Source organism: Scleropages formosus, chromosome 11 (genome assembly GCF_900964775.1).
Source record: "Scleropages formosus chromosome 11, fSclFor1.1, whole genome shotgun sequence".
Lineage (NCBI taxonomy): Eukaryota > Metazoa > Chordata > Actinopteri > Osteoglossiformes > Osteoglossidae > Scleropages > Scleropages formosus.
Genome location: NC_041816.1, coordinates 29,875,042 through 29,947,130, shown reverse-complemented (window position 1 = coordinate 29,947,130; position 72,089 = coordinate 29,875,042). Strand labels below are relative to the sequence as shown.

The window sequence follows — 72,089 nt, the reverse complement described above, 5'->3', positions numbered from 1 at the left end:
ACTCTGGACTGGGTCTTGGTTCCAAGATCATTAGCATGTTTCTTTTAATGTCCTTTTCCATTCCATTAATTAAAGCAAACATTCACCCAAGTGCTTCTTGAATCATACCACAACATTGAGAAGTGTTTTTCAAATAAATGAAATTTGTGCAAAGAGTGCTAGTGGTGGTGGTGGTGGTGGTGGTGGGGGGGGGCTTTATAAATGAGTTTTTCTTTGCTAAGTGTCTCCGTCTGTTTTTCTATGTCAAAGAACATGATGGACTGCACAGAAAAATAAAGCTTTCTAAAAACCAGATTGAATTTAAGAGTGAATGTACATTTTGGTTAAAATTTAAAACGCCACATAGGCAGCGGTTCTCATTAGAACAGCTCAGAACTCTTGAACTGAGATAGCGATGCTTGTCAAGCGGCGACTCGCAGCTAAAAGGGTCAAAAGGGTTTAAAAGGCTGCAGAAACATAACGGAACAAGTTCTGCTTCATGAGTCCATCTCAGAAGGTTACACCGCATCCCACACATGCGTTTATTCAACTGCGGGATTCCTACTCATTTCGGGGTTAAAAACTTCACGTTGACTGGGGATCCAGTCGCTAGAAACTGTGTTCCTTCAGAAATTACTTCTCCCTTAATGGCTTTGCAGGGTAATATCCATTCAGACTTAATGTGACCCACGCAATGAGGATGCATTGAAAATAGTGTTCAATAGGGACATGATACGATGCTGTACCTGCCATTCGAACATTTACTGTGGCACCAGTCGCTATCGGGAATCCAATGTCCGTTGGGGATCCAGTCGCTGTTGCGCATCTAGACGTCATGGATCTAGGCAGTGGCGGACCTTCTCACACGATGCGCCACTAGGACCACACCCTGATGCCCGGCAACTTTCCATCAGCAGGACCGCACAGAGGTCCACACATCACACTTATGGCTTGAGACTCAAGATGAAAGAAATCCTCTCTCCTTTAAGGGTTTTTAACCTCAAGTCATCAAACCACAGCCTCCTCTGTGGCTGATGTGGGGGTGGCATATTCATAAGACACACTACAGCGTTGTGTGTGACCCTCGGTCCCAGCGACCGTGTCTTCGCCACGCCGATAGTAGGAAGAAGCCAGACTCACTTGTGTCAACTCACCGCAAATGTGCTGCACTTTTCTGCTCTTGATATCTCAGTATCTGTGTGGAAATTTCAATATGAAATATAACCCTGGGCTAAACCAGAGGTCTGTTCAAAACCTGGCATCAGACGAGAGTTTATTTATACATTACATGTGTTGGGTCCAGTGCACAGTTGGGTACATTTCGTTCTATCAAAGCTCTCTTTTTGTGGCCTTGTTTTGCTTTTTTTGCTTTTGCTCCTTTCCACATCCATGCAAGCCCTGCAATGGTGCTTGGAGGAAATAGCACCGCAGACGCCCTTCTCCACATATATGCGTATCCATATACACATACGTATATGTATACGTATACATAGTCTTCACATTTAATGAAACACTGTGGCATTCACTGTAGCTCTTACATGGCACTTGTATGTCTCACCATTAGGGTAGCATGTTTTAATGCTCAAAAGTGTTCAGCCATGTCTGTTTGAAGACCGCGCGAGGGTCCACAAAGAATGCTGTGTTTCACTTTAAAAAAGAAGCCATAAACCATGTTCCTACAGAAATTACTGCTCAATTAATGGCTCTGTGGGGTAATATCCTTTTACACTTAATATGACCTGCGCAATAAGAGCACATTAGAATTAGCGTTTTATACCCACGTGATACTGCGCCTGCATCTGTCATTCAGACGTCCTCAGAGGAAATGACGTAGAAGCACGGGAAGTGATGAAAGGCCAAACGATGGTTTCTGCAGGGCCGAGGTCCCTGGGCTCTCCATGATATTCACAATCATGCTTTGTTATTTTGCGAGCCGACTCTGAAAGGGTGGTTAAAGCAAGCAAACGCTCCAGGAGCCCAGCTCTCGAGAGGAAGTCGAGAGGACGGCAGCGATCCGTCGGTTACCGCCGGGCCTCCATCGAGCCGGTCCCTCCGCCTGGATAGTAAAGATATTATTGATTGTTCTGTGCGAAGGAGGAGAAAAAAAAAAAGCCGTAAGCAGGAAATCATTCATTTTGGTGTTTTTCGTTCATGCCAGCCTCAGGAGCTGTGCCACACGGAACACAGGAAATGGGAGTGAAGTAGTCTTTCGCTGGTCGCTCCCCCCGTCCCATGATGAATGGAGTACTATGTGAGGAAAGCCAACTTGGTCGTTTTAAAGCCTCCGAAAATCTAACCAAAAGTCTTTTTATAAGGCAATAAATTAAATTGGTGGGTGGGTGGGTGGGGCGGGGGAGGTGTTTTTAGATGTGTGTTCACTTTTTTCTTGGAGGGTCATTATACAATGGGGGGGCTGCACTTGGCAGAGGTGCCTCCACTATCTGCCCAACCACATCTCCTGCAAGGCCCTCAGAAGATGTGCTGAACTTGTCATGAGACATTTCCCACTGTCCACATGTGTGTGTCTCTGCCATCCATCACATGGGTTTTTTCCTGCCCTTCATACTATTCTGTGGCTCCCCGTTGTCCACATTGCTAAATATTTCTCTGGTTTTCAGGTCCTCCGCGAAAGGAGTCTATCTGTCTTTTCAGGAAGTTTGCAGCTGGAAATGTTGCAGATTGATTCTAAGCAAGATTTTTCAGCACGCTTCAAACGGTGTGTCATTAATAACTATACTAACTTTATACCTATTATGTCAAACTTATTTCTGCTGAAATAATATCTGTTCACCTGAAATTTACAGATGGGGGGGTGCAGTAACGCAACGGGTTTGACCGGGTCCTGCTCTCTGGTGGGTCTGGGGTTTGAGTCCTGCTTGCGGTGCCCTGCGACAGACTGGCGTCCCATCCTGGGTGTGTCCCCTCCCCCTCCAGCCTCACGCCGGGTTAGGCTACGGTTCGCCACGACCCCATCATCAATGTATGTGTATGTGTGTGTGTGTGTGCATGTGTGAAACTTACAGGTAATTTAAAATACCTCATTTAAATAGGTAAATACCAAAGAATAACACATTAACTTGAATGGCTGATTCAGATTTACACTATATGAGCTGTGTTACCATGTATCCCCCTCCCTGTCTCCCGCATTGGCTTTCTATAGCTGCTCAGATAAAATTCAATACTCTGGTTATGGTCTACAAAACCATCAACAGATCTGCTCCTCAATATCTGATCACTCTATACCCCAACCAGCTGCTACCCTCCACCACCGCTGTTCGCTTGGTGGTCCCACTCACTAAAGGTCTAAAATCAAAAGCGCAAAGGTTTTCACTTCTGGCTCCGATGTGGTGGAACGAGCTTCCCCTCTCACTCAGAGCTGCTGAATCTCTCTGTCAGTTAAAAAGGGTCCCAAAACTCACCTCTTTCAGGCTCACTTCTATTCTCATCTTCTAATTGCTCCATAATTGTTTATCGATTTTCTGTTTAAAAAAAAAAAAACTGCACATATAACTACTCATGTAATGTACAGTTTATTGGTTTATACCATGGTATGTGACAAATGGACTGTACTCTACAATAATGTGTGTGAATCCAAATCGCTCCTTCTGTTGATGTAATGAACTCTGTATTTCCCTCTGAGATGTAAGTCACTTTGGAGAAAAGTGTCTGCTAAATGAATACATTTAAATGTAAATGTAAATTTAATGGGATCTCAGACCGAATATTTGTCACATTAGCCATAAAGACAGAGTTGGGTTTTTTGTATTTTTATTTTTCAGATTTAAATAGGCACATTAAAATATCAGTAACAGATGAATGTGTCACAAAAACCCAAACTTGCATATTACAGCATTCTGATGAAGTCACCGGTGGCAGATTTTGGCAGCCCGTTGAGCCTGACACAAATCGACATGTTGTTTTAAAGGGGCTTCACCACGGATCCCTGATGTGTAAAACACACAATGCCCAGTGCGTCTCTGCCAGTGGAGGGGGGGGGTGAGAGGTGGAGCGGGGGTGGCCGATGAGTTATTCAGCCCACCTTGGTGGTCTCGCTTGACCCTGCTGCTCCCTCGTCTCTCTGCTCATCTGCTGTGCTGCCGATTGCCCGTGGAGCTTCTATTACCCCATCCAGCTGATCCAACAGGCACACAGCAGCCCTCCTCATCTGGGAGGGGGACTGTCAAGAAGGGGGTTGGGGGGAGGTTAACAGACATTTCAGAGATGACACACGTCTCCTTCATATACCACCCATTCAATGTCAGCTTATAGCACATGAGCAGAGCAATAACTGTGACTGAAACTGTAATATGGAGTAAACTTTAATCATCACATGTGTTTATGGGTATGTAATAAACATGTACCCTTCCCAAAACCCTGCGATAAACCTTTTAACTTAAAAAACGAAAATGGATCAATAAAATTGTGCACATCAGTGTAGCCTGTTCCAGCCGCCTCTTTCAGCTCTACTCGCGTTTGGGTTTCACTGGAGTCATTGGAATCCCCAGAGTCAATGGAGTCACCAAGTTACTGGAGTCACTGGAGTCATAGGAGTCAACAGAGTCGATGAAGCCACTAGAGTCACCGGAGTCAATGGAGTCACTGGAGTCATAGGAGTCATAGGAGTCAACAGAGTCACGGGAGTCAACGGAGTCAACAGAGTCACTAGAGTCACCAGAGTCACCGGAGTCAATGGAGTCACCGGAGTTACCGGAGTCACAGGAAGCGTTTGTGAATTCAGGGGAAGGATGGATGAAGAAAAACTGCCCAACTGCTATTGAATAAACGACTTCCTTTGAGAACCATTTTGGTGGTTTCCTACAGACTCCAAATTCCTTTGCCTCACCACAGCCAATAAATTAAATTCATTCAAATAGATCACAATCCCAATTTAATGCAGAGCACTCCAAAATGGAAAATAATGCCAAAGTGCATTACTGAAAATATAAGCTGCAGCAATAAATGTTTTCCACAGAATGAAATGGGTTTTAAATGAGCTTTCATGAAACTGTAAGAGGAAACCTCAGCAACCTAATTGAGAGCAAACAAAGATTTTAGAGCTGATTTTCGGCGAGTTCCTCGGTTTCTCGAACCCTGAGGGTTCTTCGGCTGCCTTGGAGCAAAATCAAACCCTGTGGAAGCTTCCGAACTAACAATTTCATTTAACCATAGAAGTGTCTTTCCTCTTCTCAAGGGCTGGGCGCCTTGCATTTCGCTCCGCTTCTCCCAGTTGCATCTGAAAAGCGAAACGTGAAGTCACGCAGGTTTGGAGGAGCCTTCGTTCCACTGCACGTTCGCCCCGGTGAGCGGGTTCGAGGGCTACAGGGCCGAGCGGGCAGCGCCCCGTCACAAAGCCGCCTTTGTTGTAACCCTTTAATGAGTGTCTTGTACGTCTCGCACGATGCTCCTTAAAAATGCATCGGTGCCAGTGGATTTTGCACGTGTGTATGTTTGTGTGTGTGTGTGTGCGCGTGTGCGTGTGTGCATGCATGCAACTATTTATATCTCCTTTTTTACCATGATTTATAGTGTTTGTTCACTGTTTAAGTTTTTGTGGTTTCGGAGGGGAAGGGAGATTTAAAGCCGAGACATTTTTATGCATCACTCCGACATTCTATGGAAAGTTTAACAAGCCGCCGTTGGCCGAGCTGCACACAGTGCCTTTCATGCTGCACATCTCTCTACCCCTGTGGTCAAGTACCTTGCAGTTATTACGGCTTATTTGTTCAAGTGGTGAGGAAATATTAAATATCACAAGCTCTCTGCTGAGACTGGCCAGTAATTATCAACAGATGGCTGCCACTTGGTGAGAAGGCGCGTGCATGCGTGCGCGCGCGTGTCTGTCTCTCTGTCTGTCTGCCTGTCTTTCTGTATCTGTGTGCATTTGCTTTCATGTGCATCGCTACGTGTGTATGTGCGGGGGGGGGGTGAATCTGGAGAGCAGGAAGGGCGGACGGAAAGAAGGAAGGAAGGATGGAAGGAAGGAAGGAAGGAAGGAAGGAAGGAAGGCACAAAGAGCTGTAAGTAAATAGAGAGCCTGATGTACCACGCAGCGCGGTAAACAGTCCTGAAAGGGGTAGATTCAGGAGGGAGAGGGAGAAGAGACAGAATGCGAGGGGCACAGTTTGCACGGCGGGTGTCGCGGTCGGCCCCAGGCGGCCTGTTCCTCAGAGTCCTGCTTAGGATCAGTTTGAAGTTAACAGGGCAATTTTTTCCACTTTGGACGTTATCTTAACCTTTCTTATGTACCTTAAATGACTAATGTGAACCGTCTGTGCTCGAAATACTGCAGGAGCCTCGTAGAAAAAACCTCCCAGCGCATTTCGCAAGCTTTTTGTTTCTTTCAGGCACAAAGCTTCGGGCGACGCTGGGGGTGACGGTGTCGGGGGTGCTGCTGGCGGTGCTGGGGGTGCCTCGCGGTGGTGCCGGTGGTGGCGCTGATGGAGGTGATTGATGTCGTCTCTCTGTCTGTCAAGGCCCTTTGAGTGGCAGGAAGATGGACCGAGCCCTCCCGACCGCCCCCGCGCCCTCCGAAAACACTGCGCGCTCTGTAGTCCTCCTGTTGATCCCCACACACACCGGCACATTAGCCACTTAGGGGTAACCTGAGCCGCGAGGAGACGCAGTCGTTCTGGCCAATTACAGCGTGAGGTGACACTCATTTGCTGAACTCCCTTCATCTGCCCTCAGCCCTTTCGCCTGATTGGCCGACACGGGGTCCGGGGAGGCCTCCTGTCCCCTCAAATCAGCGTAATCAAATTAGCTTCAATCTCGCAGTCGCACGTGCGGCTGAAAGGAATGCTGGGAAATCCGAACGGCGGTGCGTCGACCGCACCGAACAGAGCCCTCCGCCGGTGAATCCCTGGCAACCGTTTACGTGAAGTAACAATGTGTTTGTTTTCTTTTTATCAAAAGTACGGGAGTGTTATGCGTAAAAACCAAGTAGAGTCTAATTTCGTAGAGTGCCGCTGAATTTAGCGTGCGCAATAATCGCGACAGCTCACGTACTTGAGGAGATTTTCAAAGATCTGACGTCCTGAAAAGGCTTCTCTGAGTCTCGCCACGCGGTCCAGCTGTACAGGCCCACTGCACTTCCGTGTATAAACCAAGAGTAAATGTGAACTTGGGCAGAAGTCAAAAAGACATTAAAATGCATCTGACTGCTGACAGAGTAAAACATCAGCAAAGGTTTGATATTCCAGCAAATGACATTAGAGAAAAATCTGCTGGTTTGCTGTATGGTTTCATGCTTCAATACTTGGGTTTCAAGAGCTCTTTCTGCAGAAGATTAAGTGCATCACATGTGAAACATCTGATCCATTTTCAGATGAGGGACTAAAAGTAGTGTTTTAATAGGAGCCATGTGGCACAAATGAGCCCTGAGAGATACTCGTGTCGTTCGGTCGGAGGAAACGCGGCAACGCAAACGGCCCGCGTTTCCGTGTTCGGCGAGCTTGCGCTTCCTCTGGCTGACGGAGGCGCCCCGGACACGCCGCGCCCTTCCGCTGCCGGCCTGACGTCCTGGGACACCTCCGTCCCCACGTCCCCCCGTCCCCCCGTTCGGCCTCCGTCTTTTACGGTGAAGAAGTAAAAGAAAACACGGCACTGGAGCTCAGAGGAGAGTTGCTTTCATAGCTGGAGAGAATAAAGTGTTCAGACTGACGGTGACCTCCAGATAACACCCCTCCCCCCCGCCCCCCCCCCCCCCCCACAGCACCAGTCCCACCGTGCGGCAGAGCTCTGATAAGTTACCGAGAGCCGTTAACACCCCCGCCGCGCAGGCTGGGTGGTGAGAGGATTGCTTTACGGCCCCATCGCGTTTGAGTGGCGCCCCCTCGCCCGCTGCGGGTCGCCTCGTTCCCCAGCAGCGTCGCCGCCCCCCAAATGAGACGCCTTCGTCGGGTTACCGCATTCTTTACTCTTTACTCTCCAGCACGATGGTGTCGAGATGGTCTGAGGAACGAGCGCATTGAACAATGTGCCACGGAACGCCATCGCGCTGCACCTCTCTGGTCTGCGGGAAACCGGAAACCGGTCCGTGCCCATGTCCGTGCCCGTGTCCGTGCCACGTGTTTCTCTTTGTAGACAAAACTTGGACAAAAAAAGAGCGTGTGAGCAAAGACCAACCTGTGACCTTCTCACTTTCTGCACCCATTCTTGCACAGGGGCACTAGAGTGTGTATTTACTTCTATGCTGCACACGTGCAGAAAGAAGACGTGTGTGGTTGGTTTTAGTGTGTGTGTATGTTTGTATGTGAAACTGTTTGTGCATGAGTATCCGTGTGTGTGTCTGTTTCTGTGTGTGTGTTTATGAAAACGTTTGTATTCATAAGACGGTAAAGACGTGTTTGTCTAAGTACCTCCGATGTGTGTGTGTGTGTGTGTGTGTGTGTGTGTGTGCGTGTGTGTGTGCGCGTGTGTGTGTGCGCACGCTCCCCATGCGGTCTCCTCAGACAGTGTCATGTGAGCTGACCACACAGTCTGAGAGGCAGCACCGCACCCCCCCACCACCTCCCCAGGTCCCTGCTCTGTGCGCCCGGCGCATCGTGTTTCCCTGGGATCCTGCGGCGGCACTTCCTTCGGCTGCAGGGGGGGCACATTAGTGACGCTCAGCAGCCAATCAGCACTCAGCGAGAGGAGGCCAAATCCATCGGGATGCTTCTACATGGAGCTTTTGAGAAATATGTGCCCTTCGTGGGACTGAAGTGTATCCACATGAGTGGCGGTGCACAAGCTGCCGCACTGCCCATAAAACAAAACAAAAATAATTGGTTGATTTTCATAAATATTGTCAAAAGAATGAATAGAATTAAAATCACAGAAGATTCACACAACACTACAGAACTGCAAGGAATCAGGAGTCATCAATGAAAAAACATTAGGCTGATGTTTTCAGAACAAAACTGTGGGAAATAATTCAGAAATCAATAAAAATAATATTTCTGAACAATAATTACTATTGTTGTTTTTAATAATAATAATAATAAGAAGAAGAAGAAGAAGAAGAAGAACGTACTGGGGGGTCCAGTAATTTCTGCTCCATCTTATTAGAGCTTCAGCTTCGGTTTGCATCCCGGTGCCCTCAGTAACACTGAAGAAGACAATATTACTACAGGAATATGGACACTTAGGGATTACAGTTGAAATAAATGAGCTGATAATAAGAATTTGCTCCATTTGACATTTAACTGGAATATTTCGCTCTGGCTGAATGGATGGAAGCAGCGCTGCAGAACCACAGTAAACGTGGTAAAGAGGTCCGACGGCTGTTGTGCGCAGTGCTGGACGGTCGGTGGACAGACAGACCGTTGGGGGGGGGGGGTTCGTGGGACAGTGAGGAGCCCGAAAGGGACGTTCGGACGACTCAATGAGCTCTTTATTCCTCAGAATAGATTATTTTCAATAAATTACGGAGCACTTTGGCTGAACAAACAGAGCGCGGGGTCCTGTGGCGGGAGCCACATACTTAATGCAGCCGCAGAAATCCTAAATGAGCGGGGGGGGGGGGGGGGGGGGGTCGCCTTTGATTTCTCTGATAAGGGTTGATTCTTCAGGTGACAGACGGGGCCGTGTGGCCAGAGAGACCGACAGCCCCCCCCCCACCACCTCTAAACTCTTCCGCTACATTGATACCATATTAATTTAATATATATTTTACACTGATGTCAAATCGTTGGACAAAGTGACGCGTGTCTGCTGGTGGACGTTACGGGGCAGGGTTGGGCGGCGGGGGGGGGTGAGACACCGCTCTCCGGTGGTCTCTGCACTCACAGCCCCCTCCTACAGGTAACTGTGCCCCTCCAGTTGGGGCGCGATGGATTTGAAACAGCTGCGGTCGGAGCCGGTAAAGCCGGGTTTTCTTTCCCAGCAGCGCGCGGGTCCGCTGCGTCCGCGATACCTGGCGTGACCGGGTCCAAGCCCACTGGCACTTGGGAGGAGGGGGCTGGTTGGTTGGTTGGTTGGTTGGGTGGGTGGAAAAGACTGGCCCGGGTTCGAGTGTGCGTGCGCCTGTGTGTGTGTGTGTGTGTGTGTGTGTGTGTGTGTGTGGGGGGGGGGGGAGGGGGAGTGACGGCTGGTCTCCGGGGTCACAACAAGTATTTTCCGAAGAATCATGGACTGTATCATACAGAATCTGTATTTTTTCTGAAATGTGAAAACCCTGCTGTAACTTTTCAGAAGTCCCAGTATCATATTGCTACTTTCTATTGTTCCTTGTTGCGCTTCTTTGAGCTGAACGATATTTGACAGGTGAGCGGAGTCACTCAGCAGGGAATTTAAGTGAATGAAATTCGTTTGTGACACAACGCGATTCGCTCATCTCATCTGTACAGCTCGATTGTTTTAATTTCACAAAATCTCACAGAATTAATCATTTTTTATTCTGGCTGTTTTCTTGCATGACGTCAGAAAGGACACAAATCATCTCCCAAGTCACGTTCCTCGTAAATTGCGCCAAAAGCTCAGATGCACCCAGCCGGAGTGTGACTGACAGTCAGGTGTGTGTCCAAGCAGGTAATGCCCACGATCATTGGGGCCAAGTAGTATGTACGTATTAGTAAAGTAAAGACATTATTATGCAGTATTGTCATGATGTAGTAAATATGCAAATATGCACTCAGTGTCACTCATATTCAACGAAAAGCCGCGATGAAAAACTGCTTTTTAAACGATTCACCCTTGTTATTGTACTACTGCTATTAGTGCTGCAGCTTTGTACCGTGTTTTTACTGTTTGTTCCCGCTCCGCTCCAGCGATAAACTGTCTTCCTCCTCGAGTCCTTCATCGCGCGGCTTTGTCTCTTCGTGATTGTGAGAAACTGGGAAGAAAACTTCATTCATAACTGTCCGGGTTCCGAGTAGGAAGGAATTTATGTGAACCTCCCCCCCCACCCCACCCCACCCCACGCCACGGGCCCCGCGCACCTTTTTAAATGACCACTTTGAGACGAGCAAACAAAATGCCTCAGACTGACGGGCTGCGGCTGAACTTAATAACCCGAGAAGAGAGCCGACAGAGGGAGACTGACTGACACCAGGACAGTTCCCAGTTTCCAGCTCTGAGTTCACAGTTCCTATTTCCCAGTTCCTATTTCACACATTCCAGGTCAGATTTCAGTTCCCACTTCCCAGTTGACACTTCAGTTCCCACTTCCCAGTTCTTAGTTCCCAGTTCCCAGTTTCCACTTCCCAGTTCTTAGTTCCCACTTCCCAGTTCCCAGTTGACACTTCAGTTCCCACTTCCCAGTTCTTAGTTCCCAGTTCCCACCTCCCACTTCCCAGTTCTTAGTTCCCAGTTCCCAGCTGACACTTCCCAGTTCTTAGTTCCCAGTTCCCACTTCCCACTTTTTAGTTCACAGTTGACACTTCAGTTCCCAGTTCCCAGTTTCCACTTCCCAGTTCCCACCTTCCACTTCCCACTTCCCAGTTTCCACTTCCCAGTTCTTAGTTCCCACTTCCCAGTTCCCAGTTGACACTTCAGTTCCCAGTTTCCACTTCCCAGTTCTTAGTTCCCAGTTCCCAGTTGACACTTCAGTTCCCAGTTCTCAGTTTCCACTTCCCAGTTCTTAGTTCCCAGTTCCCAGCTGACACTTCCCAGTTCTTAGTTCCCAGTTCCCACTTCCCACTTTTTAGTTCACAGTTGACACTTCAGTTCCCAGTTCCCAGTTTCCACTTCCCAGTTCCCACCTTCCACTTCCCACTTCCCAGTTTCCACTTCCCAGTTCTTAGTTCCCAGTTCCCAGTTCCCAGTTGACACTTCAGTTCCCACTTCCCAGTTCTTAGTTCCCAGTTCCCAGCTGACACTTCCCAGTTCTTAGTTCCCAGTTCCCAGTTCCCAGTTGACACTTCAGTTCCCAGTTTCCACTTCCCAGTTCTTAGTTCCCAGTTCCCAGCTGACACTTCCCAGTTCTTAGTTCCCAGTTCCCAGTTGACACTTCCCGGTTTCCAGTCCCAAACTAAGCCACCGAATGAGCGTCAGGCAGCCCCAGCGAAGCTAAGGGCTCCGATCCCCGCGTTACGACACTCACACCTGTAGCTGCTGTCAGATCCGGTCCGATCGCTGGCCGGACCTCGTTACGGGCCTCGCGGGGAGTGGGAACGCGTCTCCATGGTAACCGGTCTCTGCCATCGGGAGGTGTGACGCGAAGGGCTGCGGCGTTCAAGGGAAACTTCCTCCAAGTCACGTGACGTGAATGCAAAAGTGGCGCTTTCTTGTGTTATAAACCGAACACACGATCATTTGGCAAAAACACTTCCGACAAATCAAGCGTCGCTTGAACTGGTTCCTCTCACTTCGCCATTTCTCCGTTTTACAGGCACCTCAGGGTGCGGAAGTGAGTCGTTCACTGAATTCAAGTTGCGTGTCGTGAATTGCAGCTACTTCTGCTGTCAGCAAAAATATGTCGTGTGACCCAAGGAAATGGCCTGATCTGTCCTCTGAGCTCTCCTGGGGGACCTCTCTTTCTTATCTTTGGGCTGTTTGAGCACACACACACGCACACGCACGCACACACACACACACACACACACACACACACACACACACTCCTGGTTGCACAGGGACTCCACTGAACATGAGAACCAGGTGCGGCACTGCCTCCAAAGTGTAAACTGACAGACAGAATGGGCCACAAAAATCGGGGCTTTTTTTTCCAAAGCTAATGCAGATACACGTGTGTGTGTGTGTGTGTGTGTGTGTGTGTGTGTGTTTGTGTGTGTATCTCTGTGTGTCATCTGCTCAGATTCTTCAGAGGGTCCTGCTGATGTCTCCTGGAACTGTTACACTCTTATGGGCCACATTGCTTGTGCAGTTTATTTATGTTTGTTATGTTATATTTACTCATGCAAAATTTCATTTAATGTTGTACAACGTAAAATTTATCACGTGAAGTTCTATCAGAATTTATGACACAAAACATATATTAAAATGCCACTACAGTCTGAACAAAATTATTGAACTCAACAAGCAGCTGCTTTCAGAAACAGCACCGACTGGCCTACAAGCTAATAAATTCAATTCAGAATCATAGGTCACAGGTCCAGTATGATTGTAATAAAATAAAATACAATACAATGAAATAAAACAAAATAAAAGAAATATTCCACTCAAATAATAAAGTTTCTTCCAGAAATGTAAAGTAAAATAACAATTATAATGATAACTTACAAAATTTTAAATTCTCTTGATAAAAAGTACAATTGGTATCATAGCACTTGAAATATGCCAAAATTATCCAGTTAGGCAATATTGTGCAGTTTTTACTATCTCGAATTTCACGATTACAATTACTGCTATTATTAGTACTATAAGGTGCTCTGCTCTCAGTTGTGCCGATACAGAGCAGCTAATGAAAAGTAGACATAATTCAGCACATATGGATCATCGCTGAGCCGAGGGCTCGCAGGCATCCGCGTATCAGCCGGCTGATTCCCTGCTGTCCCAGGCTCTGCTAAAATGAAGGATCTTGTTCTTGTACCTTGATATTCCAAAGGTCACGCAAGGTAGTCTGAAATTTATGTAAATGAAAAAATGTGGGAGCTGTGAAAAATTCCTTTTTGCAGACCATCCATTCGACTTTCGTTACTCACGCTGAAAACATCGCCCGGCCGTTCTCTCTGGAAACTGTTATGCTTTCGCAAAACAGTTTTTTCCACACTCTCGCAACCCCTCTGCTTTCATACGTGGCCGAGCGCACAGAAAATGCTTCAAAACGTCTCAAAGAAATGCAACATACAGTATAATTATTATAACAGAGAATAAAGATATACTTTTTTATTTATCATAATAAAGCTCAGACATTATTTAAATATTCTTTTGAAAGAAGCAAAATACTACAGTGAAGACGCTTCATTCTTCCTGTTGAAAAGCTGCCGCAAAGGGCGAAGCGGTTGAGCACCGGAAGTGCGCAGCGCGGTCGTCCTCAGCGGACAACGGCGTCGACGACGAACCGGAGGAGCCGGAGGAGCCGGAGGAGCGGCGAGGGAAAGCGCCCGGCGGGTCTCTCCTGTCGGACGAGACGGCGATGCCGCCGGCCGCCTCTTTGTGAGCCTTTCACGGAGCTCTTCATTCAGGTGGTTCCCCGGCCGGCTGCTGCGGACGAGCGTCTCGCGCCTTTCCTTTTGTCTGCACCTTCTCCCTGATGCTCCCGGATTTAGTCCCAGGCTGCAACCTATTATTAGTTCAAAGAGCTCTAAAGAGGCAGGCTGGGCCATTTACTTGGTTCACCCCGTCATGTCGTCTTTGTGCCCACGGCTTCTCGCCGTCTCAGATGCCACGGGAGGAAGGCAGAGCCTTGCTGAAGGCAGCAGAATGACTCCTTTTCTTTCGCTGACCTTGCTGGGGCGTCAGCCCCCCACCCCCACTCCCTCCTGGACATCTGGATGAGCTGCCAAGAGCAGGGTAACCCCTGTTGCCAAGGACACATGTGGGAATGAGGAAAAGTGGGCTTGTTTCGAACAATTACAGAAATTGCTTTTAATATTATTAAAAAAAAAAAAAGAAAAAAAAAAACAACGACAGAAGAATACATAGACCATACCGGTGGCTATCGGGACCTATTATTCATACGTACACTTGATTATAGAAATACGAAAGGATCACTCTCACCTTGTACTCCCACTCGTCGTGCATCTACGAAGCCACTGAGGACTCGGTCAGGACAGGGGGACTTAGAGAACGCAAGTGCCAGGTGTTCGAGAAAACCAAAAAAAAGGACAGAGGCGCAGTCATTTCCACATTTCTGAATCATGCCTAATGAGCACCTGTCAAAGCCCAGGGCACTAAGGGGTCCCGACCCCTCGCTTTGAGCTCCGAAATGGACGCCTTCTAATAGCTGCCCATCTGCAAGACTATAATTGAATGTTACATGGAACCCTACACGAAAATTGGCTCTTTTTCAATTGGGACACGTGTGGGATTTGGAGTGACGTCCCACTGACATGCCGACTCTCCTCCGGAGTGTTCTTCTACAAAGTGTTACTGTTTGCGCCGGTTTTCGCCCAAGACGCAACCCCTCTTCATGATGGCGCTGTGATTTGCTGCTGATTGTTTCTCCATAAGGTTTCGCTGGCCGTCCCCCGAAGAAATTGACAAGGTGCATCCTGGGAAGCCGGGCCGCAGAAGGAAGAATCGTTGGGAAAGTCACTGGGAAAGTGGTGGGTAAAAGTATAACAGGGTAAAGAAATTACTGTAACTATCTTTAAACAGAGTATCATTTTTCTCTCAGACCGTGACAATGTGTTCTGTAGAGACTGTCACACACTCCTCCCGGGACCTTTAACTAATACAGAAAGAATGAATAAAGCCGGAAAGTAAGGTCCACAGAATTACCTCATTTACCCGACTGCGTCCTGGATGGTTCGTCGCAGGAAACGCCTCATCTTTTCCTCCTCTGCAAGTACATAACTGTGGTGGGTTCATGGGGCAATTTGGGAAAATTGCTGGACTTTTGATTAGGATCGTTTATTCTTCTTAGAATTTAATTCACATTGTTAGCGATCATCCTGACACTTGGTCATTTGTGAAAAAAATTGGAAGAACATTCAAGAACATTTTAGAATTTAGGATTTATTTTTCCACAGCGAAGGCCTACTTATCAGAATTATGTGCACATCATACGTGTGTCTCGCTAAAATTAAACATTATTTTTCCTGTCGTTCTCCAGCTCCAGGTAATACCTCCAGTGGCAAGTTGAGGCGCAGATTTTTTTCTGCACTTTCAGGTCGATGGCGTAAAACTTGCACTGTTTTTAAATTTTCTTAAAACTACACGCACTTTCAGAACTACTTGTCCCATACAGGGTCGCAGGGAACCAGAGCCTACCCAGTAACACAGGGCATAAGGCCAGAGGGGGAGGGGACACACCCAGGACAGGACACCAGTCCATCACAAGGCACTCCAAGCAGGACTCAAACCCCAGACCCACCGGAGAGGAGGACTGTGGTCCAACCCACTGCGCCACCGCACCCCCTTTCTCAAAACTATTCCTTCATTTCTCATTATAAGGTTTATACAGGGAATCAGTGGATTTGTTGTGATGCGTAGGGTGAAAAAGTGATCCCAGAGCTGCAGATGAGCACAAACGCCCTGGTCTGCTCTCTACCGGGTTTTCTTATTTGTAACACGCTATAAATGTCTATAAATTCCATAAATGCCAGCAGGCTGCGAACACCCGGACTTGTGCACGAGGCAGCGGGGCTCACCGGTCCGTTCCTGTCCAAAAACAGCAAAAACAGCACGGTTCCAAATCCCCTGTGGAGCTGTTCAGCTTGTTGACATTTAAGTTACATTGATTTAATGATACATTTACATTAAATTTATTCATTTTGCAGACACTTTTCTCCAAAGGCAGACATCAGCTCAAGAGGAAACAAAAGTGTATTTCAGCGGCAAAGAGATGCAGATACAGACACGTCAATTTCAAAATACAGTTATTTGTAACTATTTCTCACAGTAAAACTTTTTAAGTGTTTACTGGCAGCAATATATCTGTCACATATTAATGCTGAATAATTGCTCTTGTAATAATTTAGTAAAACAAGACAGTTAATTTCTTTACTGCAAACTTTTTTCCCCGAAAAATACATATTGTACCGAACTCAATAATATGACCTTCACAACCTAAAAATTTATAGTAATAATAAGTAAAATATTCTTGAAATTACAGTTCAAACTGAACCGCATTTACCTGCCTCCACGATTCTTTTGCTATCCCAAAGAAAAGCAAATCCATTCGATTTTTTAATTTATTCTTTATTGGAGGGCCACTGAATAACAGAAACAGCAGACTCACTATATTTTCCCTGCAGAGAACAGATGTGTTTATTTTAGCACAACATTCACATAATCGTAAGCAAAATTACCCGAGTACATCTTACATATTATTAAATCTTCAAAATATGAAATAATTAAACTTTAAAAATAACGACATAATTTTAAATTAGAATAAGGTTCTCGTAAGCTTCTTAATTCTGCCATTTTTGGATGAAAAGGTTAATGTAAATATGGGATTCGGCCGACGAAGCGTTTCATCCTATGTTGTCCGGTCCCACGGAGCTGCAGCTCGCTCTTCATAAACAGTGTCACGAATTGTGGATTTAAAAAGTATGACCTCATTCACTCACTCAGTGTCATTAACTGCGTGTCCTTGTCTGGATCCAGTCCTAGAAGCACTGATCAGTAGAGGGGAACACGGTGCGACGTGCCTTACGAAAATGCCTCCTTTTATTCATCCAGGGTCTCTTTAAAAGTTGACTAGAAAGAATCCGTATGATTTTCAGGCGTTTATGTCACACTAAAGACTCTTTTCATTATTACTTAGGGGAAAGAACCTCACACAACACACTGTTTAGCTACAGAACACACTTTTCGGCCCAGCGCGGCCAGGCGGGAGACGGCCGGTGTCGACGGCCGTAGTTAGAGCAGAGTGCCAGCAGGGGGAGCATCACCGCAGAGCGCTGCCCACGCGGGACACGCTGAGACAAGACACAGCTAGGAATCCATTTAAACCCTCGCACCTTCATTCTGTCCCCAGGTAAGTGCATCGAACCCTCTCACCTTCATGTGAGTTCACTTACCCCTCCGATGATGGCATATTCTGCCTGCCGGAGGCGGTTCGAAAATAACGCTTTCACTGACGATGACAACGGGTCCTGTTCGGCCGCTTTTCAGGAGCGAAAAAGAAGTGTCAGGATGTCGCAATACAGTCTAAAGTGAAGAACGCTAGCGTTATTTAGTGGAAAAGTGCCCTTTTTCATCATTTAATGAATGTACACATTTGCTATAAACTGCGGTACCTGCAAGACACTTCATTCAACGTATTATTTATCACTGAAAATAAATAGGGGAGAAATCACAGGTTTAGCATTTGCAGCTTTGCTTCTTCTATTGTTTCTCATCACTCACAGTCGCAAAGTTTCCACATCTTAAAAAGGAAATAAGTTCCATCGTCTGGGTCGGGAAGAGGAGCGGTGCCGTATAACGAAAGCGGTGAGAGGAAATCTGGGATTCGAACCGTCTAATGTTTCCGACGTGACGAACTGTAGCGCCGTTGCAGTTGAGGCCCGGGGTCTGGGGGTAAAGGGCACGACCTCTGTCAGATGAGCCCGGGACACAGCGAGCCCAGGCGTTTCGCCAGGCCAGATGAGGTGTCATTAGTCCTGTTAACCATTTCCTGCTTTTAAGAACTTAAGGAGCAAGAGACGGAGGGCGGGACGATGGACATCCAACGCAGTCGCACGGAGAGCGCCTCCTGCTGGTGCACTTACACAGCTGGTAGCGTGGTGCATTCAGCTGCTACCTCCACACCTGAAGACTGCAGGTTCAAATTCTGTGTACTGCTGGAGGAGCCTTGAGCAAAGTACTTACCCTAAATTGTTGTGGGAGGAACTTACTCAGCTGTAAAAAGTGTAGGTAGCTTAAAACTGTAAGTGACTTCAGAGAAGAGCTAAATGGGAAAATGTAAAATTCGAGAGAGGTGATAAAGGGAGAGAAATCGACCACGGGTTTAGACCTCAACCACAGAACGCTTGGCCGATGGTTTCGGGTTCCGAACCACGCCTGTTCTTTCAGAGATTGTTATGAACTTCGTGACAGACGAGGGCTGTTCGGTTTCGCTCGTAGAAGCCCGAGTCCTGCAGTTTTTCCAGCTGTCGTTTACAGCGCTAATACCTGAGCCGAGGAATTCAGCGGGTTCGGTGAAGACAGTAAGTTGAATCGGTGGGTACAAACCACCCCAACAAGGAAGCGTACCCCACCAAGATGAACCGCTCCTCGGCGTCTGTTTTTTCTATCGGTATAAATGGCACAAGGAATCATGACAACTTTAGACGTGACTCGTGGCAACTGGTGGCTCCTACAAGAAAACAGAAAACGTCGCCTTTGCTCGAAGCCCGACGGGCTCACCGGAGATGTCCGCGTGCCGTCCGCCGCAGCGAAGGCGCCGTCGAATCCGTCGTCGCAGGCTAAGGAGAACACGGCAGGACAGCGCGGTACTCGTGAATCTTATTTCTTTGCTAATGATGCCTTGCCGTGAGACTCAGGCCTACGGCAACATTTACAAGCTTGGTGGTTCCTACCCGAGACGTCCCGCTGTGCTACAATTAGCAATCAGCCATCCGTCGCTACAATAGGAAGCAAGGAATCACCTGCCACAGTTAGCAACTAGCAGTCCCATGCCGCAGCTAGCAAAGCGCAGTCTACATGCCAAGATGCTTCGGTGGACATTGGCTGTGCATTAATGGAGCGGTGCTGAGCTACCTCAGTTTATCAAAAAAATGCACCGAAAAAACGTCTACAGGGAGCTCTGGATTTGACTTTGGAAGAACCTCCAAAGTTTGCCGCGAGCTCCGCGATGACGACGGTGTAATTTATATAAAGCCTCAGAATTGCGATGTTAAGGCGGGCTTCGGCCTTGCTTTATAAATTTGATTTTATTGCCGATAGAACAGAAATGGCAGTCGGCCCAAGAAAAGGGCTTTGTACATAAGCAGATTAAGCTGGCAACATCTCCTCGGTCACCTTGGCCTCGCTCAGACAAAAGCGGATTTGTCAGATTTGCGGGTAGGAGTTATTAACTAATCACCGAGTTATAAACTTGATCGTTGCTACAGAAGCCCCATTAGCAGCGAACAGGGGCCCGCATTCACCTTCCTTCCTTCTTCGATGAGTTAATGAGCAACGCGACACAGGAACAGGGAGCCCTTCTTTAAACTAACATTTCCATTCCTCCGCAACAGACGCACATTCACGGCACGCGGGCACGTGAAGGCGACTAAATGGACAAAACGTGCTTCAAAAGCGCTCTGCTTTCTTTTGTAACGTGTTCCGCGCATCTGCGGGTCCCAGAATTCGCTGAAAGGCGCAGCGTGGAGAAGATGTGCGGTTATGAGGGTGAACGTGCGCGAAACGGCGGCAACTTCTACGTTTAATTCGCATTTGATAGCGCAGCTCTCCTTTCGCTGCGGCGTTTCTCGGGTGGCGTTTCCGAAGCCAGCCAGCGCCAGGTAACAAAGTCGCTCAACAAAAGCAGCTGTCTGCAGCACTTAACACCTGACACACCTCCTTTGCGCTGACCTTTGACCTCTGACCCCTCGAATGACAGGCGAGGAGACGTCTCCCGCGTACCTTTTCCTTCCTCGATCCCTTTTCCTTTCTTCTCCGCGGACGGTGAGCGCCGCTCAAAGGGATGAGGCGAAAGGGCTGCGGGGGGGTGGCGGCTGCACCAGGTGTTCGTGGCTCGCACGCCTCTCGAGTTCAAAAGGTACCGAGTCCCCGGCAACCGAGGAACAATCGAACAAAGAGCTCCGAGACAGAGGAGGGGAGACGGCGTCTTCGGCCTCTCGCTGTCAGTCCTTGCAGAGCAAGGCGTTCCAGCCAGCATCCACGCACACACACACGCACACACGCACACACTCTTTCATTCCCATAAAAACACACACACGTAAACCACTTTCATTCCAACAAGCTGTTCTGCTGACGTTGCACTCTTTCCTAGTTAGACTACGGAAGTGTTGAGCGTCTCTCACACACGCACAAACAGTCGCAGAAAGCAGATGAAACGCAGGAAGTATTTTATTATCTTTGCGCTGTAGGTTTAAATGAACAAGAACGAACACACATTTATACACTCACACACACACACACACACACACACACACACACGCACACACACACACCTTTCCTTGCGCAACGCAGAGAAGGCACACGGATGGACGCAGACACGCTCCCCGCAAAGAGAGCCACGCTGCTCCTTGTGAAAACCAAACAAAAGTGTAACCCTGAGCTCAGTTGCCGCGCAAACAGATACGCTCGGGCGCTAACGGACAAGCGAAAGCACGGATCCAACTACCTGCCGGGGAGATGCGTGCTCAAATAGGGAGGGAGGAGAGCAAATCCGCCGCGCTTATCTTAAGAACCCCCTGTGTCCTCATGCCCGAATCTGCCTCTTTTTTTCCGTTTTCCGGCTCCACGGCTTCACGGGCTCAGAAAACGGGACGCGGTCCAAGCATCACTAGTAATATTAGTGTCAGTAATTTAATGCCCAGGTGTGAATGGATTCTTAAACATGTCGGGGAGGCCCCGTGAAGCTCGTCTCTCCCGCAGCCTGGCTACAGGTTTAAATAAACAGAGCGCCGAGTGGAGGTGTTGTGGCCGCAGCTGATGCGATACTGCCGCCTCTGTTCTGCTCGCGTTGGCCTCGGCGATGTAGAGACACAGAGACAAACTGGCCAGTTTCCTGCCGACTTCCTGGGCAACAGGAAAACAAACAACACACACATTAGTGTCTCGGCCAGAAGCCTTTTGGCAGGGCGCGCGTGCGCGTGTGTGTGTGTGTGTGTGTGTGTGTGTGTGTGTGTGTGTGTGTGTGTGCGCGCGTGACTTTAAACGGCTATAATAACAATAATCGTGGCAAACGTGAACTGCAACGAGACGGAGCTTAGAGCCACGTTATAAATTGTGCTGAGGTTTTGAGCAGTCGCTTTTCGATCGCATACAGTGCAGTATACATCACTTTTTAAATCTGTTGTATAAAAGCATAGTTGCCGGTGATCTGTCTGCACCTGTACGTTGCTGTGGCCCTGTGCCTTCATAAATAAAATTTTTAAAAAATCAAGAGCTGTAAAAAAAATACAGAAAATAAAGTGTACGTTTTTAAAAAACCCGAGGCTACGTGAGGTCACCGTCATCAGAGCGTCTCCGGGCCCTCGTCGCGAGTGTCGTGCACGGGAGAAGTGCGAGACGATCGTGATTCAACCTCATCTTATTCGCCCTGATCCTGCAAGGAGGGCGAGCAGATGGGGACGCTTTAGACGGTCGTGGTCGGAACATGCCTGCAGGATTAGGAACGAGAAAAAAAGAGACAATCGCTGTTGTTTTTTCAGTCCGCTCCTGGCCTGCCAGGAACCATTGAGTGTGACGGAACGTCTTCTGCAGGAAAGAATTTTTGAGCCCACGTGGCACCTGGCCAAAAACCATATGAAGCACTTTTCACAAAATAGCTCAGGTGTCGGTGTCCGCTTTCACAGCTCGTCCAGCCGTTCCCCTCGCCGTCTCACCGTATCTCTTCATCAAATTTCCGATCATTTAAGATGAAATCAATTAACCCTTGTTGGTATGTTTGCTCGAGCGAATTACGAGAGTCTTAAAGATGCCGAAACGGCGGAATGTTCCGGATGAATCGCAAACCGAACGTCGGACGCTCGGCAAAGCTCTGCTTGTAGTGCGATAAATGGACGTGGGGGTGTCTTTCTTTGAGTGAAAGTGCTGTCAGGTCCATTTATCACCTGCTAGATGTGCTGCTCCTTCTTTGTAGTGTGTAGTTTGCACCATGTTCCTGAGGGGACCACGATTGCCTTATGGTCTTTGTTGGACCCGCACATGCCGGGCATTCCAGAGCGGACCTGACAATGTGACACCTAGACTCGCGCACAAAGGGGGCTAATTTGTTTTCATAACTCTGTCCACTTTGTGTGCGAACCTCCGCCGAGCTTCTTCACTCCTTTCGGCGATGCTTGTGCTCAGGGGCACTGAAGAGCCACGGGGGTCAGAGGTGTAAAACCTGGCAGCGGACCTCCGGCGTGTCCGTCGAACCGCACAAGGCGTCCGGGCGGTTTCCAAGTCGGAGTCGCGCCGTTCGGACCCGCCGGCAGCTCGGTCCCGAAGGAGCTGGTCGGGTTCGAATGGCCAGCGTGGACCCGATGTTGTACTCTTGAGAAAGGTGCTCACCACGTTACTCGTGCTTCAGTTTTCCCTAATTTGCATCTCAGAGTTTTCCTTTTCGAATCAGACTGCGCAGCGTACGTAATTTAGTGTGGGGTGCTCACCCCGGTATCAACATTTTACTGATGGAATTCAAGGTAAAAGGCCTACAGGTTCCTGGGGAGTCGGTACAGTACCAGCTCAGCCGCTGCCACTCCACGGTGAAGTGCCACATAGCGAATCGGAGAACACCTCGGCAAGACGAGCTGGGATGAAGAAAATCTTTCAGATGAAAACTGCACCAATCTCTCTGGGCATTTCAAACGACACACTTTTGTTTGTAAATGTGCTTTAACCAGCGAGTTACCTGCTCTTCGTGTGAAGACGAGGTTCGTCACTTGTGCCAATACGTGCAATGTCGCTATTGCATTTCCCTCTGGAGGCTGTCCAACCAGAGGAGCCCTTTCAGACACCGGCGTTCAATGGTGGGGAACCCAATCCTGCTGGCGTGAGCTCTGAGAATAGCAGGGCCCAAGGTGGAGGACAATGGCAGGCCGGCTTGGGTGTTCCCCCGACCTTTCGCGTAAATATTTATTAACCCGACTCTCTCATCCAACACTGGGGTCGTGTCGAACGCCACGGCTCAGAGAGCTGCCGGTCGCGGGGACCGCTGCCGACCTGGCAGAGCCGTTCGGGGGGTGGGTGGCGGTGGCAAACTGGACCATGGGTTACATTGACTAGGAATGGACACCAGGTGCCGATGGGCTTAATGCAACGTACCTCTTCCCGGGGAATGCTCTTAGTTCAAATCCTACAAAGGATTCTGTTGCTTTCCCATTGCCATTAAGCGAGATGCTTCACCTGTATTCACTGTGGTATGTTACCCAGGTGCATACACTGGTAAAATTCGTTGGACTGCAAAGCATCTGCAAAGCAGTCAAGTCGCAGCAAACGATGGCTAATATCTGTTTTGGTGTCACGCTCAAGCATATTGCGGTTTTCAGGCTTTGCCGTCATTTTAACATCGGTTCGCAGTGATTTCCAGTGGACTTTTCCAGCGTTTCATTTTATATCTGCTTGCTGCGCTGTCAGCGTTCCCAAATTTCACAAAAACTTTCATTCTGTTTGCGTCAAGTGCCCCAAAAATGTAAGCACAGGTGTTCTTCTTACAAACTGAACCCGAGTTTAATTTCCCCGATAAGCAACGTTTCCCGGCACCGGAAACACAGGTTGCGCGGACAAGGATCTCTTCAGGAGAGCGACTTTGTGTTATCCTCACAGTCCTGCACGAGCACTTGACCCTTTCCCGGATTCCGCGCAGGCTGCCTACATTCAGACTCATCTCATCCCACCCTGGAGCGAAAGACGAACACCTAGAGTGCCTGAAATGTCCCACGTCCACTGCGGTGGACCAAACAAATCCAACAAGACTGGCCTGCCTCGGAACCCCTGGTAGCTTCCTCGGCACGCCGGCCGCTTCGGGTTCACATCCCTCTCATTCCGAGGTTCTCGTCGTCTGCAGCTGAACGCAAGAGGCTCATGAGAGTTGGAAGAATGGGTGAAACACAGTTCAGGTGACAGGAAACCCTTCAAAACCTGCTTGGAACTTTTTTCTTTTTTCACTTTTCAGGCGCCAGGGATTAGTCAGGAGCTACTATGCTGAGTAAATTTCATAAAGCCTGTTCAGTGAATGCTGGATGCCATCAGATCCATGTGCCGCTTCATGTGATTTCCGAGCGCTAGAAAGCGACGTGGAAAGATACCTCTCAGACCTGCCCGAAAGCGGTCTTAAGGCCTGTCAGGTACGCAAGGAGAAAAAAGTGTGTGTTTTTTTTTATTTTCTGGGCATTACACCGATAACGTTTCAGGTGACATTCTCCCTTCTCCCTTCCCACACCTGAGACATGTGACTTTTTGCACGGAGAAGATTATCCTGGATGGGAGCCCTTTTGTTGTGAGCCACTGACCTGAGCAGCCAGAGAGCTGGCAAAAGAAAATAAACAGTGCGACGGTGTCAGACAAAAGGGGAGATGATATCAAATTAAATAAATAAATTAAAAAAAATAAATAAAAATAAACAGAGAAGAGGTGCGGGACCTCCGAGTGTCCCCCGTACTTTGGCAACGTAAGGCAATCTGCAGAAGTCCATACATAAGTAAGAGGGTTTCCAAAATTTCTTAAATTATTAAAAAGACAATTGTTCCTGCTTAATTGCGTGTGGAGCATGAAAGATTCATGCCGTTCCTTAAGAGCGATGCATCGAGCCCCACTTATAATGATGACAGATGGTCGTTTGCTATATTGGGTGTCGGGAGGAGGAGCTCGTCGTATTCACGCTCGGCTGTGTGATCGGATCCCGTCAGCCACACCGGCCGGACCGGAGTTTCTCTTTTCTGCGCGTGAGATGTGAGAGGTGAAGCGTGAATTATTAAAATGCTTATTGTAGCTGAAGTGCTATTCATACGCACCTTTTGTACGTACAGTATTATGCATGTCATTATGTATCCACTTTTTTCTGGGAAATTTCTCCAAAGTCATTCTCTACAAGCGCACTGCCACAGTATATGGTGTTTACGTGTCGTTTCGCACTGAAGAACACACTGCAAATACAAAGGTATGATTATGGCTGTGATTTTTGATTTTAAACTGACAGAATAATTTATTTCAATAATTATATATTATTTACAGGGACATCGGCAGTAGGCGTGCCGTGTATATCTAGACCTGCAGAGGCGTACCGAGGGGCGGCACGCCCCCCTCCAGCGCTCAAGGATGATTAATGTGTGTCATCCTAGTGCTTGTACGTAATTCCATTGCGTATTATTAGTTATGTATTTCTGGTCCCCCAAATACCCGACAGCTTGTCACATCACGAGGAACACATGTAAACCCAAATCAGTGGGGACATAAATAACCACTGCCGAGGAATATCCTCATATTAAATATGCAGTAAAAGTGTTCCGCCAGATCATGCCTAATAATTCAGCGCAGCTACGGGGTCTACAGGTTGCACAGCCCATAATCATAACAGCTGAGGGCATAAAAAGGACTTTATATGTAGTTCATAATTGGGGGTTACAGCGGGCTTCGCGGTGGGTGTTCAAGAAGTGCCGTACTTGTTCGTTCGGACCGTGTGCTCGTGAACTCCTTCCCGTCTCCGCAGTCCTGCCAGCGCTGCTGTAATGGGCATTCTCGCAGGGATGACGTCACCCCGTCGGGCCCGTGACACACGGGTCGGCCTTGTGAAAACCACCTTGTTCGTTTCCTCGGACAACGGCGGGCATTTTTTACAAATGAACGAAAGCAAAATTCAGGCCCGGCTCGCGTATATTTATTTTTCCCTAAACCGTTGCCCTCCCCATTGTAACGATTTCCACGGGGAACATCCATCAGCTTATTTTGTTCATTAACACAACATTAATAAAGGGTTAATTGCCTCAATATGCCCAGGCATGCAGAGAAGAAAAACATCATTATTTCAAACTTTGCCGTGTTTCATAAGCATTTAATCACTAATGATATGATTAGGGGGCACGCAGACACACACGCACGCACGCACGCACGCACACACACAGTATTTTGGAAATATCTGGTGGCATTAGAGTGACTCCTCAAAATTAAACACGGTCTAATGGCATCTGCACATACACACACTTAATTTCTTTGTAAGCTCATTGCCTTGTGTGTTTCTTTTCCTAATGACCTAATAATTTGAACGTACTTATGTCAGCTCATTAGTTCTATACCAAGACCAAGGAGGAGGAAACACCTGTTCGTTTTCTTAATGAACTCCCAAATAACGCCTCTGCATTCGAGGGCCTCGCCACGGCACAAAAATAAACCGCTCTATTTCCCATGCGGTTAAGGAGACACAAACTATTAATGGTGTGGTTGTCCTACGCTAGACTCCGAGAGATTGTAAAAAAACTGGTAGAGAAGGCTAGCGAGCGCTGTTCTGTACCAGTTCCTGTAGCCTGTCCTTCCGACCTGTTCACATGAAGCGATGTACAGGAGCAGAGGGGCTCAAACATATGAACACAGTATCATATGCGCCATACGTGGTGTCCCTGCTTGTTCCGTCAGCCATGTACAATGTCCCCTGTTCCTAGTGCTCGTTTTGAGGTTTGCGGAACGTTTCAATAAACCCAAAGAGGTACAGAGAGGGGGGGGGCCCTTGTCCTGCTCTCCGGTGGGCCTGGGGTTCGAGTCCCGCTTTGGGTGCCTTGCGACGGACTGGCGTCCTGTCCAGGGTGTATCCCGCCTTGTGCTCTATGCATCCAGGATAGTCTCCAAGCCACCACATCCCCGCAGCAGACTAGCAGCTATCGATAGTGTGTGAGCTGCAATACCAGGCAGACTGCGGCCTTCTATTTCTCCAGTATTTATTTAATTTAGTCTGATAGTCTGATATTTAATTTTATTGGCACAACAGATGTATTGTGAAGATATACCAGTATATTTTTCTAGAGTTGAAACTACTTTTAAGTTGCTCGCACGCTCTGCTCCATCCGCTGTCTATTGGTGTCCTTCAATCACAGGCCTCCACTTGTCCAGCCACCAGCTCCACGTCGGACTGGCCCTCTCCCTGTCCTTCCATCGCAGATTCTTTACTGCAGTCCCAGTCTCAGGCCCCACATTCCAGTCCACCTACTGCCATCAAAATGTTGTGAGCCTCCGGTCCCAGGCTTCCAATGAGGGACCTAGACCACAGCCGTCCTGCTGCGGTCCTCCTCTCCCAGTCACGGCCCTGCTGTCCGAGCTCCAAACCCGCAACTGCTGCCTTCCTCTCGTGCTCTCAAGTCTTCACACAAGCAGCAGGTTCGCTGATGGCCCACGGTAACGTCCATCTCTGACAACCATACCGATGTCCTACACGTGTCCCACGCTACCACCTGCTCTGCATTTCCACCCCAATGTACCGCGTTGCTGCGGTCCTCTCGTAGCACACTGCCGCCATCGCCGTTGCCTCAGATTACTCCTGCCCCACGCTTGGAACTCCATGTCGTTGCCACCACTTCGGAGCACTTCCACGTCCCTCCTTCCACACAGCTTTTGTGACGACTCAACAGGTCTCAGGAAGCAGCACGGCGTGAAGGAAATCGGCCACGTTCTCGCTGAGAGGTTAAATCCAGGCCATAAAAATACCACCACTCTTAATAGGAAGAAAATAAACACTTTCTGGCTCTTTTCTGCAACAAAGCAAATCTTAAATCAAGTCCGAGGGCCCCGGTGTTATTTCTAACGCATGCTTACGAGTGCTGTCGACCAATGGCAGTTCTCGTGGAGGGCTCCTTCAGGACCGCTCGTCCATTCCGACGCCTGCTTTGTCACCGCGGCTTTCCGCAGCTCGTGGGTTCAGTGCTCTTTCACCACTTCTTAATGACATTACCTTGCTGGATGGTGGTCCTCATTAATGACCCTCTGAGTTTCAGCCCACGATGGGGTATCGCGGTCCTTGTGAACACTGCAGGTATTGTGTGGCACCCAAACAGGCCTGAAGGTCAAGTCATTATGCTGTATGTAAACTTCCCACCCTTCTACCCACCGTATTTACTCCTAAGTGCAAGTATTACAGTTATAGTTCTCAATGTCCCTTGCGTACATCAGTGTGTGTGTGTGTGTGTGTGTAAATACTAATGTTTGTGTCATTGTGCTCATTTTCCAGTAGGAACTCCAAGAAGCATTTAGAGCCCATGTGCTGTAAAAGTATCAGCCCTGCTCTTGAGTCACAAAAAAACACACCTTCCCATTTTTCAACTGCCGGTTTCAGTTTTTTTTTCCATGGGGCTCAGCCTACTGTGCGAAACACAGATTTCAACCGAAGTCCCACTGAGTTCCCGCAGCGGAAAGTATACAGAAGTGCCTTCACTGGATGTCACGTGGATCCAATATCCACCCGGCTGCTGATCCAGACCTCTGGTTCCTTTCACCTACCGGGGGAATGGGGGTCACCCCACAAGTGCTGCAGATGGGCGCACGCTGTCAGTCTCGCGCCCTCCCCCGTCAGCCCCCGCCTCTGACTTCTCCTCACCCTCCCCGGCCGAGAGAGAGCGAGAGAGAGAGAGAGGGAGACTGGAGGCAGGGAGTTGCCAAGCACAACACGGTACGGGGCCTCCTTTCGATCCAGTGCCGAAAGTACAGCCACTCCGCTCCACCCCCCCACCCCCACCCCCACCGACTGCCCTTGCCAGCCCCACCCTGGGCCCACAAGCCAAGTGGATTGACGGGTACAGGGCCGCTTGAGGGCAAGAATTTGTGACCTTCCCCAGACAGGGAGGATTAAACAGCCCATGATTTCTCCGTGCTGTCATTGTTTGCATGCAGAATAAACATTTTGTAATATAGTCAGTTCTTGTTCTGGTGAACAATGTGTGAGGGCTGCATGAAATACAACATCCACTTAGCTACAAACTCGATCGGAGAGCAGTGTATCGCAACAACGCGTTTTATTGAAGGAAACTGAAATAAAGGCACCGAGGCCATAAAACCCTTCACGGCGATTACCATGCCGAGACGAACGGAGAGCGGCGGGAGAAACGCTAAAGTAATTATGATGTCAAAAGTCCGGGGAGGTTATCTGATGTCTGTCTTTCTGAACCAGGGCTCACGTAAAATACTTAAAAATAAAGTACACAAAACAGCACTTGAGTCAAAAGAAGAATATGATATACACCTGGAAAAGCGTATGTAACAAAAGAGCTACAGTAGCCAAGTGTTTCAGTGACTCGGAGAGGCCAGGAATGGTGCCTTGGGGCCGTTCGAAAGGTATCGCGGGTTTTTGTTCCCATAATATTCGGGAACAATGCAAATAAAACGCAGAGACGACATCACAGCTGCGGCTTTGACTAATTCAGCTGTAATCTGTCTCGTTCGTGACACTTTAAACTGCTGCCATTAAATGGTTATTGTAACGATGAAGGAAACGGTGACGACGGATCCCGGAGGGTTTCCCTCCGTCGCTCGGAGAACACGAGCTCTAATATGAGGGACGATATAGAACACACTGAATTTAATTGAGCGAACGTGTTATTCTCCCCAAGCGCTGGTTGGCAGCCTGGACACCTGGATGAAAACGCAGCGTTTCGCTGTCACACACGCCACCCCCGGGCGTCTCCGGCGGCGAAGGCACGGCACGGCACTGTGGCGCCATGGGACGGTGGCTTCATTAATCACCTGCAGCGATGGGGGGGGGCGGGGGGCGGCTGGACGTTGCAGGTTCCCGCTGAGGCGGCCGTCGCACAACGCACAGGTTCCGTGAGAAAGCCGGGGATGCGAGCCGGTGTATTGGGTGACGGTGTCCGAGGGCGACAGGGCTTCTCGCTTCTCGTGATTTAGCACCATAGTTGCGGCACATTTGTCTGTGTGTGGCCTCCGCAGCTTTCAAAAAGGGTAAAGAGCAGCAAAATAAATGAGGTTTTATCTCCTTTGCACAGCGAACACACACACCTTCCGGGGGTTTCATTCAGCGCCGCGTAGTTTGTTACGCAGCTCCGAAGCGCTGAGCTACTGAGCACCGTGGTACCACCGGGGCTCCGGCAGCATTTTGTCTGTCACCAACACGCTCGTTATAGCGGCATTTTGAACAATTTTCTATGTGCGAAATCCTGTAGCCATTGTGGGGGTCGTCCGTGCCGAGAAAAATCGCAGCCCTGGGAGATATGAAAAGGAAACCTTGGCCTGTGAGTAAAAACGCCCCAAAACTTTGCTGCCGCTGTTTCCGAGGCTCTGGAGCATCCGCACCGGGCTGAGCACAAAGTGGCACCGAGGAACAAGTAGGAATAGCGTTATGGCTCGTGGGTAATACGGGTGGGGGCGGGGGGTTAGTCTCGGCATACCTGGCCCATGGGATCAGTCCAGTAGAAGGAGAAGGGGGTGCTGCGATTGTCTCGGTAGAGGAAGTTTCCAGCCGACCGTGAGTGACAGGTCAGTACCGGAGTCCCGACCACAAACGTGCCTCACAGTACAACATGAGGGTCTCCAGTTTATGGAAAGTGTTTGTAGAAAAGATACACCTGTTGCAGGTACCGAGCAGCTGCAAAAAACAGTTGACTCTGACGGTCAGTGAATCCAGTATGAAACACGAAACACTCTCATCGCTCTCTACTGCTCATCTGTGTTCCCAGAGATGGCCGCTAATCACTGTGTTTGGATTCTCGTGTAAAATATCACACTTGGGAAATTTTGCAGAAGAAAAATTTGACGGATCAGTTCGCGTCCTCTGAGGCAGAGTCACTGTGGGAGACGTGATGTAGCTACACAATCATCATGTGGGGATGAGACACAACGAAAAGTCCCTTCTGGCCAGTATAGAAATCAAAAAAATTATCATCAAAACCCAGAGGGGGGGGCTGGTTTAGTGGTGAGAAAAGTCCACTTGTAGGACACGGTTATGGGGTATCGACAGTTATAGAGTCTATAGAGTCTACGGAGTTTTCCCTCTCGTGTTACCGCGCTCACCCGCGTTTGGCCGATCCGTCCGTTGAATGACTGGTGAGGATGTTGGGTCATTCTCTCACGGTGACTTTAAAATTGATACAACAAGCGGCCAATACCCCCACCGGCACACACACACAGACACTCTTTCAGATGGAATAAAGAGCGATGACTCGGTTTTGGCCCACGGTTCAGTTCGGGCTGCAGACGAGATCATTCACAGAGTGAGGAAGTGGCGTTCATCACCACTGTAACCTCTCCTCTCTTACTCACTCCCCATCCATCTCTTGAGGAGGCTGCCTACAGCTGGGGCTTGTCAGTCACCCTCTTGGATGAGCGACCAGGCCCCCGGAGGGGCTCTCCTTCACTTCCTGTTTGCGTGACTCATGCCGCCCCAGTAGGAAAGTCTAGAGCTAAAGCTGGAACATTCGAAATCCCATCAGCGTGGACTCATTTGGCAAAACGCTCCCCAAAACTGTGCAGTTACGGAAGTGCGCAACTATACGCTTGAACTACGAAGAAGTATAAAGAGTGAGTGTGTTGTGCTCCGTTGCGTTGGCCTGGCGAGAACGGCCTTCCCTGGATGGGCCTACAAACTGCGCCACGTTTCTCAGGACCTCCATTAGTCAAGACCACACCTTCTTCAGTATGTGAGCTGGTAGTGTTGTGGTTAGGGTTACTGCCTTTGGACCCGAAGGTTGCAGGTTTGATCCCTGCTTCTGGTTATAATACCCTTGAACAAGGGACTTACTCTGAATTACTCTGCTGTATGAAGAGGTAAAAAATTGTATGTTTGTAATAAGTGTGAGTTGCTTTGGGGAAAAGTATCAGCTAAATGAATTCAATCCCTAAAGAGCTGGGAATTCTTCTTCTCAGCTCCTGGATCTATGTCCTGTTCAACCAGTTGCAAGATGTACTGAAGGTGTTTTACATGACTGATCAACATTGTATTTGCTGTAAAATCATCAAACTGCTCAGCTTACATTGTAAATACTTTACAGTGGGATCTCAGCCGTATAAATTGCGCTTTAACACAAGAGATAAGTGGTTTTATTAGACCGTGAAATTATATTTTAAAAAAAAAAAAAAAAAAAATTAAGGAAACCGGGCTGCAAAATGACTGACATCTTCAATGAAGTGTTTAATAATATCCCGAATACTGCAGTGCCAGATATAATTAAGGGCAGTGGATATATTACGAGGCCCTCCTCTTCCTGGCCCCCCCGCCCCCCTTCCCCTCCCCCGCCGCTTTTTCACAGGTTTGCCTTCCGCGCAGGTCCATCTTTGCCCGCGGCGGGTTCACGGGCCGGGCCGGGCGAGCCGAGCGCGCCGGACTGTTTGCGCTGGAATCGAGCCGTGGTTGTTTTCCTTTACTCCGACACCTGTCCAAACAAGGGCCGAAGCCAGAGCCCCGTCCCGGCTGTCAGTGCGGAGCGAACGACGGCTCCGCGTGTTGGGCAGCGGCGCTCCCGCGACGTGCCACCGCAGCAGCGGGACCGCCCACGCTCCGGCAAGGAGCAATTTGTCAAGGATCAGGGAGTTCACACTCACCAAAGGGAGGGGAAAAAAACAGCCCGAGCGCCAAGCGCTTCCAGGCCTTTCGCCGCGGCGCCCCTCCCCGAGCCCGGAGACGAACCCGGAGCGCGTCGGCGATGTTCTGAGCGCGTCGCCTGCGGCCGAGGCCCCCCTTTCTTGCAGCTCTGCGACTGGGACTAAGTGATTAATTAATAGCGCTTAGAGAAGCACACAAAGGGGTGTGTATCATCTCACCCAAGTGTTTTAGGGCCTCTTCGAAGGCAGTATTAGGCCACAATAGACTCGCTCTTTATTAAGCCTTTTTCATATGGCCTTGAGACATTCTGAGCTTTGGGATTCCACCGGGTTTGGAATTACAGCTCTTAGTCTTACGTTTCAAACCCACGAATCCTCAACGTGCCGTACTTAACGCGCTCCCCCCCCCGACTCCCCTTGCTTCGTCCCTGTTGCCATCTCCCGGGAGCCCTCTTACACCGGTGCACACGGTCATACGAAGCCGGTGCAGAGGAACAAGTCTCCCAGGCGCCCTCTTTGAACGGCACACCTGGCAAATGTTTCCACTGGGGAAAGAGGTGGAACACAGCGAAAACACGGTACGCACTGTCTGCTACTGTATGTGCACGTATATCAATTCACACGCCACTTGAAGCGACTATTGAATATTTACTCAAACAGTTCAGGTGCGGAACTGGACCAAATGCAGCTGCTCAGCCTCTGCTCCAGGTGCTGCCCTCTCTACTGTGTTTTATACCATAGTTTTACAAAAACTGTGACTCCAAATAGAAAGAACAGATGTATTATAACAGCGGTGTGAAGAAACTGAAGTCCTTGTGTCCCTTACTTTTACCACAAAACGGTTATTTCTTGAGAATCTGCGTTTCTCATGTGACACAATAGGTGTGTAATGACCAATTCCACGTGTTGCTTTAGAGGAAATCGTGTGTGTGGTAGAAACACGCAAGCAGTGCAGGTGCAAAAAAAAGCGAAGCCCAAGTTATACTGGTTAAACCAAGGAGGGAAGCAGAATCGGGGGTGTAAATCATAGTCATTTGTATGTAAATTTTATATTTTATCCCTACGGGGTTCACACACTTTCAAGCAGCGCTATACTGTATGCACACTACCTATATGCAGCCTAAAATCTGAAGCCACCTTCAAAGCACCGAGGTGCAAATGAACAAGCGCTCGAGGATATCCCACAATGCACCTTGGTCATCAGCCACGTAATTATCACCGAGGAAGTGACACAGGAGGGAGCAGGAGACGAGTGTGTGCGCGTGTGCAGGAAATCATTTCTGTAAGCTGCGATGCGAGAAACAAATACACTTACAAAGCAAAACTGACCTTCTGTGTGTCTTTCAGCTCAATATCTGTTCTTGTTTCTCCTGAAACCACGCCGTCGGGAGGAGCCCAGAGCTCATTACGTTATTCTGACACTTTTCTCCAAAGTAACTTACAGTGTTAAGCAAATCTGCTTACACCCATTTACCCATTTATACAGCTGGGTAATTTTACTGGAGCAATTTAAGGTTAAGTACCTTGCTCAAGGGCACTACAGCCAGAGGTGGGATTCGAACCTTGGGCCTCAAGGCAGCAGCTCCATCCACCATGCGCTCGTCTACATTATTATAATTACTAATAATTATTAATAACATTGTGATGGTGCGGACTCTCTTGTGTATCTAAATTGCTCCAGTGAAACTGCCCAGCTGTATAAATGGGTAAATAACTGCACTTATCCTAACGCTGGAAACTGCGTTGGGGAAAAGCATCAGATCAATGTAGCAACAGTAACAATCATTTAAACCCAGCTTCGACCGGGACGTCGAAGGAGTGCAGGCTCCGCCTCGGACGAGCGGCGTTTTCGGGGTGGCGCGGCCCTGCCGGCGCTCCTCCGGGGCCTCTAGCTGACCCCGCTCCGCCGGAGCACCCTGTTTACGCGAGGACTGTAAAACCGGCCTCCCGCTAAGTGGTTTCTGGTGACACGGCTGAGGCGTGTGACGGCTTCACCTGTCAAAGGTCACAACATTACGCCCATGAGAATTAGACAAAGTGGCGGAAGTGGTTCTTCGTGTCTGGAGACACATTAGCTCCAGCGCCGAGCAGCAACCGCTTGACAGCGAACGGTGACGTAACGCCTCCTCTCTCAGAGGGAGCGAAGGGAAGGGAGAAGAACATTCAAAAGTGCGGGAGAGGACAACAGGACGTGCGGAGCAATCATACACAAAGAATTACTGTAAAGCAAAAAACAGACTCGTCAATCACAGTTTTGGGGACCTGAGCTGTAATATTGACCATTAGTGCAATATTAGTGTATTGGGGGAAAATGCCATTCAAACAGCAAAGAGGTTCCATCGAAGTGTTTAATGAGCAACGAAGATGACTTATAGTTGTAAAATCATTTTAAAAAGCATCTGCAGTGTTTGACTTGATCCTAAATTAGACTTGAGACTTTCGCTGTCCTGGTTGGACCAGTTCAGGGTGGAGATGAAGCGACGCCAAGGAGAGACACGTCACGCCGATTTCGCACCAAATAAAACAAAGAGGAAGACGATCCGAAACCAGATTTTCGACGCGGGTCGTTTGCAATTGTATTTCACGCACGGGGCAGATACCGCGGCCTACAATTTATTTAGAAATCGGGGCGGGGCGGGGAGGGGGGCGTTTCACGAAGCAAACTTGTTCGACTTAGTCTGACAAGCGCGGTAAACATGCGGACAAAACCCAGGATTGTCCGGAAGGAAAAATCCACGCCTTTCAGCCCATTTGGCAAAGCTGCCGTGTTTATTGAACTCATCGAGCTGACAGAGGAACCGACTTCATTAAATGTCCCCCCGGGTCACGCTCTCCTCTTTATAAACTACATTCTGTGACACAAACGCACACAAACACGCACAAAAATACACTTTCCAAATATACTTTGTTGGTACATGAGATACATTTGCATATATATCATATATTCAGTAGATACAAAATGGGAAACTCATTCTAAATTTGTCTATATATATATATATATATATACGTTTATACTTTATATATTCCTTGTTTTACATTTTATTTACTGTATGAACAGAGTAGGAAGTCAAGGTTTTACAGGTTCTTCAACTGGACCACCTGCCAGTGCTGCACTGTTACAAGTTGTGTATTTGTACGCAGATGTGAACACCTCCTTTCTTCATTTTCCACAAAGTTCTTAGAAAGGCCCAAGATGCACGTCTTGCCTGCAGGGTTCTGTTCCCATCGTACGGTACCACGGTACCGCGGTGCCAGGCAGCAACGTCGCGGACCCTCCGAGGTTTTGTACGCTGCTCCGAACCCAAACCCCACGTTCACAGTTGAGGTGAAAAAGCTCAGCAGCCCCATCGGGTCTCATTTCCTGCTCTTTCTGAGCGTCCAGCAACATTTTAAACAAACGTTGTTCTCCTTCCCTATAAAGGGTGGGTCTTAAGCGCTGTGCCCACAGCAAATCTGGACACACACAAGTGTTTTACCCAAATAACTAATGCAGACCTTGGCAGCTGTACACAACACACTGATCCCGTTAAAGCTAAACAAATGTTTTTTTTTTTTTTTTTAAGACCATTTATGATGTTGAAATCAGTCAAGCCGAGCGCAGGTTGTCCCGGCAGTCAGCGAGAGGACGGAAACCCATAAGAGAAAACACGCTGCTGCCGTACGCAGCGCAAGACGGCTCACATTTAATTACACTGGATCAGAACTTTGAGTCTCCGGGGAATGAGTTTCCACACCGATGAACGAAAAGCACAGTTGTCACATTAAAAAAACAGGGTAAGAAACTATTTTAAAACACTAAGAGGGAAGGCGTGCAGGTGCGTCCGGGGCCGTCCGAAACCCCCGACGCTCCGAGCCGTGAGGAAATGCAGCCACGTGGGGGGTTCAGCAACTCGCATCCTTCGCACACATTCATAGAGAGGAGTGGCGCCCTCGCCGAGGGAACACGCACATTTACATCTATTCATTTAGCTGACGCTTCTCTCCAAAGCGACTTGCACTGATTTACCCATTTATATAGCTGGGTAATTTTACTTGAGCAGTTCGGGGTAAGTACCTTGCTCGAGGGTACTGCAGCTGGAGGTGGGATTTGGACCTGCGACCTTCGGGTCCAAAGGCCACAGTTCTAACAAGTACATGCACACACACACACACACACACACACACTATAATCGCTGTCAAACCTGAAGCACCAGTGGCTGATGCTCTACATAGCAAAAGTGTGCGTCTGAAGCAGAGTGGATTCACTTGCGTTCAGAGGCGTTGTGTAGATCAGTGTGACAGGGAGTATCAGTGTGGCTGTGAACATGTGTGTGACGTGTATGAGCCCGTGTGTGAGTGTGTGTGTGTGTGTGTGTGTGTGTGTGAGAGCTCAGCGGACAGTGGTGGAGCAGGACTCAGCAGGAACTTCCCTCCTCTGTGTGGTCCAGCTCGGGGGGGGGGGGGGGTGTGGCTGGAAAGGGGGGAGGGGGGCTTTCCGCTTCGGTCAGGAGGATGCGGCCCTGGACAGAGGGGTCCGGCAAAGCGCGGACGGGGCGGGGTGGATCACTGCACTGCACACATGGAGCTGCGCGGGGGGTTCACGGTCCGAGCCACAGGCTCCTGACTGTAGTTCACAATGTCTGCCTTCACAACGCGCTGTCAACACACAGACGCACACACACACAGGAGAGAGACACAAAACAAAAAAGCAAAACAGAAGAGGAGGTGAAGCGTCACATCGAGGGGCCAAAGGGAGAACGGCGGCGCTCAACGTCACACTCATGTTACACCGTTACACAGCTCTCAATTCTTTCCGGAACTTTCCTTCTTTAATTCCATCTGATTGAATACAAAGGAAAAATAAAACGAATTGAAGAAAACAAGTGATTCTACAAGAGGTTGAAAAGCGTGGAAATGAGCTGTTTTTGGACAGTGTGCAGCGACAACGTTTAGCACATACACTAGAAAGTGTAGTGTGCTGGGAATAAACTTGAAATGCACCGAAAAACGAAAATCGTGTAACGATTAGGTAAAACGAGTTCTATCTGACATATCTTGAACAACGTAAAGTGCAAAACAAGTCAGCAGACAAATGTTTTGCTGTTGAAGCCATTTTACCACGTAAATACTATGCTGTGAGTATGTGTACAACACAGTACCATGGCTTCACACGCTATATATGGTAAGATACCGCAGTGAAGTACGAGTGAACAACGTTGTGCTCGCATTTACCATCACTACGTACTTTAGTGACACTTCCATCTGGACAGCAACGAATTATGTTCTGTCAAAAATATATTTTTTAACACATCTTTCAAGGAAAACGGAGAATTAAACACGTTCCGGTAATTTCCAACACCTACGAGTCCCCAAGAACCGTTTTGCTGTTAGGAGAAGGGTTTTAACGCCACCAGTTATATTTTCCAACCCATATCAATTCTTCCTGTCCAAAAACCACTAAGGGATTAAAGACATTTTTTAGTCAGTCTCATATTACTTTTGGGCACTAAAACAACGAGTACTACTGTAATTATTAACTCTACGTGTACTTTGGCGGTCGCAAGAAAAGGTTGCTGTGTGTGCAGCGACACACACGTGAACGAGTGTCAATGCACCTGTACTACTGGACGCTGCACACTTTGCTCTGGTTCGTTTCCTGTCTAACGGGGGCGTCGTCGTGGGGGTAGTCCACCAGCTCGGCACGCACTATTTTCTGAGCGCGGCACGACACCGGCACACGTCCGGCCACAGTCCAGCAGGGAGACGGAGACGCAGATGGAGGCGTGAGACAAACGAGGAAAGAGGAATGCAAATAGGGAGACGCATGGAGGGACAAGGAGGGACATGGAGAGACATTGAGAGACAGGGAGGGACATGGAGGGACATGGAGAAACACGGAGGGACATGGAGAGACAAGGAGGGACATTGAGAGACAGAGAGACACATGGAGGGACATGGAGAAACATTGAGAGACAAGGAGACACATGGAGAAACACAGAGGGACACGGAGGGACATGGAGAGACAAGGAGGGACATGGAGGGACATGGAGAGACATTGAGAGACAGGGAGACACATGGAGAAACACAGAGGGACATGGAGAGACAAGGAGGGACATGGAGAGACAGGGAGGGACATGGAGAGACAAGGAGGGACATGGAGGGACAGGGAGAGACATGGAGAGACAAGGAGGGACATGGAGAAACACAGAGGGACATGGAGAGACAAGGAGGGACATGGAGAGACAGGGAGGGACATGGAGAGACAAGGAGGGACATGGAGGGACAGGGAGAGACATGGAGAGACAAGGAGGGACATGGAGAGACAGGGAGGGACATGGAGAGACAAGGAGGGACATGGAGAGACAAGGAGGGACATGGAGGGACAGGGAGAGACATGGAGAGACAAGGAGGGACATGGAGGGACAGGGAGAGACATGGAGAGACAAGGAGGGACATGGAGAGACAGGGAGGGACATGGAGAGACAGGGAGGTGAGGCCCAAGGTGAGGTCAGGTCATTGGAAGATGATGTGGGGGTGACAGACATTGAGAAAAGAAAAAATAATAACGGTGAAATTACAGCGACGTAAGTGGGAGACTGAGGAACATTAGCAGTGAAATAATGCAACAGGAACATTGAAAATTATCATCAAATTAACAAGAAGAGAACATGGAGAATGGAAATGGAAAAAATCTCAGAGTCCTTCAAAAAATGTCACATTTCATGGACACAATCTGCAAAAAGAACAAAAATAGCAGCAGCAGCAACAGCAGCAGCAGCAGCAGCACTGGTACTGACTCAAGAGGAAATTATTACACTAAAAATCTATAAAACTGTTGTTATAAATCTATTATTCTAAAATTATTAACGTATAAAGTTTGAAAAGCTGGATCACAGCAGTGGGAATGATTATTGTATCACACCTACATTAGTGACTACTTACATTTATCTGACGTTTCCCTAAAGCGACTTAACAGCATTAATCTACTTACACTTATTTACCCATTTATAGAGCTGGGTAATTTTACTGGAGTAATTCAGGGTAAGTACATCGCTCAAGGGTACTACATCTGGAGGTGAGGTGTGAACGACGGGCTATTTCACAGAACGACACGACACTTAATACGAGGAGGTTCCGCTCTCGCGGGAAGGTCCGACTTTGGTCATCAACGCAGCGAACTACGGGCTCCCGCGGGCTCCTGCGGTTCCTGAGGTTCCGGCGGCCGACGGCGCCTCCCTGGACGACCCCGCGTACGAGAAACGGACGATAAACGCGGCAGCTCGCCGAGGCTTTGGCCGCGCGCCCGGCGCGAACGCCGGCTTCCCGACTCCCCGCTATCTTATCTGCCGAACAAGACCGGCGATGGAGGAAGGCCCCCGATGTGATGGGCGCCTCTGTGCTCCCATGTACGCCCCTCCAAAATGACAAGTGTTAAGAAGTGTTATCTGGACCCCGCCGACCCCATTGACGCCCCCCGAATGTCTGCCTCTCCGAAGGCCCCGCCCAAGCCCGACGGCGGTCAAGAAGAGAAGGGGGAAGGGGCTCCGAATCCCCATCTCTCCCGTGTTCGCGGAGGAAACCCACCCGGCCGAGTCTCGGCGGGACGCGCACGGAGACGGACGAGCTTAGGACGCAGGCCGCTCACGCGCTGCCGGGGAGGGTTCGCTCCGGGCTAGCCTTGCAGATGGCAACGCCAAAGCGTTCGGAAGCCCTGCGTCGCGGCGCCTCGGCGGCCTGAGCGAAGCAGTGCATGCTGGGAAACGTGCCTCCCGGTGAAGCTACCGCTGGACCTCTTATCACTCTTCACTCCTCGCTAATGTAGTGTAATTAGCCTAAACTGATATTTATATTAGCAGCATACACAGTACATCGTGGCGGTGAAACGTGCTCATTTATCAAACCCTCGCGAGATGTTTATCGAAGTTTGATTACTCTGTGTCACGTCTCGCGTTCGGCCCTCGCATTCCACCGCGTCGTAAATCAGCGGACGCGACCGCACCGGAACGGCAGCTCTAAACTCGTCCACACGACTGGACGCAGCCTCGCGCCTCTCTTTCCGTTCCATTGGCGGAGACGGAGTCACTTCTCCCGGAGGAGGTGGACGAGGCGGACGGACGCTGGTGGGAGGTGATGGAGCGGGAGTGATGATGGAGGTCTTTATTGGGGGTGCCTGCTGATAAGAGCGAGGGGAGCCGTGTCAGTGCGGCGATGATCCGTCACCCCCCCCCCCACCCCCCACCCCACGAAGGGTCACCACCCGCCCCATCCCGGGCTCTCTGCAGTCAGAGTGTCTCCACAAAGTCATATCACATGCAGGATTGATGGTTCTCTACAAGCTGGCCCCAATCTTATCGCTTCGACCCTGAGGCTCCCCTGCCTGGAGATGTGCATGCCGGGAAATGCGCTCGCTCAGGGCCCGTCTGAACATTTTCACACCCTCAGACTGCTCCCCGTTTCCCCCGTCCGGCACCGCGGTGGAACGCGAGAAAGGAGATCATGTGCTGCAGGGCCAGCAGGTCGAGCACCTGCGGAGCCAAAGGAAGGCAAAGGAAGGCAAGGGAAGTCTCACCTGGGACTGCTCGATCTCAGCCTTGGTAAGTTTCACACCCAGGATGTCCGCAGCCACTCGCTGAAAGCACAGGAAAACCTGGGACCGAGACAAGCGGACCCGGGGGGGGGGCGTCAATATGGAGCACGGTCTGATTACTCAGCACAGGACAACATCACACTCAATTAGAGTAGCGGCACTGCAGACGGCGCAGCTCCTTACACACCCCCCTTTTAGGAATTCCAGCGGGTGGCGGGCAGTTCCATCTCGCTCAGTCTCTGTAGAGTTTGCACTATGTCTCAGCGGGTACTCTGGTTTCCTCCCACAGCCCAAACACGTGTTTCATGGCGCATGAAAGTAGGAGGTCAGCGCAGTGTGTCTAGCGCTGTGTCCCCTTGGACGAAGGTGTCCACTAATTACTAGTTAATGATTCTATGTTCCTTTGGAGAGAATTAATAAAGGCCACAGAGCCAAATTAGAGGAGAATGAACTCAAGCTCTGTCCTCCGATTCTGACGACATCGAGACGCAAGGTGCAGCGACACGCAGACGCCTTGCTCGGCTTCACCTCCCAACGACGTCCAACTCACCGAATCGCCAGTCTTGGCGGAGACGAAGTGACTGATGAGGCCGTTCTCTTGGCAGAAGCGCTGGTGCTTGTCAGCTTTGACGGTCCTCATGTGCTCCAGGTCAACTGTGAAAAGCCAGACACGCACACACACACACACACACACACGCACATAAACACAACTGCAAACAGCAAGGAGTTTGAGCAAGGCATGCCAACCGAGACAGACTCAAACCAGTGTTTACACAAAGTGAGATCTGCAAACTATCTCTGCATGGGCTCAAGTGGAGCCTGATATGAGAAAAAGCGCAAAGCCAGGGAAGCTGAGCAGAGCCTGAAGACACGTTCCGTTTGGACAGTTCTGGTCCTCGCAGTGTGTGCAACGTTTCTAACGGAAAGCAGTAACACCCCCCCCCCCCTTCAGAGATGCAGTGATGTTCTTCGCACGAGACGTTCTTGGAGGTGGACCGAAACGTGCAGCGGTGATCTCCCCAAAACAGGCTCTCCCAACTCTCGCTGCTTTATGCAATCGGGGAACTTCGACGTCGCATGAAACTCGCCAGTTATGACAGTAGCTATTGTTTCGCCCAAGAAGCAGCTGAAGTCTTGAAGAACTGCAAGGTTACCTTGGACAAAGGTGCCTTCATGAAAGGCGGAACCCAACGGTAACGCAATAGTGTAACAGAGCCTTTAGTTGCACAAGCAGCCCTGTCGACGTGCGAAGATTTACGCCACGACTGCCGGAGCGCGGCCTCCGCACTGTCGACATGTTCAGGACGGGACATTCCTACACAAAGGCTTCTCCCGTTCTTCTCCCAAAACGCGATGTCAGTCTGGGGTCATCGCCGGGTCGGCGGAGGAGGTCAACGAGGGGTCGCGGGGCTGAAAGCAATAGCCTCCCCCCCCCTTACTCGGGCCATTGTGCGAAGAGCCGCCACACCCGCTATTCTGTAAATGAGCTCCACGTGCTTTCGGCTCTCGAACAGAAAGGACTGCTTCTCTTCCCCCTTTTCACTGTGGGACTGAGGCTTCACACTTGGATCCCCCATTCAGTACAAGTGCGTGCGTGCGTGCGTGCGTGCGTGCGTGCGTGCGTGCGTGCGTGCGTGCGCGTGTGCACCTTGCTAGCTTCCCTAACCGTGGATAGGTGAAAGGATGCGTGGATACACAGATGGATGGATGGATGGATGGATGGATGGACGGACGGACGGACGGACGGACGGACTGACAGATGCCCACATGACTCAGACTGAGACGAAAGCCAAAGCCACAAACACGAGAGCGCTGAATTACGAAGCTCAGCCCACAAGTGCCCTGTTCCGGCCCAGACCACATGTCTACTGCACCGTTGGCTTCCCTCACAGCACGCATCCTTGGCAGCTGGGGGACAGGAGTGGTGCCGGAACCCTATTTAGACCCATAATTAAGAGCAGAGTTACTCTATGTGCTACCAGAAGTAAACTTGGCTAATCCTTTAGATCCTGCGCACTTGGCACAAGCCATCCATCACCTGCGGGGGCCGATAGCCAAACATTAACACCGGCGGGGGACCTGGGAGGAGCGCCGGCACGGCCGCGTAGCCCAAAGTAAACCATCTGCCGCGAGGGGCCGAGGCCCGAGCGTCAGGCTGGGCGGCAAGGGTTCCCACCGCAGCCGGGCGTGCGGACACAAGCACGGACACATGCAGAGGCAGAGAGACAGAGAGAGACAGACGGCCAAAGAGAGAGGAAGGACACAAACACACTCTCACATCATTCAGGGACGCTTGAGAAAAAACCTGACCTTTCATACATTATTATTATAATTATTATTATTATTATTTTATTCATCATCATCCTTTACTACATTAACAGACATTTACATTACATGAAAAGTCCAACACAAGTGCATTACACACACCTCAGAGCTGGTGCTTTTGGAGCCAAATACTGCAGGTTCTAATCCCACCTCCAGCTGTAGTAGCCTTGAACACAAGGTACTTACCCTAAATTGCTCCAGTAAAATCACCCAGCTGTATAAAGGGGTAAATAGTTGGAAGTTGGTTTGGAGAAAAGGGTCACATAAATGTAAACAGGTGATTCCCAAAGTGCTTTGAGTTTATTCAGCAGACACTTCAGTCCAAGGCGATGTGCACCGCGAGGGTATTACGCTACTCGGGTGATTTTTACTCTATCAATCCAGGGTAAGTACCGTGCTCCAGGGTTACTAGAGCTGGAGCAGGGATTCAGTCCCAAGACCTTCCCTTTGACAGATGACAAGGTCTACGGAGAACCACTGTGCCATCTGCTGTCCCAATTCGTGGGTGGCGTCGCTAAAAACGGATTCAGCGAAAAATTACGGCAAGTCAACGCTTATCGAGATGAGACCGTATTGTGTGGAACGGGTGCAAGATCTCCACACGTCCCGTGCGCCATTGTGCCGGCACAACGGGGCAGCGAAGAGGCCGCGGCGTAACGTACACCCGCTCCGATGACACGCGATCCAAACGCCCTGGACGACGGGCTTAAAAGCACAGCGAGCGTAGCAGAGGAAGAAGGGTGTATCCCACACCATTATGTCCTCGGCGACATTGGGCCAGCAGGTGGAAATTAACACCGCAGGTTGTTCTGCGAATAAAGGACATGAGGTACATGTGACAGAGCCATTCACTGCACTCACAATAGGAGAAGGCTGTCTTTTATAGCAGCGCCGGAGCCTCCGCGGCATTTCAGCATTTACTCGGCTTTACCTTTCAGAAAATGCCGCGCTGGAAAAAATCCAAAAGGAGCGCGGCGTAACGGCTCCTGCTGGGTCGGGTTAGTCGGGGGGACAGGTTAACTGCAGGGGGCGCAGCGGTCAGAGGAGTCCCCTTGCGGTCAGAAGGCCCAGAAGCTCCACCTGCGCTCGCTCAACCCTTCGCCGCGGTACTCACTCTGAATTGGTACAGTAAAGAAAAAATCCCCTGAAAATTGCCGGCCGCTTCGGAGAAAAGAGTCGGACAAACGAGCGGAACTTAAGGCTGGAAGAGACTGGCGATGATGCAGAGACGCTAACTGCCTGCAGGGTCGTGTGTGCAAACGGTGCGAGAGCTCGGTCGGCGTGGGGTTCGCCGCTTCTCCCGCCTTTTGTCACGGCTTCCTCTCGCATTCCAAAGACATGCCGCTTCAGGCGGAACGATGACTCCGCGCCACCTCTATTGTGCGAGGCTGCGAGCGCTTGCGTGCGCAAGGGGCGGACCGGCAGCCGCCTCCCAGGGTGCGCTCGGGAGCTCCCCGCGAGCCCGACACCGGGAGACACGCAGCGAGAGAGCGGGGTCGGGTTCTACGAGGGGCGCACGCCTGAGCGCGGTTCTTTGCAGAAGGTCGCGGGTTCGAATCTCGCCGACCGCGTCGTCGGCTAAATAAGCAAACGCACGAGACGGCGTCCAAAAGACCACGCCTGCTGAGGAGCAGCGCCTAATTCCTTCACGAGCTGCAGTTACATGACACGTTTGTTCCTCTTTTACGCTTTTCCAGCTCACTTTGTGTCATTAATGCATTTGTCTGTTTCCAGTTATCGGGCAGAAGCGATCTAGCCCCGCTCGTCTGGTTTCCCTCAGGCCTGACAAAACGTACGTCACGTTAACTACCTCCAGGAAGCGGCTGCAAACAGAAAATAAACTGTTTATGCCGCCGCGCACACAGATAGCCTGACAGCTCATCGCTCTGAGAGGCCGCGCACACACATTCCTCCACACGCGTGTTTATTTTACACGCCGTCGCTCGCTCGCGCGTCCACACAGGGACCGAGAGGAGCATCTCGAAACCATTCGTTACGGGCCATTTCTACAGACGCGTACTTCATCTCGGTGACGGGAGCTGCAGAGGAGAAGAAAAAAGAGAAAAGTGACACTTGGACGGAAAGCTCGGCAGCGGTACGGCGAAGGCTCGTTTTTTTCACCTGTTTCAATTCGGACGCTCGAGAGCATAAACAAACCGGAGTCCACTCCTACGGCAGCGCATGTCAGACGCATTCATTCATCTGGACAGGTCCAACTAACAGAGGTCACGGCCCTTCAGATGCTCACATCAGCCGAGTTCGCGTGGGTTTCCTCCGGGTGCTCTCGTTTCCTCCCACATGCCATAGACGGGCAGTTCGCAACGGGCGACGCTAAATTGCCCTTAGCGTGTGAAAGGGTGAGCGTGCGTGGCTACCCTGCGACGGACTGCTATCCTGTCCAGGGTCTACCCCGCCTCAGCCTTGCGCCCAACGCTTCTGGAAAAGGCCCTGATCACCACAAGTGCTTACTGAAACTGAACGGATGGATGGATGGTGATTTATCCACTTATTCAGCAGGCTGTTTTCTATTTTAATTCAGGGTAGGGACCTCAGGGATTTGAACCCGGGGCCGTGACATTATAAAGCGACGACCCTAACCGTTACGTTACTTGCCGCATCCGTTTCAACACAATGTTTCGGCGGAGGGTTTCATCCTTTGTTGCGGGAAACTTATCTTTCGGTTTGAATCATTTTTGTAAAGCGCTCTTCTCAACAGCGTGACGCAAACTGCTGAAAAACTGAGGACTAATGACAGAGAAGTGATGGTGGAAAAGCAAAAACACAGATCACGGGTTACAATGAGTAGGTAAGTAAACCAAGTGGTGACTGAGGAGAGGAAAACAAACAAGCCAAAGAACGAAAGAAAGACAAAGTGCTGGGGCCCAAGTACCTGTGGCTCCCCACCCCTTCTGGGCATTTCATTTAGCTGAAAAATTAAGTCCCGTGTCTGTGTCTGTATGGAACAAGGCCAACCTCGGGGCTACAAACGCATCCCTATAAAAGGCTGCTCAAACCTGTAAACTTATGAGTTACAAACACCGTGACTCAACAGCACAAAGTTATGATTAAGCGTGAATGTCTGTGTTTTGATGATGGGAATGTGATATACCGTATAAACGCTGTATATATACTATATATATGTTAGACACTCCTCACTTAACGACCGAGTTCCGTTCCTATGACTAAGTCGTCAAGCGAGGAGCCGCTTATCATCTCAATATCGAAAGCCTTCCTTTGTTTCTTGGCGCTTCCTCCGGGTGAAGTCATGCTCTTCCTTTTCGCCAACATCTTGTACTACGGGGTGCACAATAAAGTACAAGTTTATAGACGAAGTACGTAGTCTTGGAGATCGCGAACGCTAGTTTAGTGAATACTGACCGACTGCGGGAATGAGACCGAGAAGGGTGATGCGAGATGAGATGCTTGACGCTGAGATGCCGCACTGCCATTTCCACGACCAAAGTTCTCGTACAGCGCACAGCACCGACCGGTCGGAGAGCTGGTCGTAAGTCCGCGCGGTCGTTAAACAGGTACGTCGCTAAGTGAGGAGTGTCTACATATATATGAGTGTTTATAGAGAGCTCAGCTGTTGTGAGAAACTGCACAAGAATCAATTCCATTTGATCTGTCAATCCTCTTCTAAGGGCTCAGAGCAACTTCACACATATATTTACTCAACATCATTCTCAGGTCAGACTGTGCAATTATACACTTTTTAATTGGCATACAGTCATGGCCAAAAGTATTGACCCGCATGAACATTTTTCAAACAATGAAACATTTCTTCCTGAATATGTGTTGAAATTTTCGTAACCAAATATGCATTCCTTTGGTTCGCAGAGGAACAAAACATAAAATCTGAATAAGTGACTGAATTTTACATTATTCCATAGGAAATCCTAAAAAGGCCTCGACGAAATTACTGGCACCTTCTAAAGGTAGTGAGAAATAATTCAATTTCAAGAGTGTGATTCTCCTTTAGGGGGTGCGGTGGCGCAGTGGGTTGGACCGCAGTCCTGCTCTCCGGTGGGTCTGGGGTTCAAGTCCCGCTTGGGGTGCCTTGCGGCGGACTGGCGTCCCCGTCCTGGGTGTGTCCCCTCCCCCTCCGGCCTTACGCCCTGTGTTGCCGGGTAGGCTCCGGTTCCCCGTGACCCCGTAAGGGACAAGCGGTTCTGAAAGTGTGTGTGTGTGTGTGTGATTCTCCTTTACTTTGGAGTGAACAAGCCAGTGGTGAGTTGCAGCTGCCTGTAAGGTAGAAATCACTCACTGAACCAGTGTGAAGAGCGGAAAGGAGCCGTTTTTTGTCACTGTGTGGAGCACAACGAGAAAAAGAAAGAAAGAAAAGCAAAGAATTGTCTGCAGAGATGAGACGCAAGACTGTAGTCAAGCATGAAGGGTCTCAAGGCTACAAGTCCATCTCCATAGATCTTCATGTTCCTGCTTCCACAGGACTCGTTAATAGGTTCATGGCCCACGGCACCGCAGGTCGTAAGAGAAAATTTAACGAAAGATCACAGTGAAGCAGTTGTACTTCTGTCAGGTACCACACAGATTCCTGTTGACCTTCAGACACAAAGTACGGCGGTGGTTTTGCTGCCTGAACACACACACAGCATAACCAGGTCAATACCTGGAATACCATTTCGGAAACCAATTTCAGAGCCAGTGTCAGAAAGCTGGGGTTCCATTGAAGGTCATGAGTCTTCCAGCACAACACTGACTCCAAACACTCTTTCAAAAACACCCTGCAATGGTGCAAGACTGCATGCTGCACCAGGCCAGATCTAAATTCCATTGAGAAACCTGAGGACTGACTCTTCGAATCTGGGAGGACCGGAGTGGTCTGCACAGGAAGAATGGGACAAACTGCCAGTACGGTTTCACCTTTTCTTTTCTGCACTACCACAACACTCATGTTTTTGTTTGCTAGTCAATGAAAAAAAAAAATGAATGGAATCACAAAACGTTCTTCAAATGAGACACACCGAGTCGATATGAAATACGGCGCCTCGGGGCCGCACCACCGGTCCGTGTTATCGTACGGCACACGGCCTGGTCTTCGTTCAATGTAACGACCAAACATGGAGACTCGACAACAATAAGGTCGTTGGGACGGACGTCCCGAGTCTGGGTTGTCGCAAGTCACAAATGTCCGAAGTTGAGGAGTACTTGTGCTGTGAGCAAATAGTGCGCCTCCAAATATTGCGTCTGGGCTGTTAATAGTTCAGTCAATGGTATTTCAGGTTATTGTCTAATTTAACAGGAGATACCAGTATATTGAGGTGTGAATAAAAAGACTAATATCACTGAAATACTTTCACCAATTTCAGCTTATTTTTTGGGAAACAGTGAGTTATTTGCAGAAAAGGGTGCCAATTTTTTTGGCCACAACTGTAGTCACTTATCATTTCAAGATTTTAAGGCATAAATAACGAGTAGAGACAGTTGGTCCCATGTGAGTAATTAGGTTTGGAGGGAGATGTCGAACGTGCCGAATTCGCCGGGGGAGCAGCTGCCGCTGGTGATGGGTTGGTCTCCGCACCGGTCGGAGGCGCAGTCGCTGTGTGGTCCCGGCAGTTAGGGCTTTTTAAAACACGGGGAATGCGTGGAAGCTCTTACACCATATTCTACAGCGTCTGCCACCCCAGCACAAGTGGGATGTTTAACGGAGCGAGTAACTGCTGGGGAATACATTTGACATAACACGGTTAATTGCCGTTGGTCATTTTTAAGCCGAGGGTGGGGGGTGCGGATGGGTTCTGGCCAAGCTGCCATTTTTGTAATAAATCCCCAGCGCCCAACATCAGCCCCACATTCTCCTCCACCTTGTGCCCCACCTGCTGCGTGAACCCCCTGCCCTGAATCGGGGGGTCGGGGGTACAATCCACGCCCGCCAAGCCGGACTCTGCAATCGAGGGAACGTTGTTGTTCGTAAGAAACGGTACAATTCACGAAAACCACACACTGTCTGACAACGTCACATGTAGTATATATTACATCTAAAAGTTATTTCAGCACCGAGACTTTAAATACCAGAGTAAATTTAAATACACACACACGTCGTCTGAACCGCTTGTCCCATACGGGGTCGTGGGGAGCCGGAGCCTAACCCGGGCGTAAGGCCGGAAGGGGAAGGGACACACCCGGGACAGGACGCCAGTCCGTCGCAAGGCACCCCAAGCGGGACTCGAACCCCAGACACACCGGAGAGCAGGACCTGGTCCAACCCACTGCGCCACTGCGCCACCGCGCCCCCGTTAAATTTAAATACCAAAGTAAAAAAAAATTTGATTTTAGTTCTGTTACATAGCAGAAAAGCCCTTAAGTGATCTTTACATTTGATTATTAATTATATAATAACTGTAATTAGATTATAATATTTAAGGGGCGATTCAGTGGCTCAGCTCTACTAATGGTCGATGAGTTAAAAACACAGGAGCTTCAGTTGAGCTCCCTAAACTACATGACTGCGATAACGGCGGTCAAATTACAATTGGACAAAAATTAAAGAACAATTAAAGAAAACTTCAAATATTTGCAGTATTCTGCTCATCTCCATCTCTAACTATTCTACACTCTCCACAACTTTGTGACGTCACTAAACGCCACGATGACAGCATGCTGACGTGTGCAGTGACACCGGTAGCCAAGGCTGGGTCCTGGTACGGCGGCTTGATGTGGGACCATGTCCCTGTGTGTGTGTGTGTGTGCGTGCGTATGGTGGGGGGGGGGTCCTCCAGGGCAGAAGTATTCTGTCAACAGCCCATGGATCACAGCTCATCCCAGCAGTGGCCGAAAGAACAGGCACACTCTCTGTCTAACACGCACACACACACACACAATACTAGGACGCTCTCAACAGACCTATAAAGGACTTCCATCAGCTCAGCCAACCGCTGTCTGTGAGGGGAAAATAAAGCAGAAACTGCATAGCGGGTCTGGAAAAGGAGAGGAACGGGGCCTCCTCTTGCCCTGTGTGGGCTGGCTAGAGCAGCTGCCAACTCATCACACACACACACTCCCATGCCTCCAAAGCCAAATGGCAAAAGTGCAGGATTCACACACGGCTCTCCCCAAGTGTCCGCCCGGGCTTGACGTAGAGGCTCAACCCCGGAGACGCACACGGGATATCGCGTGTTTCACAAACACGCATACCCCATGAAGTGCACGTATACCCACGTACAGCCATCCTTTATCGACCCCTCGACCGGCTTCGTAAAGTGAAACCGGCAGAGACGGGGATCACACCGGCATTACCTCTAAAGGGGTTCTCGCGGACTCGGTCTGCTCGCGCCGAGGTCACCTTGATGGGCACACCAGAGGAGAGGTGGCATCACGAGACCGACCCAGCTGGTGACCAATCTGCCCTCTCCCACACACTCTTACACTCATCATTTTCAGCACTGAACTAATTGCACGCGTGGCACGCTGCGCGATCATTTACGGCGAAGGCAAGCAAAAGTACTCCAGCGGAGTGTAAGAGCAGTGAGCGCGCTCACATTTATTTTACTTCTTCAATTTTCCGTTCAATATAACATAAACACTGCAAATAAATACAAAACAAACCACGACACACTTCGGTGGCCAGCTACATTTTTCTTTTCTTGTCTGATGTTGTTTTTCTAGGTGAAATGCATTGTGGGGGAAATGTGTATTTATTCAGAGCCTCTGGGAGAACTTCCCCGCTTGCCGCTTTTCAGCCTTGACTTGCAACTTGGCATGTAAACGTGTCATTCTCTCGTAACTCTCCGGTCGTCTCGTTAAAGAACAAATAAACGAAACCGGGAGAAAGCGTGGCATCGGGGTGGGTCTGCCGGGATTCCCACTCGCTCGGTCGCCAGCGCTCCCTGTGGGCATTCCTGCTGATCAATGTTCTGTAGTGATAGAGGAGAGGAGCACCGGACCGTAATGGCGGTTCCAGACAGCGGTCAGGTGCCTGTCCGCGGTTAATGGGCCAGAACGTACCACACAAGAAGGCAAGAAGGTATCGCAAGACCGATTATCCGCTACATGTGCAACAATATTTGCTTTATGGATGGCTAAATGAATGAGGACATTCAGTGTTACCGTACACGCGGGAATCAAAGGGAGATGGACTCGGCGTGCGTTTGCTGCGCAGACTGCGCGGGCGGCCCTTTTCCGTCACTACTTAACCTCTCGACGAAGCATGTCTGCTCTCCGCTTTCTCCGCTTCCCTGCATCAGAGCTACATTCCCAAGCCCTCGTAGAGTGACCTGGTCACCGCGGTCAGCCCCGAAACCAGGGCATTTCCTCCCGAAGCCATTGAGCGAGGGCGCAGCGACACAATTGAGGCGAGGGAGACGAGGCCAACGAGAGCAGCGTTCGCCGAGCGTGGCGCCGGCCCAGGCCCCGCGATGGAGCGCAACTCTTAAGGCGCCCAACATCGAACACAAACACACTTAGTCTCCAAGTGCAGCCCCGCCTTCTCTCTCCTCCTTCGCGGGGATCAGTCAAAGGCACAATGGCCCACGACGCGAGAGACTAACAAAGACAGAGTTGCGTCCAGTGCCAGCGAGAGCCCAAGAGCGAGGGGAAAGGAGAGCCCTTTTTCCGCAGCGCTGCGGCGCCGCGCGGCTGCAGTACCGCCGCCCGGCCGCAGGGGGCGGCCGCGCGCTCCCCGGGTTTGGCTCCGGCTTTGGCTCCGGCTTTTACGAGCGCTCGGCCCCAAAACAAATAAAGGAGCGAGCCCGTTTTTTTAACGCTGCCGTCACGTACGAGCAAAAGCGGGGAGACATGGCTAGAGCCGAAACTTGCGGCTCCCCTACCCGCGAGGCGCTCGAGCCCTGCTGACGTGCGCATCTCCCGTTTATAGCAACGTGTAGGCCTGTCCTCGGCTTCGCCTTTTGTCCACCACATGTCTATTGTGGCCTTACTCTCCCCCTGGGGGCAATTAAAACCTCGCAGTTTGTTATAAGAAGACCTAAGTATGAGGGAGCGTGCCAGGGAAAACATTTCTCAGCTACACCAAAAACAGAAGAGCATTGAGCTCTCGAAGACCCAGGGATTATTAGCATCTCTGGATTAAGAAATGTGTGGGCTTACACTGAACAGACAGGAAGTGTGGCAGATTTACAGGGGGGGAGAGGGGGCTATTTAAACGTTCTCCCCTCGCTCAGCCAACTGGGCAAATGCCCCAGAACAATGTTGGTGGCAAAGACCCGCTACAGGAGCCCTGCGATGCGAAAACATGTCTTCGGTTTCATGCGGCCGGGGGGCGGGGGGGAGGCGGAGGGCACGGAAACGTCTCTGCGCCGTACGGAACGTAAACACGAGGGTGTTGCTTCACACAACAGCCGCGCGGCGCCAATAAAAAGACGTTACCGGAGGGGAGGTAGCGGGCTTTGACGTAAAGTGCAGCGTGACAACTTTATCTGCAGGAGGGAACTTTTCCCACGTGAAGTCGGCGGGGCTGCGTGGAGGGGAGATGCGACAGATCCGCGAGCTAAAAGCCATGAGTAATGGGGAAGGGTTAAGAGAACTGAACCCATTTAAGTCAGACCAAATAAGGGTCTGGGGAAAACTTGATGAATGTTTCTGGGATCCTGAGGGGGAAACGGACGGAGGGGGGAACTCAGCGGGTGGGGGGGCTGGGGGTCACTGTTTAAACACGGAGGAGATCCCATCAGTGGAGGCGAAAGGAGGAAAAGGGTTTGCGATCGTGGGGGGCAGCAGGGATTAAAAGTCGAGGTGAGAGAATAGGTGATCGTCTTCACCAAACCCGACGGACCTCGGAGTGCCACCTCACCTTTCATCCTCTTAAAACTGACACCGCTGAAGAATATTATGACACGAGAAAGAGGCAGACGACCAAAGGGTCCGGTATCGCCGCCGATGCTGCGGCTTTTGGGGCTTCTTACGCGGTACGCCGTCGAAGGCCATTAGTTGGCGCCTCGCCGGTCCGGGTCCGGATTCCTCCATCTTCCTCTCACCATGGGGAGTACGAAGGCCCGCGGCCGATTCATCCCCCAGACCCATGACACCCTCTGGGGAACCACACTCCAGCGCAATGTGCCCCGCAGGTTAAGAATTCCAGCTGCGCAGCTGCGAAACCAAAGGGAAGACCACCACAGATGGGGTTGGGTTCGCTCCGCTCCTGGTGCTGCGGGTCTCTACAGCAGACTCAGAGTGAGCTCCTGGAGCGCGCTGCACGTGTCGGTTACCCTTCCACCTCGGCCCTTTGGTTAACTGCAGTATGGCGTTCTCTTGTTGCCATGTAGGTGTGTGAGTTTCTGGAGGGCTCCTCTTCACCTCTTCTCTTGACCCCCCACACACAAAACAGCATCATATCTCTCTCTCACACACACACACACACACACAGGTGCGCGAGGACCGTGCAGTTACCCGTTTCCACACACCATAGTGCCACTAGCCCTACGACAGATTCAGATGACAGAGTCCCACCCCATCTCCTCCACCACCAGACATATGGGTATCTTACTGTGAAGAGCCATGCACTCCGATAATAAACACCGCTGTAAAAGTACAGACCATCCTTTGCCATCCGAGCGGTGATTCGAAACACCCCCCCGGGACTCCCCTAGAGCCTCCTAATAAGACAATGCCACCTAAGAGCGTGTGTGAAATGCCGGGTCATAGTGCCAGAGACCAGAGCGAAAGGAGAAGCGCAGGACAGGAGTGTAAACACTGCAGTGTGTTTAGACAGTCGGAGGGATTGCGATCCCTCCACCGCCATCCAGCCGTGGCCAAGCGCTCCGGCTGCGAGCGTGCGCAGGAGTGTGTGAGTGGGTGTGTTTTCCATAAACTTTTTATTGGTTTCCTCTCTGAATTGTTCCAAGAGGTGCCATTATTTAGCACAAGTGCCTGGGCAGCCTGCCGGAGAGGCCACACGTTGCCTGCCCGCTTGCCTACAAGGATTCACGCAGCGGCTCTGTACCGAGCGGGATCCACACGCCGTCCGTGGCCAAGCGGGATCTATACAGGCTCTGCCTAACTTGCCAAAATGCGAAAAAAAAAAAAAAAAAACCACTATTTTTATCCCACGGATGTCAGATATCCAAGTAGTCCAGGCCACAAAGTCATGTCTTAAGCAGCGGTGGACGGCACGGTAGCACAAAACAGGTACGGTGCTGTGGTAGTGAGAACAAAAAAGTTACACAGGCAGAGATTTCCCAAAAGAGTCTCGGAAGCATAAATCAGTAGAGTGTAATTACTGTTGTTTTAAGCTGATGTTTACCCCCTGTAGTTCTATTTCAGTTGTCATAAATATGGTCTTAGCGGCACATTTGCATTCAAGTTTCCTGGGAATGTACAAGAGTTTCACAGATGGCCAAGGAAAGCAGTATGTTTTTAACTCTGTTCATTGAAGCCGATGTCCGACCCCAAACGGAGAAGAGTACCGACATCCATAGAGAACTTGAAACTAAATCAAAATAGAGACATCTGTGCGGTCAATTCCCACAAGGCACCTAAGCCGACTTCTTCCATTCCCACTGGAAAACAAGCCCCGGCGAAGGGCTTGGGACGGGTGGAGTGTCCCGCGGTAATGGATTGCTCCCGTCCGGGAAATTTCTGTGGAATTTTCAAACAGTCCGAATAAAACACACAAACGCTTCTCGGCTTCGTGTCTTTCCGGGGAACGAGGCTGCGTGACGGAAGGTTCATAGTTCATAGCATCCGTTGGTAAAGTTGCGGTCGAGGAGCTCCGACACAAAGGCAGAAGAGGCCATGAAGGAGTTCGGTTGTCTTGGAACCCTAAAGCTTCGCCTACATCGTAGCACATAGCGGACTGAGGCCGCCGCGTGGTTCCCCGCACTGGTTCCAAGCCCTCCTGGACTCAAAGCGAAATCGTTCGGAGAAGGGCAAGGGCCGCTTCTCGGCTTACCCCCGAGAGATCTGGATCTTGTCCGCCCCGCAGGGCTCAGCTGGTGCCAGATCACCCCTGAGCAAGACACTCAGATAAGCGATGCCCCACCACCCACCGAGTCTCCGGCTTCCTTCATTTATATGATGCACCCTGGGAGATTCTGTTCCGACATTCTCACACACACACACACACACACACACACACACACACATACGTATCAACCCCGCAGACACACAAGTAGAAACAGTCACAGACAGACACACGTACGCACTCGTGTCTACAGAAAGAGGAACAGATACTTGCGCACAAAGAGATCGGTGGACGAAACACTGCACAAGCCAAAACAATACATGGAAATCAGGCAACTGAAAAGGAGACTTGAAAACTGCACTGGTTCTTCTGGGAGACCTGTCATATAGCATCACTCTTCAAAAGGGAAGCATCCTTCGGTCTCCTCCAAAATTAATCAATCGGGGTGCAGGAAAAGAGTGAAAGATGACTCATCAGGTCATACTTTTCCACCGCACGTGGAATAGAACTTGTGCTCATTATTCTGCATCATGTATTTCTGTACATTGGAACTGGATACAAATGACAGCCTTTGTGAAGCCCAGAACCTGCAGGTTTTGTCACATGGGGTGCTGATACGAAGTTGTGGTTTCAATCAACTGCCTGTTTAATGTCCATCCATTCCTGTCCACTTTTGGCTTGTGACCAGTGCTTTTTTGCAGCAGCAACACTGAGGAACATAGCAATATGGATGTTTTTTTTTAAAATTCGTACCTTCCAAATACTGTTTATACAGAATGAACATTCAACCAGTGAGGAAGGAAAAAAAAAAAAAAACACAAATATTAAATATATAAAGCAACAAGAAAAGAAACCAAAACAAAAAACAGAATCAGAGCAGCACAAAGAAATTCAGTTCCATCAAACGTTTAGGTGAACCGCTCTCGGTCGTTCAGATTTGCCAGAAACACGGCGGCACACGGTGAGCCGTCAAACTGGAGATCTTCCTCTCACGCAGACACCTCAAGTCAAGATGAGAGTGCAAAGGCATGGCAGATCGTCCGTACTTCAACGGCTCTGGAGAACTCATCAAATTCACGTCTTCTCTGCAAGATTTCAGCTGGCAGGTCTGGGTAGAGTTGCACGTGGGAATCTTTAAAGATGATATTCGGTTTCGTCGCTGCAGCTTTCTCAACATTTTCCTTATAGAGACAAATGGAAACGAGAGCTGAGCTCTGCTCGGACGGGCATTCGGGTCGGCAGAACTATCTCAACAGGAGGCAGACAGACCAGCAGTCCCACCCAGGAACAACGTTTGTCCTGCAGAAGACGTTTAGGAGGAACGTTCCCCCTTCAGCGCTGTCAAGCAGTCCCCCGGTCACCAAATTTTTACCACTGTTTTTATATTTCACTTGGAGCGACTTCATCTGTCCCTCGAGGGCAGCAATCGATTGAGCTTCAGTCATTGGCCCTTCTCCTCCAACGCAGAGATTGAGAGTTATAAAGCTATTCGTGCCCTCAGTTAAATTAGCGACTTTAATTTCCACAGCTGCCACGAAGGAGGAGGAGAAGGAGAAGAAGTTTATTTTGGTTCAGCAGTGACATTATCCAGCTTTGCGAGCCTTACCCCTTACCTTAACTTCCATACCATCATGATGAGCTAAACCTCCAGACAGCCGTGCTTTCATACTGCCCGTTTCCTCCGGGCAGATGTTTCATAGTGCTGACGAACTCGGTCTCATCAGATACCACCTGGCCATTTATCTTGCTTCATTTCTCACCTCTCGCGTCAAAGCTGGAAAATGTGAAAGTGAACTGCTACGGCTGACAATGGGACTGGAGCCCCAACCTCTTCTTCGGAAGACTGACTTGCATCCGTAGCAACCATGTGCTCCGTTTCCGTTTTCCCCCTTTCTGAGAGCACGCTTAGGAAAAAATTCAGATGACCTTGGGCGCCCTCGAGTCACGTCGAATTCTGTCAATCATAATAAACGATTGAAGAAAAGGGGGCAAAATGATCAAAATTATGTGTCTCTGGAGTAGAGTAAAAGTTTATGCGGCTTTCTTCGAAAACGACCGCGTGAAAAACGCCCCGGTGCTCTTTTCTGATGCCACTCCTGAGATATGCCGCTGTATTTACCGCCTTCAGCGATTTTCTAAGCTCAGCTTTTAGGGGACCGTCTGACACCCTCTACCAAACACATCTTTGCATTCAAATTCATATTCAGCTTAACGTAACGTGCCCGTGTAGCTGCCTTTGCGATGCTGACAGTCACACATAAACGCCGCTGGTAAAGTCCAAATCCTCAACCATCACTTCGTCCATCCCATAAGGGCTTATACTAAGAGCTCATTCCATACACATAAAAAGCCAGAGAAACAGCCAGATATAGACAGGCAGACAAATACAAAGAGAACAAAAGCCCCACATATACACACACACACACACACAGAGACAGACAGACAGAGGGAGGGAGGGAAAGGAGCAGCTGAGACTATAAAGAGACAGGCCAACACAAAGGGATCAGTGTCTCCAAACGATATCCAGCGGTGGAGTTCAGTGCTTCTCACTGACTAGAGACCAATAAACCGGCGGGACCCGAGCTCCCGTGAGCCTTCGAAAGCCTTACGGAAAACACGGCTGCGCTCGGATCCATCGAGACCACCCCATCCTTATAGGGAAGCCTCGACGCGCCCTGGCAGCGTCGCTCGCGGAAAGTTCCGCACACCTCGCTCGTTGGTCCCTTGCGACCGCGGCTGCGTGAAGCGTGCGGGAAACTCACTTTTATTCCCGACCAGCGCGATGACGGGCTGGACCTCCGACTCCTCGTTCGCCTTCTTGACCGCTCCGTACCAGTCCTCCAGGTTCTCGAAGCTCTGATAGTTCGTGATGTCATAGACAAGAAGGATCCCCTGTTACACAGCGGAAAAGAATAAATACGGTGAAATGCGGTCAGCTTACCTTCCTTCACACGTACGGTTCCACGTGAACCTCCAGCCGCTCCTAACACACGTTTACACGCAAACATTCACTGAGAAGCGAGCAGCAGGCGGCGCTGGTGTTTGAACGGCCGGCCCCTCGTCCCGAAACGTCCCCGACCGACGGGGTGGCTTCGCGCCGTTTCCCCGGAACAGCGCTTGGGAAGCGCTTCTCGCTCGAAGCGGCGCCGCCGGAACGTGGAGCGAGCGCGGCCAGCGGAGCCCTCGATACGCTCGCGGACAAGCGCGCGAACGCTCGGGCGGTCGGCACGCGGGCCGACGACGCGCCTAGGCCCGTTCAGGCGCGGCGCTCGAGGCCGAGGGCTACGTTCCACGGAGCCCGCGGGGGGTCGGCGTACCTTCCCCGTGAAAAGCGGGTCCTTGCAAGTCGTGCTCTTTCTGCACGTGACCCTCCTCTCGAAGACGACTTCCTTGAGCGCACGACACGCGAACGCACCAAGTGGAGCGCGACCACGCCGAGGACTACGAATTGTGTCCTGTTCAAAAACATATTCGCAGTCATGCGCAAGGCCACACGCAACATGTGCACGTGTTCCAACAGGCGACGTCCTTTGCTCGCTTGTTCGCTCTCTCTCTCTCTCTCTCGCTCGCTCGCTCACTCACACACACACACACACACACACACACACACACACACACACACACACACACACAGTGTGCATTAGCAGCTGGCCTGTAAACTTGGCAGCTCCCATCGAGTCATGTTACACAAATATTATTATTAAAACTTATTAACCTTCCAGCCTAATGGAGAAACACTAACAGACTGTGAATGAGCAATAAAAAATGCAGACAATTTTTGAAAAGGAACCATCTTTGCCAACAATCAGTGTCTATGTGTCTGTTCTAGCACTGTGTGTGTGTGTGTGTGTGTGTGTGTGTGTGTCCAAACACAGGTACAGTACCTGAGCGCCGTAAATATACTTGTCCAGCATCTTCCCTCCAATCGTCTGACCACCGATGTCCCAAACTTGTAGCGTGACATTCAAATTACCTGAAGGTGTAGAACACAACATGAGTGATGATATGGGGGGTGGGGGCTCCCGTACAGGGCAGTCACTCGCCACTCGCACCTGAAACGGATTTGGGTCCGACTCGATATTTTTAGTCGATTCGTTGTTTTGTGAAGGATTCGGAAATCCCAACCCCAGCACAGGCCAATGAATGAATGAATGAATGAATGAATGAATGAATGAATGACACAACTTTTTACCCGGTGCCTTTTCCACACCCAATGTACGAAGTCACATTTGCAAACAAAGCTGCTTGCAGTTATTTACCTGTTTACACAGTGGGGTTTCCTCACCGTGTCACTTCAGGTTAGCACCTGCATCCGGGCTTCGAGGAGCCGTCACGCCGCGAGACGACGGCTCCGGCGCCACTCTACACGCTACACGCTACACGCCGTGCCTGTGGGACACGCTTCCGTAGACACAATAATGCACGTGAGCGTGACTCACCCATTACATACGAGTGAGAAGCACAGCACTTTTTCCACAAGGACCTTCAGACTTGTGCGTGTGTGTGTGTTTGTGTTATTTATGTTCCATTTAAGCTGACCTGACCCACAAGATCCCATAAAGAGTCCCACCCAGCTTGAATGGGTCAAAGATGTCTCTTGCTCAGATTTAGAGAAGCCCCCCCTCCCCCCGCAGGACTTTTCTCAGTAACGCTCCGTTCGCAAGCGCACATCCTTGACGACAGCGCCCTGCGACACACTGCACTACACCGTCATATCCAAGTGGACACACTGCGTTACTGGGTCCAAACGGACACGTTGGACAGATAAACACGTTAAGGAGGACTTCTTTGTTTCCACACGTATCCAAATTAAAACGCTGTGTTTCCTTTTCACTCTCTACACATATTTTCTCTTTTCGCTACATAGTAATGAAGCTGATTGGGGTGGGCGAGCGGGTGGGGGGTACCGATGAGTCCGGTTACGGATTTTTGCACGGTACGGCCTTCTGCCAAGGCCTACGAGTGCGTAGAAATGTATGTGGTGCTAAGAAAAATAAGAAATAATTAAACACAAAAAGCGTTTAAGATTTCTGTCCCAATTTGTAGAAGAGAGATTTCAAACCAAATGAAAATAAATATTTTCTTCTCACAAAAAAACCCATGAAAGCAGCGCACAGTGCAGAGTTTGCGCTGGGCGGGCGAGAGAGCGCCGCACGCGCCGGATGCGGGCCTTCGGTCGGCAGCGCCGGGGCCGCGACGCCGCGACTCGGACTCGCCGGAGACCCCGGGCCCGCGGTGCCGTCGGCAGCCGTATAACCTAAGCGCTGGGAGGAGGAAGAGGAGCGAACGGTGACACCGCGCCCACGGCCAGAGGGAGGGAGGGAGGGGTGACGGCGCTCGTGGCAGCGACAGGCCATTCCGCCTTCCGCACAACTTTATATTTTAGCCTTTTCGTTGGTAAAGGAAGCGCGCGCACGCGCACACACACACACACACACACACACAGTGCTTTGTAAAAATATTCGAACCCCTTGACATTTGTCAACATTGACCGGATTACAAATCACACAAGGCAACAAAATGTTTGAAAGTTTAGTTACGTCATTTGTTTCAGTTGATTAGGGTTACTTAAAGTTGACCGATTACGAAAACGCTACTATTTCTTCTAGTCTCTGTTTTAACCACACAATGTTGCTTTAACTATTGTTGTGAAATTTTTCAAGAATTTACGAGAATTTCTGCTCACGCAACGCTTTAAATGGCACCTATTAACGAAAAAGTTGACAGATATTCTGCAGTAGAAAGTTCTAGAAAAGCACTGAAACATAGCGGCCACTGGAAGACCGTAGAAGGCCCCAGATCCTAAAAGGATACTGGCATATTTGCTTCTGGGAACCCGCTGCCAAAATTTGCCAATTTCAGGCATGTGGAATATTTTATTAAAAACTGACATGTAGGACAAACTAAGACCAAAAATTGTGTTCAATCTAAGAAAACTGAATGGAAAAGGCAAAAAATGAACACAATAAAATTTCTGCTACATTGTGCTACATCTGCACGTACTTTTACCGCCAGTATTTTTCTCGTGGTTCAAACACTAAGCGGTCAGAAGAAAAACACGTTTTTTACTTGCAGATATTGCACAGAAAATGGAAACTGAAAAAATGCCGCCGCTTGCGGAAGTACTGAGGGCCCAGAGCCCTGGAAAGGCGACGTTCAGAGAGGTGAAAGGGCTCCTAACGAGGACGCGAGCGGCTCCTCCGAACGGCTAAAGGATCGACCGCATTCTGGAGCGGAACAAAGTGCCGTTTTAAGGACCGGGGGGGCGAAGCTGTGAACCTCAAGGAAAGGTGTGAGAATGAAGACGAAGGAACACGACGGCAAAGTTTAAATGACAGAAACGCATAAAGCAGGAAAAAGTTCTGAATAATTAGTGTGTGTGGACCTCCCAGTCAGCACTGCTGGATCAATAATCAGGAAGTGTAAGCTGCCCCCCCCCCAACAAGGCTGTCCCTCAAAACTGTAACACTTTTTGTATCATTTTATTATTACAAAAATATATACCTGCATGATTTTTCCCAAGTAAAAATATTAAATATGAAAACAAACACGTGCTCTCTCACACACACACACACACACACACACACACACACACACACACACACACACACACACACATTTCCCCAGTTTGTACATTTTAATGTTTCACCCACTAAATCATTCTCCAGAGGTCCCTAAATATATATCACACACACTGCATTTATTTTAAATCTGAGCCGTTGGGTTCGGCTGTTTGAGTTAAGAAGCCGCAAACAATTTACCGAGCGAGTCAAGGAGCCGACTCAGCAATTCCTCTCATCACCTGGGCTCCAAGAGAACTCAACCGGTGAAACACGCACGCGCACGCACACACGCACACACACACACACACGCACACGTGCAGTTTTTCAGGAAGCATTAGACTTACGACACTTGACCCCATCGGGGTCTTGGCGTGTCCATAAGCCTGGTTCACACACACACTCATTGTGCCACTCTCTGCACACCCCACCCATGACAGCAAAACACAGAGCACGTTGACGCCGTGACCTGTGTGCGACAGCCGGAGGTGGGATTCGAACCTGTGACGTTTGGGTGCGAAGGTATCGGCTCCAACCAATAATGCAATACTAATAACACATTTATTCATTTAGCTGACGCTTTTCTCCAAGGCAACTTACAATGTTAACGTTACAACTATTTACCCATTCATACCGCTGGCTAATTTTACTGGAGCAATTTTAGGGAAGTACCTCGCTCAAGGGTACAACAGCCAGAGGTGGGGATCAAACCTGCGACCTTTGGATCCAAAGGCAGCATCTGCAACCACTGCGCTACCCACTGCCCCCAGTGATACTAGCAGGTACCTGTTCTCTGCTACATGGTATTTTGCTATGAGAGGAAGCTTAGAGTCACAGATTGCAGGACCATCTGTGAGCACAGGAGTGTTTTCCTCTAGAGCACCGAAACTACGCTGTGCTGCGATCGGGCCTCGACAGTAGGGGGCGCTGCAGGGCACCCGTTTTACACGCCCTGCTGGAGTACAAGCAAAGTAATCGTAATCCTCCCATCATCTGTCTGCCTCCATCGGCTGTCGCGCTTCAGCCGGACTCGCCGTGAGAACGAAAGCCAGAACGAGGAGCGCGCGTCACATTTACCATATTTACCTTTACACTTTACCTGTCAGACACCTGTCCCCGCAGGGACCAACAGTGGCTCCTACCCTCATCGCCGCAAAAACCTTTGGGTAACAAATGGGACCTGAATTCTGGCACGACGACAGTAGATCACACGGTTCAAAAGAGCATGTCGCAAAGTGCTCAGAGCTGCCACCTTTGGCCTTGCCGGTCGCAGGTTCGAATCCCACCTCCTGCTGTAGGGCAGAAGAACATGGTACTTACCCTGAAGTGATACCGTAAAATTACCCAGCTGTGGAAATGGGTAAATAACTGTAGGTAGCCTAACAGCGTGCCCTACTCTGGAGAAGAGTGTACGTTAAAGACGGAAGTGATAATTTGTTAGGCTAACACTGGAACAGCAATACAGTAAAAATTACCCTGCTGTATAACAGTTTCACACTGTTTAAAAAGCGTCCTGCTATTTTGCTCCAGGCGGACGGAGGAGACGCTGGGGACGCGTGTGGACGCACGCGCCTGTTTAAGGACTTCTTTGTCACTGTTTATTCTGCATGTTGACCGAGCCGAACACACAAAACTCCCGGTAATGTGGTAAAGTGGTCATCGAGGGACACGTTCCAAAGGCGTCCGCAGCGCAGCCTCACGACCTGCAGAGTCCTGAGCGCAAATGTCAAAAGAGTAAAAAGCGTAAGAGCAGCGGACGACCAACGCAACCTCAGCAAAGGCTTTGTGAAAATTGTTAAAATAAATACAGCTCTCTCAGCTTTTGGTTATTACATTTTTTTTTTTTTTTTAATTTTTATTATTTCTAATTTAATTTTATAATGATCACCTGAAGAAAGATTATTAGTTCTTTTTCTCCAGTGTGTGTACAGTGTGTGAGACAGGATGAGACAGCAGTCTATCACAGGACAATCTCTCTCTCTCTCTCTCTCTCTCTCTCTCACACACACACACACACACACACACACACACACACACACACACACACACACACACGCTAAGGTTTTCAGGTTGAATTTTCAACCTGAAAAACGTTGTTTGACTGTGGGAGGAACCGAAGCACCAGAAGGAAACCCACACAAACATGTTGAGAAGACACCAATGCCACACTGAGTATATAAGAATAATAAAATTATTACTAGTATGTTAAACTGTTTTAAATTATTTAATCCTCAGTAGCAGAAATGATGAAGATGTTTTGGCTGAAGCACAGCTTTAACTACAAGATCATTTACAGAGAGATGAACGGGGACAGAACTTCACTGACGTAAACATGACAAGAAGAAGAACAATTATGCGCTGAAAATGGTACAGAGCCAGTTATGAAGGGACAGGAAAATGATAAATAACTCAATGTATTTATGAGCCCACACCAGCTTCATACTGTGTATAGCGATTTTGCAAAGTGAGAAGCCTAAATGACCCAGTGACTAATAGTAATTTTTCACTCAGTAAAATGTGTGTAGAAAGAATGCTGATGGCCTGATGACGTTAAAAAAATCACAGCAAACTAAACGCAACCTTTAATTTCAGTAATAACAGTTAACACTTGGGGAGCAACTTCAGGGGGGAAACAACTCAGCGACAAGGAAAACACATGAATTATGTACAAAGTAACAGAGAAAATACACTCAGGGATGTTTTACTTAAACACGCTGACACCGATTACTAAAAACACAGCGCGGTACTCAGTAAATGTCGAAGCGAATGTAGTAAACGAACGCTAAAACGTTTCGATTATTTAGACTACCTACTTATGATCTAGTTGGCAGCCAGCAGGGAAACGTGTCCAGACTTTTACCGCGTCCCTTCCTGTGCTCATTTTACTCGCTTGGAAATTGCGGTACGTTTGTCTTCTCTACACCTCCAGCGTCACTGCGTTCTCCTGAAACGTGTTCTTCCGTGACCCTTGACCCGGGAGCCCAGGTGTCCCCTGCGGGGGTGGGGTGGGGGGGGACTCACCTGGCAGGGTTATTCTCTTGAGGAAGAAATCGAGGCCCATCGTCTGTTTGTACTGCTTTCCGAAGGCCTCCTGAGCAAACCTGGAGGCCAGAGACGTCTGCAACACACAAGACATTCTTTCTGTAGAAATATACTGTACGTACGTACACACACGCGCACGCACGCACGCACACACACACGCGCACACACACACACACATTTCTGCATGTAAGTACCTGCGCATACAGGCACTTTGTGAGAAGTCATACTGACACATATTCAAGAGTACTAGGAGAACATATTTACGTATGCTATGTATGTATGCTTACTCCGTGGTAGAGTACACACTGAGCGCGCGCGCGCACGGGCACACCCGTGTCACGAACTGCCCCCCGCGCACAAACGCAAACGGAGATTTCAAGAGAGGGACGACGGGCGCGCGCCGCTTGCGCACAGGACGTCACTCTGCGCACACAGCTGGGAAACACCGTGTTTACACAGCCCAGAAACGAATCAGGGCCGAATTATCCTACCCCCCCCCCCCCCCCCCCCGCCGCCCCCATAATGAGAGGCAGATGATCGCGGCGAGGGGGGCCTCTGACGTGCAGGCGCGTGTCGCCGGCGCGTACGCTACGTATCGGAGCGCAGCGCAAAAGCAGATGTTCGCAGCGACAAAGTCGGACACGTTTCTCGCGTGTTTTTCCTAAAGAAAACAAAGGCAGCGGGAGCGACGGGCGATGAGTGATTTCTAAAAGCAGCAGCAGGGCAATTCGCAGCGCGAGGCGAGGCTGCCAACTCGAATTCCTCGTGATGATGATGATGATGATGATGATGGGTGACGAGGCCCGGACGATCATGAGAGAGAGAGGGGCGCACAGTGACAGTGACAGTCGGCTCGCGGTGCCCACGATGAAATCGCGGCTCTAGAAAATAATATAAGGAAAATAACGAGCTGCGCTTGGCTTGCCTTCTTCACCCGCCACGATGAGCTGTCGAGCGTCAAAGTCCGGATCATCATCATCATCATCATCATCATCATGGAAGAAGGAGGAGCGAAAAGAGAAAAAAAAAAAGCGCGGCGAGTAGTGAGTGGATCTGCGTGGGCCTCGCGGGTCACACGAAGCGACAGTGACCAAGAGTCACAGCCGAGTTGTACTGGTCACGCTGCTCAGCTGGCGCTGCGTGGCGGGAAAGCCGAGGGGCGAAATGAAAGTCAAATGTACGTGGGAAGTGGACACGCGCGCGCGCGCGCGCGCACACACACACACACACACACACACACACACACACACACACACAGGAGGTACATCGTCATGTCACGTGTGCTTTGCATTTTGTTTTTTTTTTTCGGTATTTGCAGGGAGGTTCCACTCGAAGCAGTGGAAAAAGTTTCATGCGTTTCCCAGTGTCTGCGAACTGACAGCCACGGGGGGAATTACAACCAGCGAGGAGTCCAAGAAAAACTCATCCGATTGCAATTTGCTGAGTAAATTTATATCTGAAGAAAAAAAAAGTGCCAGTTCCAGTGTCACTCAACGTACCTATTCAAACACGAGGTGTGTGTGTGTGTGTGTGTGTGTCTTTCTTTCTCACGGCGCGCACGCAGGTAAATGACTCAGACAGGCAAGCGGCACTTGGCGGGACTCCAGGCTCGTACAACAGCGGCGAGGCGGGCGAGGAGCGCGCAGGGGGCCCGCGTGCGCGCGCCCGGAACGGGGGCTCCCGTGTGCCGCTAATTCTCACTGCTTGAAAAGAAAAGGAAAAACAGAGATCCGCGCACTGAAGCCCATTCATTTTCTTCTTAAGCTTAAATAACTTTACATTTTGTTTTTCTTTGAGGGGGCAAAAAAGACAAGGCGCGGTGGGGGGGGGGCGGTTGTGGGATAAATCAGTCAAAAAAGCACTTAAAACTGACTGCAGCGCATTTACAGCCACCGAGGGCTCAGGGAACGTAATTTGAGGGAAGCGGCTTTGCGTTGCCATGACAACCGCCCCGCTTTGCCGTAAACAGTGCCTGCATGCCTTGTGCCACCGACTGCCACGGACAATCGGTCGGACAACCACTAACCACCACCCTCCCCACACCCCCACACACCTCCTTGATGAAAAAAAGCAACAACAAATTGATAACACACACTGCTTGATGCTACAAGTCGTGGTTCTTATGAATTAATGAATGAATGATATCAATGCTTCTCAAACACATTCTTTGATACTTTGTCTGCGTAACAGAAACAAACCAAAGTCAAAAATATTTTTCTCAAAATGTTATAGATTAAAAAAATAAATAAATCTGTGCTGCTTTTCAAATTAAAGACACAGAACATTTGCCAGACAGAAGTCTGACAGCACTGCTGGTGGCATCAGCTGTTTCAGATATAATATAATATCTATAAAGCACTGTTTAAAGGTTTTACTATGTGACAAGGAAATGAGAAACTGACAGAACACATGACATAAAAAGTATATATGTGTGTGTGTGTGTGTGTGTGTGTATCTATTCATGCACAGCCTACAAGAATCAAAGCAAACCTCCGTCTCAGGAGTGTTTTCTGACTGAGACACTGAATGTGGAACCGTGAGCCTCCTTTAGCTGTTTCCGACTCGCTCCTTTTTTGCACTTTTCACTCTGATATTGTTTCACTGTTTTCTCAATGCAAACTATGACAAAAATAAACCGCCACCTTTGAAATTCATCCATTTAAAACTAAAATTTTAAAGGTGACGGTCCATTTCTTTATTTTAATTTTAAAATTTAAAACAATTTCATATATTGTTTTACACAACAGTGTGCCAGAGATATAGCTTTTATTTTACATCAATTTAAACAGTTTTAAAAACCTAAAATTAAATTAGTTTTTTAGAGCTTGTCTAACTGAAATAATGTCAAAATTTAAATTTAAAACAGAGAAAAAAAATCAGAACACATGCATGCAGCCTAATGCTACTGGTTTGACAGGCAGTTAAAAGGCCAACAGCCACAGAGCAGCTGCAGCGGGTTTAGAGGTGAGCAGCAAATCCCTCGCACTGCAAATTTACCATGGATTAAAGACACAAGCATAAAATAATTGGTTTATAGGCCAGTTAATGTGGACAGAATATAAAGCAGGTTTTAACACCCTGTTGAAATGTTACATTGAAACCCCCCCAAACCTGAAAGTGACAGGGGCTCCTACTGAGGTGACAACATTATTTTGTATTATTAAATTATCTTATTATTCTGTCTCAAAAAGGGGGACTAATCCTGCATGTTACTCATTATTGCTCCATTGCTGAAAATGATGATCTGCATGGAACCTCAAGCATAAAATGCCACCGGATCCAGTGCACAATTTCCCCCAACACAAAATTCCAAGTTCCCATACAGCAACGATGGATTATTAGCTGTAATGTGACTTAGAAGTCTTATTTAATGTAGAATGCCGGCGGGGGGTGGCAGCTACTGGCACTTGGATCCCCAGAGATTTTTTTTTCTCCTGTGAATTTCAGTCGGGAGTTTTTGTTCCTCTCCTCCGTGGCCAGTAGACATACTTATAGCTTTATAAAAGCATCGATAATGTTTTACACCAGTCTGCAGTGTCTTTGTTTCCTGTCTGATGTATTTGTTTCTTGTCTCTATACCGGTGTTCAAGCGCTCTGCGTCACTGTGTGAGATGAGCTCTATAAAAATACGCTGACTTGAATTGAATTTGGTGTGTGTCGGGCCACAGCGCCAATGGGCCCGGCGTTTGGGCCGCGTGAGCACGAATGACAGGTAACGTACATTTACATTTATTTATGCAGCAGATGCTTTTCTCCAAAGCGACTTCCAACGAACTCTATGTAGTGTTATCAGCCCACACGTCTTATTCACTGGGGGAATTTACACTGCTAGATTTTTTTTTTTTTTCTCCACCGATCAGAGTGGATTACCAGACCACCAAAGGTATCCGGTTCCACACACTGTCCAGATGGACAGGTAAAAATTTCTCCATCATTTCTGACAGTTAAAATCTTTATTCGATAAATAAGTACGGAAAAAGTAACTCACACTGCTTGACACACTACTTACAGTGGGTCCCTCACCGAACGCCGCTCTTGACCTTCCTGGAGACACAACCTGTATGTGACTCTACTGGGAGTTTGGACACCTGAAGCACTGAGAAGCAGCACCTGGGGAGGAGGATGGAGCTGCTCACCAGACCCACATGGACTCCGCAGACTGAACGGAGGGGGGGGGGCTCTTAAAAAGAGGAGACCGAGATAAGCGGAGCCTAAAGGCGAATGAAAAAGAGGTAACAAAGAACCCGAATGTATCACTTTTACCACACTGTAAGGTTGGGGTGGGTGGCCGGAGCTACCCCTGGACTGGAGGCCCCCTGTGTGCAACGCGAGCGGCAGCTTCCCGACGTCACATCACTGACACAGTTATTTACTCTGTTAGAAATTACTGTGGCTAAATTATAAACGGGCCGTCGGAGCTCATCGCCTGGATGGAAACAGTAACCGACGAGGAAACAAGCAGCGAATCGATCCGACGATCGGATCCGATTGTTCGGGATCCTCGGAAACCGCTTCTGTTTCGGGTCCCTCGATCGAATCGCAGCGCACTTGTTGCCGCGGGAGCGCGACTGTGTGCGGAGACGCGCACGTCACCGGTGCCTCGCGGCGAGGAGGACGGAGGCCGGAGGCCGGAGGAGGGAGGCGGAGCAGTGCAGTACAGTGCAGTACAGTGTAGTACAGTGCAGTACAGTGCCGCGCACGACCCGATCACTACCAGTGACAGACAGGAGGAGGACAGTGAGTGACCCGATCGCGCGGCCCCGTCACTCGGACACCTCCCTCCTTCCCTCCCTCCTCCTGCTGCTGCTGCTGCTGCTGCTGCTGATGATGATGATGATGATGATGATGCGGCGGCGCGCAATGCCCACCTTTCCCGCGGCTCCGTCCCCGATCAGCACGATTTTCAGCTGCCGTTCCTGACTCTCCTCCTCCGAGTCCGACATGGCGCTTCCGACGGAAGCCGCACCGCGAGCGGGCCGAGCGCGCAACGCAGACGCAGAAGGACGCCGCGGGAAGCGGCTCGTGTCACTGGGAGCCGAGCGCGAGCAGCAGCGCCCACGAGCCGGCCGCCATGTTCCTGCTCCGCGGGCCGCTCCACTGCCGCGCTCCCGGGGGGGGGGAGGGATTGGGGGTTGGGGGTTGGGGGCTCTGGGGGGGGGGCGCCTGAACGCGTCCGCGGCCTCTTACGCACCGTCTCGGCACACCGGCCTGTTTCGGGAGCACGCGGCGGGGAACGTGGGCGACATTGTGGGTGACGTGGAGCACGAGACGCGCTTTTGGAAACGGCGGAAACGCCTTTGTGCCTCTTTGTGTGAATGGACGAGTCCGGGAATGGCGTCCCCGTCGCCAAGGGAACTGGGAACCCGCGCCGTTCGTACGCTGTGCGCGCGGTTGCTCAGCGTCCCCTGCGCGCGCTCTCTCTCTCTCTCTCTCTCTCTCTCTCTCTCTCACACACTCACACACACCCACACACACAGACTCGCACACGACCTGCGAGCTGTGTATTCAGTCATAGCGGAGACGCGCTACCCCCCCCCCCCGTATGTGCGCGTTCTGTGTCCACTGAGCCCGTGATTTATGTCGAGTCCGTGTCCTTAGCCGCTACGCCGCCTGCCGTCGGAAGGTGTTGCAGTGTTTCAGTTTTACAGCCCCCCGAACAATGCAGCGGTCCTGGGAAGCCCTGCAGTTCGCACCTGGATCTCCATGGCTCACCTGCAGCGGCAGAACAGTAAACGGCTGCGTCGCTCCATATTCTTCTTCATGTACAATTTACTACGATTTGGAATTATGACATGAAAACCCAAAACACAGCTGCTCGAGGGACAACTTCTCATATAAACATATTATTTATTACCTGATGCAGGATGAGCAGGCTGAAGCTTTCCATGGTTTTCATCGCTGCTCGTACCATGGTATAAATGCAGTACATCGTACTGTATTGGACTTGTGTTGGTGTGCAGAAGAGCTGCAGCGCTGCCCTGCGCCTAAACACTACATGTTTCAGTGTGTGGCTGTGCAGCACGTGTGTGTGTGGATTGTGAAGCAGGCCTCCAGTGGCAGGTGAACCCTCATCTGGTACATATTTGCAATAATCCCTCTAACAGGGACATCCCAACCACATCAAGGGGATGTATCACATATCATCTTTCCACTGGGCCAATTACAAAGTGACACATATGTTGTTCTTTACTGTTTTCATATGTCACTTCATGTGAGGTGTTAGAGAATGTGAAACATTGTACCTGAAATTGCAGCTTATTCCTGGTGGCCTTTCAAACTGTTTAAAAGTGCAGTCAAATTAGTTTGCTCACCTAAATTAAGGTCATTTTATCATAAACTGTTTAATATTTATACATTATTTTCTTGGTACTTGAATTATGCAGAACTGCACATGTTCGGGAAGATTAGAAGTGTTGGAACTGCCATTACAAAAAACATGTTGCCTTTCTTTGCTGGAAGTACTTATCTGTGCCGTTAGAGACGGCATTTATTCTTCCCATATTGTTTTAATTAGAATTGAACAACTGAAAGCAAGCTTTAATAATGATTAAAAATACAAACGACATGTAATAAACCATCATGAAGTCCACATCATTTCCAAGTACGGGCCAAACAGAAAGAAAGAGACATGTACAAATAAGTATGGAAGCATAGCGCAAATGTCGTGATGATGAAGGAAGAACGTTTTGCACGGCAGTTGACATCATGTGCAGGAAAGTGAGTTTTCGAAAGGAACCCAAAACACCCATCTGCAGTGAGACTAGTGGACGGGACCGTAAGTCAACAGCCTCCACGAACGGAGGTGGAGATGCCACCCTGAGGCTTGTTGCTGAAAATAAATCACAGAAAACCTGAACTCATTTATTTCCATCCATCGGTATATGTATGAACTGAACTGGGCTGAGTAAAAGTGAGCGGACGTTCAAAAAAGACTTTTATCAGGCTTTTTCTTTCACTAATTTTGTTCTAACTGTTCAAGCTCCCTCAGATGACCAGTCCTGAATCTATCAAATATTTGTACACGTGGGAAGCATAAGGGCTGCTTTGGGCTTTCATGCCTCACATT

General features: G+C 49.6%; 1 protein-coding gene across 3 annotated transcripts; it reads right to left on the bottom strand.

Annotated features, from left to right (window-relative positions):
* Positions 1-36,793: 36,793 nt before the first annotated feature.
* Positions 36,794-70,106, bottom strand: rab28 (RAB28, member RAS oncogene family). Of its 3 annotated transcripts, none has more exons than XM_029256254.1 (7): positions 69,892-70,106; positions 65,003-65,099; positions 59,306-59,394; positions 58,184-58,313; positions 41,772-41,875; positions 41,204-41,281; positions 36,794-37,290 (listed from the first exon to the last, which is right to left on the bottom strand). In XM_029256254.1, exons 1-7 carry the CDS (start codon positions 69,964-69,966, stop codon positions 37,198-37,200), a joined length of 666 nt encoding a protein of 221 aa, XP_029112087.1. In that variant the 5' UTR covers positions 69,967-70,106; the 3' UTR covers positions 36,794-37,197. The 3 variants fall into 3 exon arrangements, with proteins under 3 accessions (XP_029112087.1, XP_029112088.1, XP_029112086.1); XM_029256255.1 differs by having other exon boundaries at positions 37,208-38,347; positions 69,892-70,040; XM_029256253.1 differs by lacking the exons at positions 36,794-37,290; positions 41,204-41,281; positions 41,772-41,875 and adding an exon at positions 56,624-57,375 and having other exon boundaries at positions 69,892-70,040.
* Positions 70,107-72,089: the final 1,983 nt, after the last annotated feature.

What these genes read in the sequence shown, in the direction of transcription:
- rab28 (XM_029256254.1), bottom strand. Translation starts at nt 69,966, where the DNA reads ATGTCGGACTCGGAGGAGGAGAGTCAGGAACGGCAGCTGAAAATCGTG. An exon ending in CAAGAGAATAACCCTGCCAG is followed by an intron (nt 59,395 to 65,002) that starts GTGAGTCCCCCC and finishes CTACACCTTCAG; the next exon opens with GTAATTTGAATGTCACGCTA. An exon ending in CCGCCAAGACTGGCGATTCG is followed by an intron (nt 41,282 to 41,771) that starts GTGAGTTGGACG and finishes TCTCGGTCCCAG; the next exon opens with GTTTTCCTGTGCTTTCAGCG.